General features: G+C 40.4%; 6 protein-coding genes across 9 annotated transcripts; 1 reads left to right on the plus strand and 5 right to left on the minus strand.

Annotated features, from left to right (window-relative positions):
• Positions 1–5: 5 nt before the first annotated feature.
• LOC102293564 (leukocyte receptor cluster member 1 homolog) lies at positions 6–5,166 on the minus strand (the record flags this gene model as incomplete). Its single annotated transcript, XM_005925359.3, has 3 exons — positions 4,604–5,166; positions 2,381–2,569; positions 6–281 (listed from the first exon to the last, which is right to left on the minus strand). Coding segments are annotated over exons 1-3 (597 nt in total), but the record flags the coding sequence as incomplete, so codon positions are not given.
• Positions 5,167–5,218: 52 nt separating this feature from the next.
• tmc4 (transmembrane channel-like 4) lies at positions 5,219–16,278 on the minus strand. Its single transcript, XM_005925349.3, has 16 exons — positions 15,963–16,278; positions 15,699–15,885; positions 11,926–12,068; positions 11,622–11,822; positions 11,011–11,084; positions 10,344–10,489; positions 9,981–10,131; positions 9,680–9,838; positions 9,444–9,601; positions 8,455–8,581; positions 7,857–7,954; positions 7,554–7,737; positions 7,330–7,460; positions 7,010–7,165; positions 6,825–6,903; positions 5,219–5,604 (listed from the first exon to the last, which is right to left on the minus strand). Exons 1-16 carry the CDS (start codon positions 16,012–16,014, stop codon positions 5,512–5,514), a joined length of 2,139 nt encoding a protein of 712 aa, XP_005925411.1. The 5' UTR covers positions 16,015–16,278; the 3' UTR covers positions 5,219–5,511.
• A 115-nt stretch (positions 16,279–16,393) lies between these two features.
• Positions 16,394–26,934, minus strand: mboat7 (membrane bound O-acyltransferase domain containing 7). Of its 2 annotated transcripts, none has more exons than XM_042222113.1 (9): positions 26,811–26,934; positions 25,332–25,411; positions 24,165–24,294; positions 23,797–23,923; positions 23,543–23,699; positions 22,938–23,133; positions 21,755–21,907; positions 21,451–21,627; positions 16,394–19,408 (listed from the first exon to the last, which is right to left on the minus strand). In XM_042222113.1, exons 2-9 carry the CDS (start codon positions 25,405–25,407, stop codon positions 18,997–18,999), a joined length of 1,428 nt encoding a protein of 475 aa, XP_042078047.1. In that variant the 5' UTR covers positions 25,408–25,411; positions 26,811–26,934; the 3' UTR covers positions 16,394–18,996. The 2 variants fall into 2 exon arrangements, with proteins under 2 accessions (XP_042078047.1, XP_042078048.1); XM_042222114.1 differs by having other exon boundaries at positions 25,332–25,414; positions 26,811–26,922.
• Positions 26,935–34,457: 7,523 nt separating this feature from the next.
• On the minus strand, positions 34,458–36,869 carry rps9 (ribosomal protein S9). The gene is made up of 5 exons (XM_005925348.3): positions 36,733–36,869; positions 35,891–36,003; positions 35,667–35,789; positions 35,293–35,479; positions 34,458–34,739 (listed from the first exon to the last, which is right to left on the minus strand). Exons 2-5 carry the CDS (start codon positions 35,985–35,987, stop codon positions 34,562–34,564), a joined length of 585 nt encoding a protein of 194 aa, XP_005925410.1. The 5' UTR covers positions 35,988–36,003; positions 36,733–36,869; the 3' UTR covers positions 34,458–34,561.
• Positions 36,870–37,076: 207 nt separating this feature from the next.
• Positions 37,077–50,097, plus strand: rbfox1l (RNA binding fox-1 homolog 1, like). 3 transcript variants are annotated; one of them, XM_005925345.3, is made up of 13 exons: positions 37,077–37,093; positions 37,182–37,611; positions 42,409–42,645; positions 46,931–47,110; positions 47,216–47,269; positions 47,355–47,447; positions 47,996–48,065; positions 48,143–48,202; positions 48,308–48,443; positions 48,520–48,559; positions 48,650–48,717; positions 49,625–49,697; positions 49,786–50,097. In XM_005925345.3, exons 2-13 carry the CDS (start codon positions 37,525–37,527, stop codon positions 49,828–49,830), a joined length of 1,143 nt encoding a protein of 380 aa, XP_005925407.1. In that variant the 5' UTR covers positions 37,077–37,093; positions 37,182–37,524; the 3' UTR covers positions 49,831–50,097. The 3 variants fall into 3 exon arrangements, with proteins under 3 accessions (XP_005925407.1, XP_042078050.1, XP_005925409.2); XM_042222116.1 differs by lacking the exons at positions 37,077–37,093; positions 37,182–37,611 and adding an exon at positions 37,913–41,322 and having other exon boundaries at positions 49,625–49,685; XM_005925347.3 differs by lacking the exons at positions 37,077–37,093; positions 37,182–37,611 and adding an exon at positions 37,915–41,322.
• Positions 50,098–51,575: 1,478 nt separating this feature from the next.
• leng8 (leukocyte receptor cluster (LRC) member 8) lies at positions 51,576–62,750 on the minus strand. The gene is made up of 15 exons (XM_005925343.3): positions 62,384–62,750; positions 61,604–61,736; positions 59,613–59,747; positions 59,416–59,493; positions 58,722–59,157; positions 58,228–58,393; positions 57,977–58,147; positions 57,613–57,861; positions 57,362–57,523; positions 56,964–57,252; positions 56,563–56,664; positions 56,393–56,461; positions 56,162–56,291; positions 55,807–56,014; positions 51,576–55,711 (listed from the first exon to the last, which is right to left on the minus strand). The coding sequence occupies exons 1-15, from the start codon at positions 62,422–62,424 to the stop codon at positions 55,549–55,551; spliced, it is 2,532 nt and encodes an 843-aa protein (XP_005925405.1). The 5' UTR covers positions 62,425–62,750; the 3' UTR covers positions 51,576–55,548.
• Positions 62,751–64,193: the final 1,443 nt, after the last annotated feature.

Below are 64,193 nucleotides of genomic sequence, written 5' to 3' on the forward strand. Positions count from 1 at the left end.
CTGCTCCTCTTTTCCCCTTTGTCTCTTTTTTCCTTTTTCTTGCTCTTGTGCTCCTTTCTGTCTTTCTCTCCGAGAGCTTTCTTCATATCTTTCAAAGGATCCAAACTATCCTTCAGTCTACGATCCTTCTTCTCTCTCTCCTCTTCACTTATCCCTTTTCTCTTTTCTTTTTCTTTGCTCTCCTCTTTGTCTTTGCTGCTTTTCAGATACCACGGCGTGACCTCAGACCCCGGCTGGGGTCCCAATGACACCAGTAAGCCAATGGCTCTTTCCTGCTTCTCCTAGAAACCCCCCCCCACAAAAACAACAACAGAAAACAAATATTTTGTGTTATTTTTTTCATTACTGTAGCACACTTTTTGTTTATACATGTGTTTGTTTTGTTTATACAATACCCAACAGATAGGAGAATGTAAATATCTGAGTAGCCAGACGGGACATTAACCTGTCTTTAACCTTCCACGAGCTCCATAGTACTTGTTCCTAAGTGCAAATAGCAGAGCTAACTGTCTGAGGCATCATGTGTGCCGCATGCTGTGTGCTATTTGAGCAGCTCCCTCACATAAAACCAGCAGTGGGAAGATGTCAAAAGCAAACTATTTCTTGTTGTGTGATAAAGGAAAACAGTGGGAAAAAATGCGACCTGATACTCTCGACTGTATTCCAAGCTAAAGTCGAAAAGGTCTAGAAGAGCAGATGAACTGCTTTTTGATTGGTCTCTATCTTAGCTTCATATTGTTAAAACAGGAAGTTGTTGATGGGGTAGGAAAGTTTGAAAGGTACGAAACTGGTAAAAGTTTTTGTATTTTGTAGGTTTGGCCTGTGGGTGTGGGAAAAATAGTTTCTGGTGCTACATATAAAAAAAAAAACAATAACAAGTTTCACTTACATGTATGAAATTCTGTAGCCTGACTTAAACCCGCAATATTTAGAAAAAAAGCCTCTTGGAGACATGCTCTAAACCCAACAGGAAGTCCAGTGTTTTAAATGTAAAATGCTTTTTTTCAGGCAGTACACTTTATCAAACTCCTCTTAGAGAACTTTAATCTAAAGACCTTGGCAATGCCAAACTAAGAAGTTTTTGAGTTTGTGTTGTCTGGTGCGTCCATGTCAGCTCAGCAAATTTTGATTAGTTGCCACAAAAAGCTCTTATAACTCAAATGTACACTGTCCACTCTGTCCTGAGCTTGACGTCCTGGAAGCGAGTCTGGAGACATCTACACAAAGTCAGCGCGACAGCTAGTGGCAACAGGAAATCAGCATTAGGTGATAAATGGTGGCTGACAATATCCCTTTTGAAATCCAAACACTCAATACAGCAACGTGACATACAATTAGTAGGTGTTCTTGAAAGAAAGAAAGTGCTTATACAAAGTGTTTGGAAGTAGTGCATATACACATATGTATATACATGAAAGGTTACCAAGGAAACCAGAAATGTTTTTGAGAGCGTTTTCAAAATGCTGCGTTTTCCATCAGCAAAAACGCTGTCTCAGTGTGGACAGGAGGCCGAAACAGAGAGAAAACAATGCGTTTTCAAACGACAACGCATTAGTGTGGACGTAGCCTGAGTGTAGCGTATCTCATTATGCACCAATGTGTTTCCCACCACACCACTTCAAAAATTCAACTTCCTGTTGAGTTCTGAATTTACTGAAGCAAAAAAATTTTAATTAACTAAAACACAACAACTGTTATGAATATTCTCTGCCATTAAAACAGGACACACAATAAACTAATATACTTCAGCAAATCATTAAATAAATGTAAATGGTACTAAAGTGCCTCTGCTTTGCCATCAGCAGCATTTTGGCATTTTCTGACCTGTGATTGGAAAGCCTTGATCACATCCACGGGCTTTAACTTGTATTTATATTGTCTGTCTGAATTAATTTCCCACCCGTCTCATGCTGCATCTATTTACGCTGCATGCATACATACTGGCACTGGGCTGCAGAATAGAATAGCAGGTATGATGACAACAAGACAAAAATTTAAACTGATTGCATTGCTTTTTAAAGTGTGGTGATAACAAACCACTCAAATGACATCTGAGAAAACTACACCCACTAATGATGAGATTAGATAAGAATCGTCTTTTCTCTGGCAACATTTCAAAAACATACAAAGCATTTAGCATTTTTGTGACTGAGCTGAAAAGCAAGATTTTGCAGATCCACTCCTAACTACTAAAGGTTTTTAATGGAAAAAATGAAAATGTAAATGGTATTCAGCACTGGACCTGCAACCACAGACCATGCAGGACACTGAACCCAGATGTGGTACCAAACTTGCAAAAGCTTTGCTATCATTCAGCTGCTACGTCAGAGCAAAAGAAAAGCATGAAAGAGAAGACTGACAGAAGCAGCAGCACGGACACCTTTTCTTCTTTCTTTTCCCTGAGATACTCCTCATTCCCCTTCTTCTCCGAGGACTCCTCCAGGGGGAAAAGATTGAGATGCTCCAGAGCTCCACTTCCTCCACCCTGTTCCTCATCACCATCATCTCTGCTTCCTCCTGTTGGCTGAAGAGCAGCTCGGGCTTTCCTTCTCAGATACTCTGTACGTGCCTGTAAACAATGAACAACAATTAAAGGACATTCATGGGCACAGCAAAGCTTATTTAACCTTCATAATAAAAAACTAAACTCAAATCATAAATACTTAAGTTTTCTACTGGTGCCAATTTAGAGACGTACAGTACATTTACAGCAATCTGAATAGTAACACACAGGAAATGTTAGCATTGATTTCCAGGTGTTGTTTTTTTTTTTTTAAATATTAACAAAAGACAGCATACAACAGTAAATGTGTTGTTTTTTACAATTGTAGAGGATAGGCGTGCACTAGTGAGAGATCTATTAGGGATGCAGTGATTGCAAAACTCTGGACCAATACTGATGTTTAAAATAACAACTTGTTTGTTTTTTAATTAGTATATTACATATTTTTACCATTAACTATCCACCCTTTTTTGGCAGGGGAAATAAAGAAAAGATCACTACACCGTTTGAACATTTAGTCAGCACAAAAGTTAGCTGACACATCAGAGAAACAATGCTAATCAGCAGTCAACAAGGACAGTATCTGATGCTCATACACTCTACGTATTATAATGCATACGTGGTTGCTAATATTTAGTCTGCTTTCACTCTGTTGTTTCATAAAAACAGGGTGTTTCCTGTCTCAGTGTGGGCCTTTTAAGGGGTTCTGGACATCTGGGTTACTTAACGTATCAAAGGTCTATATGTTTTCCAATACATTTTGTCTATTTGATCAACAAAAATTTATTTTAAGCTTTAGTAAGTTAAATAAAATGGTTAAAAATATTTTTAGTGACAGTGGATGGCAAAAAAAACCCTCACTGATGGGCTCAAAGCTTCTTTAAATACAGTAAAACCCTAATAATCTCTGCAATGCAACACATAAGTGTAGCAGAGAACAATCTGTTCTCGCATGATAACATTTTATTCCGGCTCTGCACGGCCCACTACATTTTACCCCCTGTGATACTGAGCTACTTCAATGTCATCTTATGTTTCCTGTCCTTTACTTTAATGTACAGTACTGACATTATTTTTTTTGGGTAACTTTTCTGTAATACATTTGATTTCAAAAAAATTCTGCCTTATTAATATATTTATTTTTTAGATTTCCATCCCATTATAAAAAGCTTTAATATTCTAGATATTTATTTATTGTGCAAAATGTAGATTAAAAAGAGAATGCATTGCATTTTGCAATTTTTATTCACAACTGTTATTGTTGTTTATAACCAATGTTTTAAATGATTTTGTTGGCAGCAACAGATCTCAAAAAGTTGGGACAGTGGTAACAAAAGGCTGGAAAAGTAAGCTTAACTAAAAGGAAACAGCTAGAGGAATATTTTGCAACTAAGTTAACTGCCAACCGCTCAGTAACATGACTGGGTATGCAAAAACTGTGTCTACAAGTTGTGTACCAATTTCAGCATAAAGCTCCTAAATGTAAAGTTACAAAGACTTTGAATATCAATACTAGATGCCTGTGATTTTTGGCAACACAGGCAACAGTGCAGTAAAAATAGGCAGGATTCTGTCATGGAGTCACTGCATGGGTTCAGGAACACTTCCAGAAATTACTGTTACACTTCAAAGTAGCCATATGTGAACATGATACAAAAACGCTGCCTTCTCTGGGCCAAAGCCTATTCAAAATGGACTGAGGCACAGTAGAAACTGTTTCTCAAGGTACAACGTGTGCATTAGTGCCTATGGAACTGGCAGCTTGCAAATCTGGAAAGGTACCATCAGTGCTTCAAGGTATATTGTATTTAGGTTTACTTAATTTAAAAATCCTCACTGTTTTCAGCAACACTTTACACAGTATTCTAACTTTTTTGTAACTAGGGTTGGACTAAGAGCATCTCAGGTAGGCTCTACTGAAAAAGGACATTTACTGTACACTTTTATTATAAATGTACGTTTTTTTATGTTGTTCAAGTTAGTAACCTTGCTTCTGATCATATCTGGTTTGAATTTGAGGTATCCTGCTCAAACTACATGGGAAATAGAGCAAAAAGTATGTACAGTAACAGCACGCCACGGTCATCCACCCGGAGTCACCTCTTGCTCCGCGCGTTCCACGCGACGCTTGGCCTCGCGCTCCTCCTCTGCTGCCTGGGCCTCGTCCCTCCGCACTCGAGCGACGTTGTCTTTGTTGCGGACATGCCAGCTCTTCTTCGGAAGGATGTTCATTGTTCCCTTGGCGGCTGTTACTACTATAGGTTAGCAGTCGGCTAGCAGCGGCAAAAGTGGAAGGAAAACGTGAATAAGTTCCCCCAAATAAAGCCGCTAGTTGTGGAAGGAAATGCGTCAATGCCCCAAAGCGGAAAAATAGAATAAAAATATATAAATATACAAAAACAAACTTTATATTTGCAGCTTTGACCTCCCAAGAGGCAGAGCTAACGAGATAATGTTAGCCGATGTTTGCTACTTTCCACATCTACTTTACCTTAAGGACTCAGCACCACGCATAGATATCACATTTCCGCCAATTTAGCAATAATTTTTTTAACATTTTACTCTCTAAAACAGGGCCCAGGCACTGTCACCAACTTGTTGAGTGAAGATTTTTTTCTTGTTGGACAGGTAGCAGGACCTCACAGGAACAGGCAGACCCAAACAGGAAGTAAACAGTAGCTCCACGTTGAAGCAATAACACAATGGCGACAGCAGAGGGGGCTGTTATGTTTCTCATTTTATTTTATTATGTAAAGAAAAGAATATCTGCTTTGAAGGACAGACAGAAAAGGCACTAATCTATTTACATATTGGAAATGTTATACTCTAATAACGATAAAGTTTTAATTCTCCTTCTTTATGTATTCCTTTTAAAAAAATCACAACTTTTAATACAGTTATCTTCGTGCAGACGTGTGTGGTAAAACCTAGCCTGCATTAAATTATAAACATAAAAACAAGTCTTATTATGTTGTTTTCAAGACGGTAGATCCTTGCCCATATCGTTTTCAATCTTGTACTCCTGCATGATGTGTCGGTATATGAGCTTGCCGAGTCAGGCTCTCAATCTGCTTGATCAGGAACTGTTTGTCACGGCTCTCCTGTAAACCAAAAACTCATAAGTCCATGTGAGAATCAGGAAACCATTTAACTTACTGTTTCAAAGTGAAGCCTAATGACGTATATAAAAGATCACCATTTAATTTCGGGACTGTAGGGTCATTATAAACTGTAAGGTAATTAACGCAGATAGGTTTGTATATTTGGACTGGACTGTGTGTAGTTGTTGTAAAGTGCCTGTGAATACATCCTCTTTGAATTCCAAGATTTTACCTATCAACACATGATATTAATCCTCGGCAGGTTTTAAAATGAAGTTAATGCAAATACATACAAGCAGAAAGTTATTATATATTAGACTGTTTCATTTTGTAACAAATACTGAAACATGATGCAGAAGCAGTTGTAGAAAACTGATAGCACAGTTTAAAAAGACTGGCTCGTTTGGAAAGGTTGCCAGGAGAAAGCCTATTTACTGTAAATCATGGCAACACAGCTTAAGTCTAAACAAACCTTAAGACTTCTGAAACAATGTCCTTTGTTCAGTTTAGACCAAAGTGGCGATCCTTGACCATAATGTGTAGCATCATGTTTGGTGAAAACCAGGCACAGCATATCAGCACAAACATTTCAAACCAACTGTCCAGCACGGTGCTGGAGGGGTAATGATTTGTGCTTGTTATTTGCACCCACTGGACCTGAGCACTTTGCAGTGATTGAGTCAACCTTAAACTCTTCTGTATACCAAAGTATTCTAGAGTCAACTATGAGACCATCTGTCTGACAGCTAAAGCTTGGCTGAATTTGGGTCATGCAGCAGGACAGTGATCCCAAGAACAGCAGCAAATCTATAACTGAATGGTTGACAAAGAAAAGAGTCAAGGTGCTGCAATTGTCCAGTCAAATTCCTAACCTTAAACATATTGAAAAGCTGTGGTGGGCCAAAATTCCTTCATAACAATGTGAGAGACTAATAAAGTCATACAGTTCTAACAGCTACTGAATCAGGAAGTGTACCTAGTTGTACCTAGTTTGTCACACAGCGCTTCTGCATTTTGGCATAATTTTTGTTAAGTAATCACATGGTGTAATACATCATGTTAGAGTCTGATAAGGACCAGATGATTTTTTTTGTTACTATGTCCTGAACAATTGAAAGAGGGTGTATTTACTTTCCTTCTTTGGCTTTTTCCTTAAGTACATGACTTTATCTAATAATAATAGTAATAATAATAATAGTAATAATAATAAAGCAGTTTACCAGTTTAAGCTGAGCTTTTAGCAGTGCAATGCTTCTCCCATAGACAGTTGCTAAAGCTACGACATAGCACATCACCACACTGCCAGGGAGAAGAGAGACATAATATTACTCCATGAAATGGACAGTAAGGACTATTTAATATGCAGGTCATCATTACACAAATGGCATACTGAGAGTTCACGCACATTGCTAATGCAAAAAGAGGGATGGAGAACGCCTGGGAGCCGACGAAGAAGAGAAACTCCTGTGTGACGTTAGAGAGATTGTTGAATGAGTCTGGAACAGTTGACCACATGGTACTGGATGAGTGGAAAGGACCACAACCGTAAGAGGGACGGATCCTGTTTGAGGAAGAGGGACACACTTGTCCTCAGCAATGTTAAATAACATGAAAAATGTTTTCATGCAAAGTTTATAGCAGTGACAGGATCCAGCAAGTTTTCTTACAGTGATGCAGAAAAAGCAGTTGTGTTGCAACTGTTACAGGTAAGTATGAAACACTCACTCAGAGAGACTGTAAATCAAGACAACTGTTGCCAAACCCCATCCAAACAGGAGCACCACCAGAAAAAAGAAGGTGGAGGTGGTAGAACGAAACGTCCTCAGCGCTGGCCGACAGTTTTGGAAGAGTGTTATCTGCGGGGGGAAAGTGGCAATTTAATAGTGGATTAGGGACACAATCACCAAGCAATGTGTGACGTGTTGGCGGTGTTAAAGCTAGAGCCTCACCTTCTTGCAGTAAAACAGGATGACAAACTTCAAGGTGTTGATGGCGGGCAGCAGAGGGCAAAAAAGAGCTCCCACCCAGACCACAGTCTGACCATAAACCAGGCCAAGCACATTGGAGGGAACCACAAACTCCTGCCGCCCCACCCACTGAACAGGCTTACAGGAACAGTTATCCACCACAAGCCTACCACATACACAAAAAAACAGCTGAACACAAGACTGATTGACCAGTATTCAAATATACAGCATGCATTTGCATGATGTGCATTAATACGACTCATATCTTTATGCTATAAAAAGTACCTGCGTGGAAATTCAACCAGCAGAAAAACAGCAACGGTGATGAGGAGGTCAAACATTGTGAGCTTGTACATTTCCTGCCCCACACGTGTTTCCCAGCACTACCAATAAGAAAAGATAAGATTGTCTTTCAGTGTGGACATGCTGAATATATTCAAAGCTGATGTTACTGTTGTGTTAACCTCTTTGTCTCCACACACAGGCTGTTATAGCAGCTGTTAAAGAGCGCGTTTTGTATTTTACTCAAGCCTCCTTCAGCGGAACGAGGCAGTCGCAGAGCTGCTACTGTTCTCCCCAAGAGATCAAAAAATATTTACTGAAAAACCTGACATGCTTTACCATTATTGTTTATGACTTTTTAAAATACAAACGGAGTGTAAATGAGTTTCCAGTTCAATTATTCTGTCAGTTTTTCTTTTGCACGTCGAAGCCTTCAAGGGATCCTGTTTAATTTACCCAGCAAAGTCTTGATCCAGCAACAAACTGAAAGCACTGCTTTTTCTCATGACAGACAACTTAAACACAAACAACAGAAGGTCTGTCATATAGGACCCCCTCCGCGCTGTTACACTCTGAAAATGAAGATCAGTAATATAATTACTTGGAATTCATCGTAGTTGTACCCGCACAGTGTACAGTTTCCTTTGAGCTCGTTAGGGTAGCAGGTGATCTGACTCCACAGGGTGTAGAGGAGGACGCCCAGACTCACCAGACGCAGAAACACTGCCCTGGGTGTGGAAGAGAAATGGGTCATTTTCATTCATCTAATTTTAATTTCACACTAATCTTACTTGATAACTCAACACAGATAAGGATACACTACCATATTTACAAATGTGTTACATAAAACTAATGACCAGGTTTAAAGCAGGGAAGGTTTTAAGCTGTTTTTTGTGTTTATTTTACCTTGAGGGCCCCATGAACAACGTTTTAGCTGATGTAAGTTGTGTGGGAGCCAGGGTGAGCTAGTATTTTTTTTTTTTAAAACTGAAGGACGTGCCACACGAAGTAACCTGAGCTGAAATTGAATTGTAGAACAGGTAAGGTGGTGATTGCAGCATAATTTCCTTCGTATTGCACACTATATTGGAGAATCATGGCAAAAGCATTATAGCAGCTTGTGTATAGCCATAGTGGCCAGATAATAAAACATGTGGGTTAGATCATATTTATCATCAGGCATTTAACATTTTGCTGTTTGTTTGATCCATGGCTTGTGACTAGACCCATTATTGTCTGCTCTGTTAGAGCCAGTCGTTAAGGATGAACCTGGCAGTCTTGATAATTATGGGCCTAGTTATAGTACTATGATTAAAGTGAGTAAAATATTTATTGTGTTTAATATTCTGGTCAATTTTTAAAATAGGTGCAGCAGCATCATTATTATCAATAGTTGTTATAGTGTTATAATTCTGCATTTACTCTCTTATTTACAATAAAAATTTCCACATTTGCTGGAGTTTGTCATATCTCATTGTGTATTTGTGATAAGAAGATATGGGCTTGGAGCGACTGATCAGATTTTTTTTTTTCAAGCATTACAAACACAAACAAATTAAATGCATGTGACATAATCTCTTTCTCACAAACCTTAAGAGAGCCAATATGATAGTAGTGCTGGGGGAGTATTGCTCTACTAAGGCGATCTTGTCACACAGCAGAGGCACCACAAAGTTTCCAGCAGTGATGACCATGGACGGGAGATACTGAATAATAAAGCCAAGGATCCCTTGCTCATCAGCCCTATTCTGTTTAGCAGAAATGGGAGATGGTCACCCAGAGCTTCAAGAAGATCATGTTGGCATCATTATTTTTACATCGTTTACCTGGCTGAACTGTGTGGTCACATAGATGCCGTAGAAAGCTCCTCCAATGAACCCAAGTGAAAGAAAAGTCATTAAAACACGCAGAGAGTATAAAATCACTTTTTTTGATGTTGACAGATCAGCCTCGTGTCTCTTTCGACTCTCCTCCTCCAGATCCACCTGGCCGAGGGAGAGAAGAGAAATGAGGGGTCACCTGAAGGCACATCGTGTATACGAAACTGTGGAGCAAAGCTGCCACGTGTGGGTCACGTTTCTCTTTTCCAGCACTTCATCCTGTTAAGTAGGATAGATCCCTTCTGACCTGTAGCTGGTAGAGGATGTTTTTCTGCTTCAGTTTGGTAGCTCTGTCTCCCAGGCAACTATAGTCCCATCCGGTGAACACGATCATGCTGTAACTGCTCACTCCAGTGCTGCTTCCCGTTGCCACAGCAACTCGAGCTGCAGTCCCCATCCTGTGTGTGAACAGCCAGTGAAAAGGATACAGACAGAAGTCAGGCTGACTGAACTCAGGACTCTAAGCTAAACATGCAAACACACAGCCTTTATTTACATAATGCATCCGTTTAACACGAACTATAGTGTCTCCAGACCCCAGGAATTCAGTAAAACAAACCCAATTTTGCTGTCTAATCAAGAACCTGGCCGTTACAGTCGTGGGACTGACCGTGTTATCATGCAGATGAGACAAAAGGCAAAGTAGAAGACAGCAGTGAGGATGTAGGCAAGAGGGATGTTGTAGAAGAAGTCCCCGTTCGGCATCTCTGTGATGTTGTAGTAGCCATAAAACAGGTATGAATACTCCATAAAACCCTGTAAAGGAGAGAAGACTATCCAGCTCAAGATGCAATTACATTTTGCCGGCTGAGAATAAAAGCAGGAGAATTGTGCAATTTCTTCACTACAATATATCGCTAGATTTATTATTTAGGCCTATATTGTAGGCTTCAGCTCCAACGTGAAGCCTAAAAGCATAAATGAACCAGTGTCATTCACATAAAACACTTTGACAAGGTGCAGCAGAAAAGCACAGGTGTAAAGCCTGAAATGAGTCACAGCTCATTCAAACTAGCTGCTTTAGTTTCAGTGTTGTGGTTCTGCGTGTGCTGCCTTACTTTCATACTCATGCCAACATAGTGTCAGTAACACCCGTGACTTTCTATTTTCAAACCACCACACACAAAAAGACATTATTACTCCAGCTGTACCTTATATGTGTTCTCGGTGTCACCTTTTTGCAGAATGAAAGTGGAATGACAATTCTATGAAAGTCTAAAGTGCCTCAAACTAAAGTGCAGGTCTATATACATTCTGCAAGTCTCTCAACGTCTCACCGTTCCCGAAAGGAAGTCGAGCAGGTACTGATAGATCTCCGTTGTGCTCTTAACTTCATACACCTTGCATTTAGCTGGATTTGAAAAAATAAAACACAGTAAACAAAAAGCTTCCTCTGAACATAAAGGTCATGCTGTTGCCTCAAGAATTTATGATATTTGTAAATAAATTAAATACACAGAAAGAGACTGGGAGATTCAATGCAGCTGCAGTGGAAACTATTTAACGTCTAAATAAGATCTGTTTCTTATGTGGCTTTAAAATAATCAAAGGATTTGGAAAAGTCATACATCATCCTGTAAAGCTATTTCAGGTCTGGAGATGATAAATGATATTAGGGATAAACTCATTTTTGTATATATTTGAATGTCACAGATGTGGAATTTTGTATAAATATTCTGCTCATCCACAGGTGAGCAGCCCACATTTTATTTCTGAAGGGAAAACAGAAGGGGTACCACTCTCTCTACTCTTACTCCTACAAATGCAGGGCTGTTGCCTGGAAACTGTTGCAGCAAAGTGCAAGAAGGCTTCCTGTTGTAATTACGAAGAAATGTGATAAAAGATGAGTAACAAGGAAAAAAGGAGGAAATGAAGAAACAGGACGCACCGGTGCGATTTGTTTCACTCAAGTTATTGCTAACAGTGAGGATATCTGTGCTGTTGGTGGTTGGTTGGTGGTGGTTGGTGGATCTGAAGACAACACTGGGAATGAGGACAAACCCAGCAATCAGAAAGAAGGACACAAAATTCAGAACCACCAAGAAGCGAAGGAACACGAAGTAAGACTGGACACCACCTCCAAAGTTCCCTGTGAGGGCAAAGAAACATGGTTTGTTTCAAATGTAAACTTAACGCGTGGGACTGAGCTGCTTCCTTTATTGTCCTTTTATATTAATTTACTGCATGTGTACCTCCAATCATTTGCACTGACTTCCTCCACAATGAGAAAAAGTAAAGAAATTCTTTGCATTTGTTTCTGAGTTTACGCAGCATCTGTCTCCCTCTCCAGGACACATCTCTGGAAAATGCGGGCGACCGCATTTGCTGCACTTCCCTGTGAAGGACAAATAATAAAGAAATTATATTACAACAACTCAAAATTCCCTCACAATTACCAAGTAATTTAAAATAAACTATATATAGGAGAATTATTAAATAAACATGAATTAGATAGCACTTACACAGTATATACATACATTAACAAACAGTTTTTGTCATTCTGCCTCTGCACATCACCACAGAGGATTTTAAATCAATCAAGATGTGAATGAAGTGCAGGCTTTCAGCTTTAGTTTAGGGGCTTTATCAAAAATGTTTTCATTGACAGTTTGTGAATTTAAAGCCATTTTGATAAATAGAGACGTATTTTCAGAGACGTATTGCATAATCAGAATTTTAAATGTAAGTATCGCTTTTTAATTCTCCTTTAAATCCTTTACAGTCAACAACTGCATGAGGTGTATTTGGACATCACCAAATGCTGTGTTTCTTCCCTTGAGGAGTCACATCAGGATCCCCTTCAATTTGCTTACCAGCCCCGTCTCGGAACTGATGACGCCATCATCTCTCTGCTCAATCATGTCTACACCCACCTGGACCAGCCGGCGAGCACTGTGATGGTCATGTTTTTTGACTTTTCCAGTGCTTTCAACACCATCAGGCCGACCCTCCTGGGTGATAAGTTAGCAGTGATGCAGGTGGATGCTTCTCTGGTGTCCTGGATTGTTGATTACCTAACAGGAAGACCACAAGGTAATCAGCAATACAGGGGCACCACAAGGAACTGTCTTCTCCCTCTTCCTCTTCACCCTCTACACCACAGACTTCAGCCACTGCACAGAGACCTGCCATCTTCAGAAGTTTTCTGATGACTCTGCGGTGGTTGGATGCATCAGCAGGGATGATGAGACAGAGTACCGGGCTGTGGTTAACTGATTTGTCACGTGGTATGAGCAGAATCATCTGAGGCTCAACCTGGCAAAGACCGAGGACTATAAATACCTCGGAGTATACATTGACAATAAACTGAACTGGGCTAAAAACACCACAGCACTTTACAGGAAAGGCCAGAGCCGACTCTATTTTCTGAGGCGGCTGAGGTCCTTCAACATCTGTCGGACAATGCTCCGAATTTTCTATGAGTCTGTTGTGGCCAGTGCAATCCTGGGGCAGTAGGTTGAGGGTTGCTGATGCTATATAATAATAAAGTGATCCGCAAGGCCAGTAATGTTGTGGGGATGGAGCTGGGCTCTCTTAGGGTGGTGATGGAGAGGCGAATGTTGTCCAGGATAAAGACAATGTTGGATAACTCCTCCCACCCACTCCATGCTGGCTAGCCACAGGAGCACGTTCAGTGAGAGACTGAGATTACCAAAAAGCACCACTGAACGACACAGGAAATCATTCCTGCCTGTGGCCATCTCCCTGTACAACTCATCCACCTAACACACTGTATACTGCAATAGCTACACCCTTTTTGCACATGCTCTTCTTTCTTATTCAGATATTTATTAGTAAGTGACTTTATATATGCATATATGTATATTTGTGCTATTTCTTATTCTTTATTGTCTGTTTTTGTTAACATATTTATATATATAATAACTATATATATAACATATATATATTTATATACATTATATATATATAATTATAATATATATATATAACATATATATATATTATATATATATATAACATTGCAATAGCTACACCCTTTTGCACTTTCCCTTCTTTCTTATTGAGATATTTATCAATAAGTAACTTATATGTATGTATATATTGTGCTATTTCTTACTTTTTGTATTGCCTGATTTTGTTATTGTTTGTACTGGAGCGCTGTAACCAACATAATTTCCCCAAGGGATCAATAAAGTATTATGATTCTGATTGCCAGGCTTTTACTGCAGCCTCCTCCAGCTGCTGCTGGTTTGAGGGGTTTTTCTCAATCCACTTTGTCTTTAGTATCTGAAAAGCTGATCTGTTGGGTTGAGATCAGGTGACTGACTTGCCCATTGAAGGATATCCAATTTCTCTGCCTTGAGAAAACCTTTGGGTACTTTTACAGTTTGCTTTGGAGGATTATCCTTTTGTTCTGTGAAACACAGTCTGATCAGTTTTGCAGTACTTTGTTGAATTTGAGCAGAGAGTACAGTCTTGTACTTCACAGTTGGTCCTGCTACTTTCTATCTGAGGTCCCATCATAAATAAACACCAGTGAACTGGTTCCACTGGCAGCAATACCTGTGCATGCTACATTTCCTCCACCATGTGTGACAGATAATGTGGTTTGTCTCCAAACATGACCTGTTTTTCTCCTTCTCCAAACCTTTTTCTTCCCATCATTCTGATACGTCTCAGTTTCATCTGTCCAAACAGTTTTTTCCCCATAGATGGCCACCGCCTTCTTCTTCCTTGTGACCAGTGGTTTGAACCCTGTAGTAAACCCTGTGCATTTACACTCATGAAGAAGTTTCACGATTGTGGACTCTGACAATGATACACCTCCTCAAAAGTTGTTTTTACTAGAGCTGATATTATAAAGGTGTTTTCTTCTTAACCACAATAATAAAAGCTGGCTTTTATTTTCTTTCAGGCCTTTTTGGTTTTACTGAGCTGCTCAATGCAATCCTTCTTTTTAGGAATGAACCAGTTTACTGACTTCTAAAGTATATTTCATTTTTCTGAAAGGTTATTTTGAATTTTCAGCCTAATTATTGCCTCCTTCGCCTGTATCAACATCTCTTAGAACATTATATATATTCAATTAAAAGACTACTGAATACAAGGTAAACACTGGAAATCAACTCTAACTATCATTCATCTGCTTAATTTGTAATCAAACAGTGAGTGAACAGGCCTCACCTGGCCATGAAACTGCTCATCAATCAACTGTGCAATTACTGTGACTGTGTATACAAATGGCTGTAATTACTAAACAGTTAGTGCAACTCTTTTGTTAAGTCCACTTAATTAAAGCTGGAAGTCTGCACTTCAATCATGTCTTGATTGTTTGATTTGAAATCACTGTGAGGGTGTAGAAACCTATGAAACCTACACAAACTGTGTCCATGTCCTTAGGTTTCTAGATGTAACTGTAGGCAGACATGTACAGTTTAATATACATGAACAACCAGCTGTCTATAACAACTAGCTAATGAAATTGATTGGGTTTAAATGAAGCTATGCGTTGAATGATTTTTCTTCCAGAAATCTACTTGGAAATTATGTTGTGTGTGTTTTGCAGATCCACATTATCCCAGCTCCATTACAAGATGTTATTTAGATGACTTAAGTTTTTATCATATACTGCTAAAAGTTAAAACCCAAGCACAAGTGAAGTTATAAAGTCCAATATATACTATTGTAACAGAACACAGTGAGATAAGTCACAGTGTATGATGAAGGGTGATTATGTTTTTCATTTGTAAGAGGATGAATGTTCTGCTTCATATCGGCCACATACTCATTCTTTAAGACCGCGTTTAAATTTGGGAACATGCTATCATTTACGAGCAATACACTGCTGACTCCCTGACCTTTAAACTCTAGTCATTAATTTACTCGCATTAATTTAGTCCATGACCTCAAATCTGGGCTCTCCATTAGCTTTCTCTTTATTTCTCCGTTTTTCCACTGAATTACTGAAACGTCACCACCAAACATTCAGTAGAAAGTTTCATACCTTATAGTTCTTCTCAGGCGCATGGGCAGGGGAATACACCTGATGTCCCGTTTGGGTCCACCATCGCTGTCTTCATCTTCATCCTCGGGGGTTGAGTCCCAGTTGAAGTGAGGATAACTCTGATCAGGAGCTGGAGACGAAACCCGCCGACGCCTGAGTGACTGCTGCTCATCGTCATAACCATTTCCTGTGAGCGAAAGACATTCAGACATCGTCTAAGAGTTTAAAACAAAACAACAAATACGAGCAGGTAAATCTGATCACCTCCAATGTAATCGTAAATATGAGAGTTTTGTCTCTGTATTTCACCGGCCATCTCTCTGACGAATGTTAACAGTTTTCCTCTACGATCACATCTAATAGCTGACCGACAACAAATCCAGACTCAAACAAATAAGTGAAAGACTTCCTTGTGAGGATAATCTGCGTATCCATGACCTGCTTCCTTGTTGTCCCCTTTCACGGACTTTACTCCCTTTGTAAATGACTGCACATGCACTTCCTTATTGGCTTCAACCTAATGAGTTAGCTTTACCCAGCCAGAAGGGAAAAGCACACTGAAAACAAGGATGTCAGATATTTTGTCTTGAAGTGCTAAAATCATAAATGTCTTTGACTTTACAGGAGAGGGGAGGAAATTAATGCATTTTAACAGCGGACAGGGATGCCAGGAAATGAAATACAACACGCTGCTGTGTACAACAAAAGCAACAAAAGGTTTTTAATAACAGGATGTCGTTAACAAACATTTACCTAGAGAAAGCACCGCGTCCCAATGCTTTGCAGAGGCTTTAATATGACCTTTATAACAAACTAAATCTTCACAGAGGAAATGCTGAGATGTATTGCACTTTCAACACTGTTACAAATCAGGGAACGTTACAGCCGGCGCAAAAACAAAAAAACACAAAACAGACTAAGAAGTAAAATAAATACTCCGGAGAAAAGCGGTGAGCAGGACTTGTATTCGCAGTCATCGACATGTGACAACAGAAACATTTCTCTAATGGTAAAGTTTGGCACACGCCAAGCACAACACAAAAATGAATTTGTAACTCTCATAACCTCAAGACCATACAGTGCGAACTAACAGTGAGGGAATGGCAATAACTCAATAACATCATGTATTAACTTTCTGCTGAAGTGCACTGAGGAGATCAAACAGTTTTACATTAATGTTACAGAAATGTTTGTATCACAAAAAATGAAAATATGGCCTCTCTAAAACATCATCGCTGCCTTAAAGAGAATTAACAGTTGAGACAGGCTCAGGGTGTTCCCCACCTCTTGCAGTCAGCTGAGATTAGCTCCTGAATTTATTTTAGGAGCTTTATTGACAATAATCCCCCAAATCCTAGCTGTGCTGTTTTCAATGACAAACACTGGCAGCTTATAGAAAATTGTAAGTCTTCACATTAAATGTTTGGTCCCTACCCAGAATGTTACACGATGGCAGTACAGACATTTTGGCAGTGAACGGACTATTGTTATCATTTACATGGCACACCTTTCCCTGGATACGACAGCATGCAGTGGAGATGCTCCTGATATGATCTAAACTGCTTACATCTATGAGCAGAACAGTGAGGGGAACTAATGCAAAAAAGATAAAAGAAAAAAAAGGAATTTAGAGGATTAAAATTCAGGACACAGTAATGTTTGGCATACAAAAATAACAGAACATACAGTGTGTGCATGTGTGTATATAACATATATATACACATATAACATATTACCTAAAACAGTTAATGAGGTCCTAATTTAATTAGGCAGGAATACAAAAGGTCAATTCTTATCAAGCAGACCAAAATAGCTGAACTAATGACACACTCATTAGGTTATCTCCATCATAAAACTAGTCATTCATCATTCTAATACAGGCTGTAGCCAGGATCTCAACATGACATGCACCTCGTTTGATTAGAAATACAATTCAAGACTGCTTATACCTCATGAAATACTATCAAGACCACCATACAGGTGACAGGAGTGGATTACTAGTGCAGCAGGTAATGGTAAGAATCTTTCAGATGTGAATACAAGCACTGAAATCTGGATGTTTGCTCCTTTTGGTGCCCTTAACTTAAAAAACCCCATGCACCACTGGTATTATCCATCACTTCCAGGTGAGGAAACGGCCGTCTTTTTTTCTTTTTCTTTTTAAAACCACACATTTTCAACATTTTACTTGAAAGATAATTGCAGTAACACGCTTATAACAACAATATATGGATACTAAGGGGACTGAAACCACTCCCATGTCTTACAGACACAGTAAGTATGAATATTTACCTACGTTAGTTTTGCTACATACAGAAACTGATTTAGTCAATCATCGGTGTCCGAGGTACTCGTTGCTCTTATAGTAACAGGTTTAACTACAAGAGGTAAAGGTAACCTTGTAAGCATTTCACGTTTAGATCTGGAATCGTAGATGGATGCATCTATGCTCAGTATCTTGTCAACGTGTGGACTGGAGGAGCTGGAGATCAAGTCTCCAGACATTTCTAATACTAGACGACCTACTTTACACCTGGCCCAGCCAGGGTCGTGGACTCATAGATGGTGGTTGTGTAAGTGAGGAGTGCAAGCAGTCCACCCAGAATCTACCTCTACTGCAATCCTATACACCTGTTGGTACAATATTTTGAAGAACAAGAAAAACAAAGGATGTATGGTACAAATTGTGGTTTGGTTGCATCAGAAAGGCAATCCGGTATAAAAAAAAAAACCACAAACCACCAATCAGACACCTGCTGTGGTGACCTCTCACGAATAAGGGAGTAGCCAAAAGTAGCTTTCCTTATATGATACTACTACTGGGATCCTGTACTTTCAAAGTCGAGTTCTACGCCAGCAAAAAGGGTTTCTCAGATTGATTTCATGTCAAAAAATAATGTTGAAACTGCTAACAGGCTTTATCAAAAGAGAAACAGAAGGAGTTTGTGAAGTTTAGGCGTTTGTATCCACGTGTGAAAGATTCCTCAGTAATGTTAAGATATCTGCTGCACTGTAACCGTTTACAGACCAGCTGCCACTCACACTCTAAAAGCCTTCACGGAGCTCGAGGATTCCTCTTCCGCTGTTCACAGCATTTGTATGAATATGTTTATATGAAATGCACTTTTATTTTTGTTTTTTAACTAAACAAGATTTGAACTTTTCTCTTGGACCTGTGTGAGCTTTGTTAGGAAGATAAGTGTTGGTGAAACCAGCGTTTGAAATTCTGCTCTTGCAGCAACCTCCTCCTCCTCTCCCAAAAATGATCTAACCAGTTTTTATTTCCTTGCACCTCCTTTCAGTCTGTTTTTTCTCCACTTTTGTTTTTATCATTATCTATCTTCTCGCCCTCTCTTTTCTCTTCTTTGTCCCCTCTCCTCCCTTCCTTCTTCCCTCCCTTTAAGACCCTGCCCACTAGTATACAGCAAACAGCAATGACATGCATGATGAAGTAGATCGACATCCAGTAGTTGATGGTGTCAGTGGCGTTCAGCAACACAAAGCCCATGCACATGTAGTCGTAGGCCCTCATTTTCAAGAGCCAGTGAACCCAGTCGAAGATGTTCTGCCCACGTGGACCCAGTTTAGCTCGGACAGAAGCCTCCATGGCAGACTCTGCTGCGATGCAAAGGGGGATGGTGAGGAAAGAGAGGTAGTAGCCAGGGTGCAGTCCGTGCCAGTAAGCACTGATGAACATGGTCCAGCCAGCCCTGAGAGGTACAGACACAGGAGAGAGGCACACCAAACACGAGGTGAGTTTCGGTCCTCAGTTGTTAGAGGTGTTAAGATCATGAGGCGGGATAAGGGTGGTTTAAGTGCAAAAAAGGAAGAATTGTAAAAGGTTTGACCCGCACATTTACATAAATGGGATATTTAAAGTCTGCGGTAAGTGTATTTGTAAGAAAACAAAACACAAACCTGCTTTTTTTACCCACATTATTAATATGGATCAGTATATTCATGATTCTGTGTGCTATAAACTTCCACAAAAACATGTGAGCTGCGTCGTGGCACTGGCTGACATGTTCTTTTATCACAATGAACACTGTGTACTCTCGTTGTAGCAGGCAGTGCAGTTTATTTTTGATTCAATCACACACACACACACACACACACACACACGGAGAACAGAACGCTTTGCTGAAAAGAGGCTATTTAAATAAATAAATAAAAAAAATCCACTACTGAGTGAGTCATGTTTGCTACGAACTGAAGTGTCAAGCTTTTCTTTTCTGTTATGTTTCATCATTGTGCAAATGAGACACATTTTTTTAAAAATGTGCATGTGCGGCAGCGACAGAGACACTTGGAAACATACGCCAGTTAAGAAAGAAGATAGTAAGAGAGAAGATGGGACATTTGATATTAATAATAAAATGGGGGGGGGGAAGACACTCAATCATCTTTTGGACGATGTTTAGCTTTCATATTTTCATGCATGTACGTAATGTCATAACATTTATGATTTCCAGACAAAGTTGCAACTTTTCACCAACATCTTGTTTTGATGATAAGAGACTCAGACTCACTCCCATGAGTGGAAATGAAGCCTCATGCTCCCTTAAACACTCTTTCACATTTGAGCCTGATCGGGTCACCTGACCTCATTGTTTCTGGCCACCTAATGTTGCTGAGCCTAGATCTGGCTTACTGAAGCAACCCCAGATCATAACACTGCCCTCACGGGGTTGCACAGTACATAATAGGCATGATAGGTGCATCACTTCATTCACCTCACCCCGATGCTTTCATCACTCTGGAGCAGGTTAAATCTGCACTTGGACCACATGATCTTTTTCCATCGCCCCAGAATCCAATCTTGGATGCTCCTTACTAAACATTTCCTTCCCAATTAGCCTCACTCATAAATGAAAAGAGGAAAAAAAAACAGTTTTTTTTTTTTTTATTCTTTCCTCCATAAAGACAACATTTGACAGTCTCCCTAGCACACTTATTGACAGGTTTTGACACCCCAGTACATATAAATAAACATGTGTTTTGGCACCAGTTAAAACTGGTTCTGGGATTTTACTAATCTGTACACCCAGCTATTTTTAATATAAGCATGTCTGAAATATGACCTACGACTCAGTTGAGCTTTGAGGGTTACCCCTAGTCAGTTTTCAGTGGGTAAAGCTTTTGGGTAAAAAGTTTAAGTGGTTTCTGACCACATTTCCTCTTTGAGGAAGATGAGACACCACTTTCCTTCCAGGTTTCACTAATGCGTTGGACAGTTTTTAATAGTTTCAGTAATCTCCTTAGTAGTTTTCTTTGCTTGATGCCGGCCAATAATTTGACACCTCTGTAAATGAATAATATCATTTACACAGCATGAGATATGTCTTCTGATGTGGTTGTTAAAAAAAAAAAAAAAAAAAAAAAAGAGAGAGAGAGAAGCTACTCATGTCGTCAGTTAGGTTTCAATACCCTGAAGCAGTTATTCAGTGCATGGCTGTTACTTATTTGCTTATTTAAATCCAGGTAGTTACGTTTTTCCCCACGTACTGAGTTTGGAATTTTACTGTTGCCTTGTAATGTTTATTAGCCAACAACAGCACTGCATTTAGGACTTATTACTTCTGTATAAGATATGAAGCTTCACTGGCATCCCTGCTGAATATAAACAGAATATTAAAGAAGACTGCTGCCACCTCTCACATGTACCTCCTAACATTAGAACTTATTGCACAGGTCCCATATACACCACACAGGGATCTCTTACTGTAGAATAAGCAGAACCTGCTTCACATACCTGAGTGTGTAGGCTTTGAAGGGGGCGTTGGGGTAGATGTAGTGATGCAGCCACCACTGCACTGTCATGTTCCAGTAACGCATGCCATGTCGGACCTTCACACAGAAGTCAGTGTTGTAACAGTCGATGTTCTGGATGGTTTTGAAGTCATATTTCTCCTCCGTGGTGGGATCAGGACTGGAGAGAAGGAAAAGAAACCAGCATTTAACACCAAAAATATGAAACCCCTACACTTTTAGAATATTTGTTTATGTACACAGATGCATCCTCTTTTTATATGCTTGCTATTCCTGTGATTATGTACCTGTAGTCGACAGTAGGTCCTCCTCCAGGTTTAGAAAGAGCCTTTTCTGGATAGCAGCCCAGGCCAGCACTGATACAGCCAGCCTCAGCGCCGCACCACGCTGAATAGAAACGCATTCTAAATACGAAGAATATTGCTACCATGTAGAACATCCTGAGGATGAAAGCAAAGACAAAGTGTATCATGCACCTTTGTCCTAAGAAACAAATAAGATGTGACAAATCTATTCAGTGCCCTTTACTGAAGAGTTAATTACGTTCTGATATATATACAGTTGCTTTATTAAGTACACCTGTTCAGCTGCTTGTTAATATCAAATCAGACAATCACACGGTGGCAACTCATTGCATTTAAACCCGTAGACATGATCAAGACGACCTGCTCAAGTTCAAACAGAGCATCAGAATGAGGAAGAACAGTGGTCCAAGTGACTCTTGGACAAACGTCACAAACTTCTGATCTGTTGGCATTTTCTCCACACACCCTTCTCCAGAGTTTACAGAGAATGGTCTGAAGAAGAGAAAATATCAAGCGAGCATCAGTTCTCTGTGTGATAATGGCCAATTCAATTTGAGCTGATAGGAAGTCAACAGTAACTCAAATAACCATTGTTACAAACAAGGTATGCACAAGGGCATCGCTAAACACACAACACATTTAACTTCGAAGCAGATGGGCTACAGCAGTGGAAGACCACACTGGGTGCCACTGGTTTCAGACTGGCAGGGGTGGTGTAATGGTGTGGCACACTTTGGGCCCTTTAGTACCAACAGAGCATCATTTAAAAATCACCGTCTACCAGAGTATTGTTCCTGACCATGTGTATCCCTTCATGACAACAGTGTACCCATTTTCTGATGGCTGCTTCCACCACGTCAAAAAGCTAAAATCAACTGAAACTGGTGTCTTGAACATGACGACTTCACGATACACTGTAGATGTACCTAATAAAGTGGCTACTGAGTATAAATGTTATTTTTGAGTAAAATCATTCTAATGAATTCTTCTAATAGAATTTTAAAAAAATTGCTTTGTTTACAGTTGTCTTACTTTAGTCTACTTTTAATCACTGATAAAAAAAACTTAAACTCTCCAGTGATAATATGACAAAATATAATTAATCTATAACTCCTATTAATTTCCAAAAGTGTATTGCTGTTGTGCTGATTCTTTGTCACAATACCTATAGAAAACGTTTTGATCCAAGAAGTCCTCGGTACGAACGTAGGCCAGCGGAAAGACAGAGTTGACAGCCAGGAACAGAGCGCCATAGACAGGAACCGGCTTCAAGCGCTGCAGGCATGGCGTCAAACCGGGGAGGGCCAGCGGGCTCGGCTGCCTCACCCAGTCAATGTATGTTTGGAAGCGGAAGAAAGGGCCTTTAAGGACATGAAGGGATGAGACAGAGGGATAAATGCAGGATTGAGAAGACCGTGACAGACAAAAATTGGGCAATCAGGATGATGCAAGGTATAGAGAGGAACATTAGAGGGCAGTGTGGTTCAAAAAAACAACAACACAGGGTGCAGTTGAGTAGGAAAAGGAAGTGAGAGAACAAAAATAGAGTAGAGATTTATGAAAACTGTTAGAAATAGAAATAATACAAAAAAAAAAAAGCATGGACTCACAATATTGGACAAGTAGCAGAAAGCGAGACAAAGAGAGACAACAGTTAAAATTCATGCAAAAGCAAATGAACACCAACACTTAATTACAATTTACAGCTAAAAACAGTTCATGTAAGATCAGAATTTCCTTTTTTCTGAACATTTAAGACAAGTTATTTACCCGTCATTATACCGACATAACAGTAACTATACGACAAAATGTCGTAGATGGAAGGCTCCTGCGACAGACCGCCAACGACGGGGGACTTTGCAAAGGAGCTCACGTCCTTCTTCTTCTCCACGTGGAAGCTGCGCACCTCATTGGCCAGACTCACCATCTACATTAACAGTAAGATAAGGATGCATGAATTTGAAATACACTGCAGTATAATTTTAAACTGATTTCTCCACTTGAGTGTTTTTAACTTTCCATACCTTGAGCGTGAGAAGTAGCTGGACGGCGTTGGCGAAAGGTGTTGGTGATGGCAGACCAAACTTAGTGACCAGGCGGAAGAAGAGGAGGTAGAGAAAGGTCCAGCTGAGGCTCAGCGCTGGGGCGTGCCTTGTAAACAGACATATATAGTTAGGAGTGAGACTACATGTACATACTGTTGCATGCTGTGATCTTCACTTTCTGGCTGAAATTAAAGCTTACAGGTTTTTATTTCTATTTATTTTTTTTAACCATTTCTACACTCTAGATCAGCTGCTATATTTGAAAAATTTACAGGTGAATTCACAGACAACAGTTTGTGTGATACAAAGTAAAATAAGTCTGAAATGCATGGATGTCCGTTCCTCACCTCCAACTGCTCTTGATAATAATCCATGTTCCGATCACGGTCACCAGGGAGTGGAGTGTGTGGATGTGGCAGGTGGCGATAGTGATGGACAGGCCGAGAAGAAGAGCGGCACCCTGCTTCACAGGTGGACCTGAAGTGACAGAAAAATTGCAGAGTGGAAGCCACCTACAAGTGTCTACCGTGGGGCAGGAAAAGTGCCTGACACAGCAGGAAAAATATAATGTTATACAAGTCTGTTGATTCCCACCCACTGCTGTCAGCCCCCGTTGATAAAAGGTGGAGAAATGTAATTTTTTTTATGCAAATTGAAAATAAAAATAAAATCATCAGTTAATTAGTGAAAACCTTTAAAGAGAAAGCCATGCAAAATATAAACATGAGCATTTTTTGTGATTTCCATGTGTTTATCCTGAATATGTGGTCGTCCTTTCACATATTCAAGCTAAGGTAAAGATTGCCTTTGGGGCAAACATCATTTATTGATTCCAGGAGACGTGAAAGTCCCTTCACTTTATTATTCAACTTATACTGATTGATCAATATCCTTGCTGATAAACGGTCTACAAATTTAACTGATCACACACCAGTAGTGTAAAGCAGACTCTGCAGCAGAATACAACCAAAAATAAAATCATTAAAATGTTTCCTGCAGCACCAGCTGAATGCATACGATTTCCTGTTACAAAGTGTCACACACTTCTGTGCTGCTGTAACTTCAGTGCTGCTTGTTAACATGGACTTTTGGTGTGACTTTGAATCCAGTCTTCAAAGGACTGACTCCCCCCCCCACTAACTGTTGTTATGTTGTTTTGTTTCCAATGAATTGCACAACGTGCATCACTGAAGATTTTTAGCTTTATGATTTTATTCATCAAGATCCGATGTGCCAGTATTTTTTTCCCGAGCACTTACAGAGCACTGAAAATCAACATAATTCATCCCGTTTTAACCCTTTACTAACCAAGTATCGTGTATGCAATCTGGACTTATTTGAATAATCACAACTCTCAAAATAAGACTTTTTTTCCCCTTTTGCATTTAAATAGTAAATTATGGTTGTGTCAGTTTTTCATCTCATAGTATAACAATCACCAGCAAGCAGCATTAGATAAAAATAAATATATAAATTATGTATGAATGTGTTCATAATTTGATCGAAATACTCACTGAGGTACCGGAAGAGGAATCCAACAGGGATGGAAGCAGCAAGGACTCCCAGGTACACCAGCTCATCAGGAGACATTGCTCTGCTGACACACACACACACACACACACACCACACCCCCACCCACCCACTTTTATAATGCAACCCACATGCAAAGTAAAGCATGAGAGAAACACTCCATGCAAATACTCAGAAATAAAGTTTGTGTGCTCAGAGTGAGGGATATTTCTAAGGGCCGCCACAGTGCAGAGAATTACACAAACAGACCTCTGAGGCCAGAGTGGCTAGCAACAGGAAGTCTAAACAAGTGTTGTTTAGCTGTAGATGCAGGTGTAGGAAAGGAGCCTAAAGTACACAAGAAATACTACAACCTCCTCTAAACACCATTTGAAGGACAGATTTATTTTCTGCATTTTAGTAACAACAAATTACTTGTGCTTGTGTAAAATTATCTCGCCAGCAATTATTAGGTTTGCTATTTGACTATTAACTTAAATAGTAGTATAGTATAGTATTTATTTATTGTCATTGTCAAGAACAATGAAATTGCGTTTGGGGCTTCCATACAACCCAAAAAAGAAGAAAATAATAAATACCCCTTAAAACCCAAGTGTACATATTTAACCCAGTGTGACTCCAATGCAATAGACAATCCTTAGCAATAACATGAGAACATGACAAGTAATGTTGCAGCGGTTGTGGTGCCATATGCACTGGTATACTTTGCGTCAGCTCAAAATGTAATCCTAACAGCCCTTCTAGTCTCCCATAGTTTATATCGAAATTCAGCACAGTAATAGTTTATCCATTTGAATAAAAATGAATAGTTACAAACATTGAGCCCACACTTATCCAGCCTGAATGCCTGAATCTTTATATCCCAGCTTTTTCATTTTTTATATACTTTTTATATTCTCCACAAATGTGCTGCACAGGAACACAATAGGGTCTAAAATAATAATAACGATAAAAAGCCATTTTAACATCATCTGTACACATCCGCGAACCCTTGTGAGAACACAGAGTCGTCTGTAACACCCCTCACATGGTTAGAAAAAAACAAAAGAAAATCTGCTCCACGTGAAGGAGAAATTATCCATGTTAAGGTAACTTCCGGTGACAAGACAAGAAGAGCCCCTTGTGCAAGAGCACACTTCTCTTTTTATTAGTGTGGAAACCACTGTCGATTATATTCCGGGGTTAAAACGTGGCTGCTGTCAGTTACCATCAGTATGCACACCTTCAACAATATAGGTGCAGTGTTGTAGTGAGTAGTAACAGCACTGTGTGTGCGGTGCTGCTTGACTGAATAAACTGGGTTAAAAACACAAGATTACGCATAAAACCCACGTAACAGGAGCTTAAGCCACGGCTCCACAACCGTTAACAGGCAGGAAGGAGACAGAAAGCAAAACTATCAGTCCACATTAATGTTTCATATTGGATTGAACAATGTTAGCGCAATAGACACTGTTACTTACATTTATACAGCGGGATACCTGTCCGTTTGAAGACTGGTAACACACCTAACTAGCCATTCACACTTCAACACCGGATCAGTTTTCACTTCCTGGTTGACGAGCGATGCGTCAGAGATAGATCATACCATTTTTTTTAAAATTATATTTTAAATTATATTATTTTATTAGCGACAGAAATGAAAATGGAAAAAGACGGGGAATAAACAGCCTCGACTGGGGACTCGAACCTGCACCTTTACAGTCAGCCTTTTCAACAACTGAGCTAAACAAGCGCTCGGATTGTACCATTATCACTTTAACGGCAGGGGTGCGGATTGGATGTCAGTCTAACGATTCATTTCCATATTATTTGCATTTAACGCTGTGGCTCACTGTATTTTACTGAAAACTGTCGAGCAATGGACGTGAACCTTGAAATGCATATTTTTATACCCCAGTTAATGGTTGTCATGTCCAAATTGTCCAAATAGACTTTGAAACATTAAAAGAAGCTTTAGAGCATTTTTTTCAGAAATTAAAAGTACAGTAATTACAGTATGCAGTGTAGTACGGTGTGTGCGATATTGAAAATAAAAACAAACCCACAGCTTTGTGTCATTCAGTTACAATAACTCATACTGCGTACTAGCTAGCATGACGGAGTTTCTATACAGCTGGGTGGGTGCTATGATGTTACTGATAGTGAACTTTATTTTATTCACAAGGTTAGTTAGTAGAGAAAAACGGAATCGTCTCGTATTCAGAGAAAATATTACTCAATATTTGGTATTGAGCTGAATATGAACACAGTTTGTCCCGGACTTCGGCTACAATGAAAAAGACACAAAGCTGGAGTTACTCTGTGTCTTTACGCTGCACAGCTGCCTCTTCTTCTCTCATTCTCCCCTCCCTCTCCTGTTCTACTTCAATCATGAAACTGATCAATGATCAGCTGATCGGCTTTTCTCTCTCGTTTGTTATCGCTAGGGTTGCCAACTCCCTGAAAAATAAATAAGGGACACCTCGTGGCCAGGGCCGGGCGACCCAGTTGTCTTCACCCTTCCCAGTGTGGTGAATTTTCTAGCTCTTTTTTTGTGTGTGAAATTATTTTTTTAACCATTTGACTTGAATTTGATTTAAGCTAGATGTGTATTCTTTGTGATATGAACACATGTGAAACAAATGATCATTTAGCCATTTATTTTTAGCTCAAAATGACAACATTAACACAATAAAACAGGTCTCTTTCTTAAACAGAAGCCTGTCATGCTTAACTTTTGAGAATATAAGTAAATCTTTCTTTAAAAGAACTCTGTCCTGCTTAACTTAAAATAATAGAAAACAATAGAAAGAAAAATATTCTTGTAACAGTGCACATTTAGTGCATTTAGTACAATTGGCTTCAGCTGAGGTATTATGCTAATCAGCTGCTCCTGTTTGTAAACCCACTTGTTCCCATGAATACGCATCTTAACTCATCATCATTATTCATCTATGTATTACTTTTATGTATTAGTCATCTATTTGTTGTAATCATCTATCCTTGCAGTTGTTTATTACACAAAATAAGTTATATTATCACACTTCTGGCCACATAGCGCTGATATTCACTGCACATGCCCATATTAACTTTTTCCAGCCAGGTGTTTTCCTTTTCCCATTCTTCCCTTTCTCTGAGGGGAACAAACATTATGCTGGGCAGACACTGTGCGGTTTTAGGCCCATTTTGAGACGATTTTTGAGTGATCGGACCGATTTTGGCCTTCATCGTGCGTCGTGTAGTATACGTGGGGTAACGAGAAGTGATTAACACCTCACGACCAGCTCCCGATCATCAATCGCTCGTGAGCCGCTCACACTGCTCGCGCGCAAACACGTAAACGTCGGTGAAAAAGACGGAGCAGCACGGCTGTGCAGCGTGTGATCTGGACACAAGCGATGGAGGCACAACTTGTAGAACTTTGGAAAGCTCATCCGAGCCTTTTCCATGTGGCCTCACAAAATTATCACGACCACAACAACCGTGAAAATAGTTGGATTTACATGCTGCATCAATGTTTTTCATTAGCAGTTTAGCAAAGTTGATGGTGGTGGTGTGTCTGTGTGAGTGAAAGACAGAGAGGGAGAGCGAGCGACAGATTTTCTGTTATAACCTTAATTTTATGGAGCACAGTGTGAGCACTCAGGTCGCATCAGAGCATCGGGCGGTATAGTGTGAGACCTGCATCGTGACCTACCAACTTCTAACCCCTGCGAGTCAATCGTGCAGTTTGAGCAGGAGCTGAATAACGCGACTGAAAAAATCGCACAGTGTCTGCCCAGCTTTAGGTGTACTGTCGTCCGAGACTTGCACCGCAGTGTCGGCGTTTGTTTCCCTGTTGGCCATGCTTCTTGTTGTGGTCATCTGTTGTCTTCCGGTATTTTCTCCGTAAGCGACCTTTCCTCGACCAATGAGATGAGCGGTAATCTGAATTGTCATACTCGAATTGTCATAAGTGTGCTGTCAGCTCATTGGTCACAAAGCAGGAGAGGGGCTGGGAATTATGTTTTCAAACAAAGTGTTAATTCCATTAAACATTTATAGACTACTTTTGATTCTCACTGTATTACGGGACAAAGTGCGTCCCTTATTAGCTCAATACGGGACGTGTACTTTTGTTTCGAAATACGGGACGATTCCGTATTTTAAGGGACGGTTGGCAACCCTATTTATCGCCCACTTTGCGCCAGAAAGAAGAAACCAGCGGATGTCGCGTTAAACAACAGCATCACGTTTAAGCTTGATCAGCTGTTGTTAGAACGTATTTAATATTATTTCTAGTGTCGGTTTGGATATGTGGTGAACATGAAGATGAAACCAGGAGATGTCCTTACTGAATCATCAGAGCTGAACAGGTGATGGAGAAACAGGTTTACCTTTTAGGTGACATGAATGAGTTGAAGGGAAGTTATGAACTGTTTCTGAGAGACAAATAACACCAGGATCCTTTTCTACAGCTGACAGCTGGCAACTGTGCAGGGGCGGGTCTAACAAAGCTTTGTCAGGGGGGCCAGGTAGGGCATTAACAGGGAATCTTACAACAAAAGTTTTCATCTGATGTAAAATGTATAGAAATCATACATATACTAACAAGACAGTGTACATCACTGTTACAACAGCGTTTGTTTTCATTCAAATGCTTTATGGCTTTTCCTATAATACCTGGTGCCCTGGCTGATTTTATGTTTCTTTAAGCAAGTTCTTCATGATTGAGCCAAGTGTCCTCTTTTTTGGAAATCAAAATATGGTCACCCTACTTTAGATGCCACTAAAAGCGAAAACATTTAAAGCAGGGGTCCCCAATCCCAGTCCACAAGGGCCGGTGTCCCTGCAGGTTTTAGATCTCACCCTGGGTCAACACACCTGAATCACATTGATTAGTTCATTACCAGGCGTCTGGAGAACTTCAAGAGGTCATTTAGCCATTTACATCAGCTGTGATGTATCAAGCACACATCTAAAACCTGCAGGGACACCGGCCCTTGCGGACTGGGATTGGGGACCCCGATTTAAAGTGTCGGCTTTTTAAAAATGAAACCTTAATAAAATATATGAGAGACATGGTGCCCGAACATATAGTTTGAACCTCGGTAAGCCAGTTTTCTTTATCACAATATCTTTCTGTGACATTATTGTGGAGAAATTTTGATCCACTCTTCTACACTCCACAATATTGCTTCAGTTCACCAAGGACCTGTACAGTTTGAGATGTAGACATCAGGTGTTTTGCTGTTTTTTCTGAACATTGCACCATTTGGCGTTAGGATTAATTTGCTGGGAAATCCTCTCCTGAGAGGTGTAGCATTTTGTTAACACACACCTGAGTGCTCTATGCTGACGCTCAGTCATATATCAGGCCCGGGATAAAGACAATATATGTTCTGTTTTTAATTATTAGTCTCTTCTAAGTCTAAAAAGGGAAACCCTTCTTAAACGGGAAGAGTAGTGGAGGTACCAAGGAAATATAAAATAAAGGGTTCTAAAATATAATTTATTTCACATAAAAACCGTCGAGCTGCTCAGTCCCTCCCGACATAGTCCTTAAGTCTGTGACGTACCGCCGCTGCCACCTGACGTCTCTCCCCAAAGCGTTTCTCCCCATCCACAAATCAGTGGAAGTGTGGAAGGTGTTCTAACAAAAGTTTTCTGAGACGTGACCAGAGGGAAGAAAACTATTTAGAAATTGTGGAAAAGTTTGAAGTCAGTATGTATGTATGTAGGACCCATGGCTATTGAGCGCTGAAAATCAGAAGCCTTTGTCACATAAGCAAGAATGAAAAAGAAACACTGAAAGTAGTAAGAAGGGTGAGGAACAAGTCCACTGTATGTGATCTGTTTCAGCGAGGGAGTTCATGTTAACATTTAACATGCTAACTGAGCAAGAGGAACTGACCTGAAAGATAGGATCATCGCCAACCTGGAAACTTGGACCCTCGGTAGCCGGTTACCAAGATTTATGTGAAGTAATCTTGTAGAAGTAACCACCACCCTCTGAGGGTCTACTAGAGGAGGTCAATACAGCACTACAGACAATCGAGGAATCCAGTATGGAGGCACTAATCATGGCAACACAGAAACAAGCTCTAAGGACAAGATCCACAGAGGCTGGGGTCTATCACACCAGGCAAGACCCCAGGTGCAGGCTGTGTTAAGATGCCTCTGAGACAATCCAGCACATAACAGGGGGGTGTAAGATGCTAGCAGGCAGGGCATACATGTAAAGCTATAACCAAGTGGTCAGCGTAGTACACAGGACCATCTGTGGAGTGTATGGCCTGGAAGTCCTGAGGTCAAAATGGGTGGTCAAGAATGACTGAGCTAAGATTCTGTGGGACTCCTAGATACAGACGGACAAAATGTTGGTGGCTAACCAATCGGACATAGTGGTGGTAGACAAGCGAAGAAGAGCCCAGGAACAACACCTGAGATCTCTGTCCAGAAGACTGCAGTCCTAGGAACAGCTAAGATTCTGTGCAGGACCCGTAAGCTCCTGAGCTTGAAGGATAGATCGAATATATATTTAAAACTTGCTATATAAGGCTTTGATAGATGTCTTATTGAGATGTTGGATGTCTACAAGACTGAGTCAACTGCTTTTAAAATAAAGTTGTGTTTTTACTGTATTACCTGTACTGTGTTTCTGAAATCTGGCCCCTGACATATTCCCTTCATGAAATAATAATTAATAAAAACTAAAACTAATAGAAACTGAACTAAAACGAAACATTTTCAAAAAAAAAAAAAAGAAGCTAAACTGAAATGAGAAAACTCACTCTAAAAACTAACTGAAACTAAACTCAATAAAAGCGAGTCTAGAGAAAATAAAAACAAATTTATTACAAATACAGACGTCCTGTATAAGAAGGGCCAGAGTCGACCCCACCTGCTGAGGAGACTGAGGTCCTTCGGAGTCTGCTGGACTCTGTTAAGAACATTCTATGATACTCTGGTAGCATCTGCCCTTTTCTATGCAGTGGCCTGCTGGGGGAGTGGATGCACGGACAGGGACAGGAGCAGGATTGACAAACTGGTGCGGAGGTCTAGCTCCGTGCTGGGATGTCCCCTGGAGTCTGTGGAGGTGGTTGGCGAGAGGAGGATGTTAGTAAAGCTGACATCCATCATGAACAACCCACATCACCCACTGCATGAATCTGTGAGTGTGCTGAGCAGTTCCTTTAGTGAGAGACTGAAATACCCTTGCTGCAGGAAGGAGCGCTTTCACAGATCATTCATCCCAACAGCAACTCCTCAATCACAATGTCATGAGTCACTGGACCTTGCTGACATCCACGGTCACACTTCATGCATGTGTATCATCCATATGTATATTTATTGTGTACATGTGTGTGTGCGTGTACATGTTTATACTTTTAGATATCTATTACTTACATAGTAATAGTAACAACTCTCTATCCATAATCACGTACAGTGTATGCTACTGTTGGATATAGTGTTTACTTATTTTGTATTTTTTGTACTTTTCTTCTGCCATCTGTACCTGAGCTGAGGTAACACAAATTTCCTCACCGAAGGATCATTAAAGTCTTATGTTAAGATTACAAAACTATAAGACCTAAGACCTTGAGCTTGTCATCCACAGGCCTAGTTTGAGTTTTCAATCCTATGGAGATGACACAAAGCTTTACAGCTCTTTAACCTCAGTAACAATCTTAAACTCAACTTCCTGTGTTTCTATGTTGCTAAATATGAATAAGAGTGACGTAATAGTTGTCAGCTTAATCTGGCATCTAGCACACTCACAGCTACATACCTGAGCTCTATGTCTATAACGCTGTATAGTTTTAAAAACCTCAGTATAAATAAGCATGTCAGTTCAGGTGTCAAGTTTTGTTTCACACAGTTAAAGAGACTTAGTAAAATTAACTCAAACGAAAAGAAATCTAGAGTCAGTACATACTATTGAATCTCATACACCATCTTGATTGAAAAATCCAGCAGCCACACATAGTAACATTGTGTGGTTTTTCTAAAATGTTTTGTTATATTAATTATGTTTCTCTTTCTTTGAGTTACCTGGGTTTGGGCGGTGGCTGTTTCCTGTCTGGGCAAAAGGCGTGGCTGAGGACTCTGGGGACAAAATGCCTGCTCAGCAGGACCAACCATGGGCTTACCAGGAGCAGGGGTGTTTTAGGTTTAGTTAGGTTATTCTGTGCTTAATGTGTGTTTTTGTTTTCCCCCTATTGTGTTCAAATGGTTTGGCCAAATCATTATAAAAGCTACCCTCATGTGTCTTTGTAATTAGGTCAGTTTGTGAGTTAAGTTGTGTCTCACTTTGTTGTTTAAGTTTTTGGAAATTACTTTTTGTAGAGTTATATTTAGTTGACCTGTTTTATGGGCCTGCTAAGTATGGTTTTGAATTTTGTTAATTTTGGACTTTTTGAGGGTTAAAATAAAGAAAACCCTTTTTGAAGATATTTTTTTGCTGTGTCCTCTTTGCTTTGGCATCAGGGTACACTATATCACTGCCTGTGGAAATGTGAAGAGATCCAAAAATTTTGGAGCTCTGTGTTAAAATATATCTCTCAGATCACAACTTCTCCTGTACCGCTTTGCCCTAAGTTATGCATTTTAGGCTTGTATCCAGATGACTGTACTCTGTCTTGTGAGGAAAGAAAAATGGTCGATCTTTGTTTGCTACAGGCCAAACGCTGTATCGCCTTATGCTGGAAGAATGTTGGTTGCCCCTCTTTTAACCACTGGTTAAATAACTTAACATCGAGTTTAGCTCTTGAGAAACTGACCTATATTGTTAGAAAGAAGGCTTCTGAATTTTACAACATCTGGAAGATATTTTTGGATCTACTGAGGAGTGGGGATGTGGGGGGGCGGTGAGTGAATAAGACAACTAGATAATGAATAATGTCTGACTTGCTGTTGGGAATATACTTGTAACCTATATTATGATTTTTTTTATTTAAATTGTATTTATTTGTATGGTTTAATTTATTTAACTATGCATTTATTTGGAACCTTTTAGGATTAACACTTCAATTATCGTTATTACTATTATTAGTGTTATTATTATTATTATTATTTTAATGACTGCCATACTTCATTTTATGTTGGTGTTGATAGTTGAAAAAACAAATAAACATATTTTAAAAAAAAAAACTGCATGAGTCAGCTACTTTTTTTTTTGGATAAACCAAACATTTTATTGAGAATTGTCACAACAGGAAGTATCAAGAAACACTCCTGTACAACATCCTTCTTAATCCTCCTCCTCATCGTCAGCTCCTCCAGCTCCACCCTGGCCCTTCTTGGCGTTCTTTCTCTTGACGCGGCCTGGGCGTCCACCGCCGTACGGAGACCTCAGGGAAAAGTCAATGTGCTTCTGGCTGTCCAGGCGAACCACAAAAGAGGGGATGTTCACCACCTGCTTGCGCACACTGCCAAGACAGACAATAAAGGGAGGACTTTAGAAAATGTTGATGCATCTTCCAGTTGCACTTAAGAGTTGTCTTTGCAGTTTAGAAGCTGAAAAAGCTTTCAGGGTGGAAAAAGTGTGAATCTTTAATATTTTACATGTATAATTTACTGCAGGCTTCATTGACGAGGAATTCTTGACACCACAGGAAATCTGAACTTATGACTTAAATCATCAGCCTGAGTACTTCATATCCAATGCTGTAGTGAATACTACAATTGCCCGAGGTGCAATCCCCCATACCTTACCTGACGGCCACAACACCGTGGCACTGTCTGCGCCCTCGGCGGCAGGATTGGCTCTGGGCAATGTCTACTGACAAGGTATACGGTTTTGATACCGAATTGACCTTGATGAAAATCTTAACTGTTGTCAACAGGGTGTGTTACAGGTTGGTGGTCCTCTGATGGAAGAGGAAGCATCGACAGGTTCTCATGAGTCCATCAAAAAAAACAACAAAAACAAAAAACAAAAAAAACCCCCACTGAGCCCGTTATGTGTTGCTTTGAGCTTACCGAATGTGCCTCTGGCGGATAAGGACACGAGCGTGGTGGATGCTCTTGGCAAGTCCAAGCTTGAAGACCTGTGTCTGAAGCCTCCTCTCCAAGAAATCCTCGACCTTCAGGCCCAGGATATAATCGAGCTTCATCTTACCCTCATCGAGCACACCGATTCTCACCAGACGCCTGAGCAAAGCGTTACCTGGAAAACCACACGTATACACAAAACGTCATTTAAACATACAACCACAGAGACGTGTTCAAAAATCTATGCAGAGCAGAAATATTGGCCTCATTGACGAGGAATTCGTGACACCATGGTGAAGTCTGACACTTTATATATTTAAATCATCGGCCAACACAAACCAGCTTTAACTCATCCTACCCACCTTCAAACAGACGCTTTGGGTCCTTCTCATCCAGAGTGAGCAGCTCTCTGGCAGCCTTGCGGATCTTGGCAAGGGTGAACTTGACCCTCCACACCTCACGCTTGTTCCTCAGCCCATACTCACCTTAAAGGGAGATGAAATGTCGTAATCAGTTTAGTATAGCTCATTAAAGGGTATGCCTTGAAATATATATATGGACGGAAGTTATGAAAATGAAAACATACCAATGAGTTTCAACTCCTGGTCGAGACGGGACTTCTCGAAGGGGCGGCGGGGGGTGACATATGTCTTACGACAAACCCAGCTTCTGGCAACGGGCATGATGGCTTATAAGTGCCTGCAAAACCAAGAAATTACAATGAGGGGGACGCTACATATAAGATTTATACCATTTTACACTTTTAATGGGTTATTCAAGGTTGACATGTTATTTGAATCTTGTGCACAGAAGACATTTTAAAGGCAAACATTATGCACTTTCAGCAATAACTCATGTTACAATTTACAACTAAGACAATCAAGTCAACCTCAAAAAGTAGAGTCAGTTTAATTAAGTCAAATAGGCTCTCCATCTGTCAGTCTAGTTCCGTTTTTCAAAGCGTTTACTGAATAATTAAAAAAAAGACATTAACTTTTTACCAGGCTAAAGGGACCTACAACCGTCACTATTACTTCCATGCTTCAACTGTATCGGTCAGATTTGCCACACGATCGTACGGTTTATGAAGACAAGGGTAATGTGTAAGGACCGAATTGACTAGAAACACTGATACATCGGATGCGCTTCATTAAATGTTTCTGAAACTACAATAAATCGCGTATAAACGTTTAACAGACCGGGCATCCATAAGACTAGGCCGCAGCTACACCGCACCACGTTGTTTAATGTTAGCAGCTAGCATTAGCTTAAGCGCTTTTCGTTTAAAAACGCTTTAAAAAAAACACATGCAGGTCTTCAATCGGCACAGGCATAAGTTTAGTTTCATGTCCTATGACTGTTTTTCAACGTGGAGGTCCAAATACACTCGGTTTGTATTGCTGGTAAGGATGAGGATGGTAACCGTACCTGTCTCGCTCAGGCTCGCGCAGTAAAGAGGAAGTTAAAGGAAGTCCATAATCATTTATAGGGCCTGCGAGCACACTACATATCCCATGATGCCTCTCACCGCCCAAACGGAAGTCGGGCCTGCTGGGTTTGTCGCTCTCTGTTGGTCAAAGCGAAGAGCACAACCTGAACACATGGAAGAAGTTAAGATGAAGTTTGTTTATGCGCTTGAATCACGAACAGGCCTCATGTCATTACATAGATGGTATAACACACAGCTTCAACGTGCACAGAGAGGCGGGAAAGGCCTGCTTCTTTCACTCTGCACAGAGGTTTGACTGAGTGGTCACAGATCTCCTCTTACAAAGTGAGAGTGAGGGAGGTAAGGTGGTAAACTCAGAGAGAAGGACATGGGTGACTATTTATATAACTCTGAAATGGGACCCTGACCATGTGTTTCTGTCTGTCAGGCTGCATGATCAACTGATGGACACACAGAAGCTCACTGGCTTTCTCTTTCACTGCTCTAAATCCCATCTTTTCCGGGTGTTTTGGGGGTTTCCCTTGTGTTTTCTTGCTTGACTTCATTTTCGAGGTGAAGCAAAAGTCTTAAGCGTGGTCTTTTTTTCCCACCTCCCTCACTTTCTTGGAGTTTCTGTTTCCTTCAGTTGAGATTTTTCCTCCCTTTTTAAAAAAAATTTCCAGCCTGATCGCCTGCTCTTCTGTGTGTACATCAACCCTTCCTTTCCCCCTGCTCTCCTTTTCCTCCCATTTTCCTCCGTTCCTCATCTCCTCGTGTGTCGTTTTTGGGCTATGCTCTCCTCACCCACTGTGATCCTCCAGCCTTATGGACTCCCCGTCTACCCACAGGCAACCACATGCTACCCCAGCATAGTTCAGGTAAACTTCTTGATTTACTCTGTGGCCAGACATTATCACATAAATACTCAGATTTTCCCCCCTAGGGAACACCCCTGAAATCATCTACTGGGGAACTATAACTTTATGCAACAAAATAATATTATTTATTATTACAATTCTTAATCTCAATGTCAGTTATTTTGCATTTCAAAATAACTCTGTTGCTTGTGAAGCTCGCACACAAGAATTTCACTCACATGTGCTGTACCAATGTACCTGCACATGTGATGTGACAATAAAAGTGATTTGATTTGATTTGATTTCTAGAGCTCTGGTTGTTATATTTATTCTTTTATTTACCCAAATACTCACATTAAGAAATATAATCAAATAATTGGACATTTAAATCAGCACCTTTGTATGATTTTGCTTAATGATTAAACTAAAAAGATCTGATTCCTATTACCAGATAAAATCCCTGTATTTTGTAAAACTTAAAACATTTTCCAGTGAGCAGAAGAAGCCAAAAGGCCCTAAGTCACAGTTTAATCCAATTCAGTCTATCGATGCATTGCTTAATATGCAACAGGATCTGTGTGAAGTGTGCTAGTTGTGAAATGTCTTATTTATTCACTAGTAAGGACATATTAGTGGTTATCTTTAGTCCACCAGCAAGTGTCCCTGACATGCCACTAATGCCACAGCTCATTTAGTATCTCTCTACCTTGTCTCTGTGCTTCACACCAGCTGTATTTTTAGCCCTCCTCTCCTGAGCAGATAATCACAGGAAGAGGGTCTGTCACCTGTCTTGTGTCCTGTAGTGAGCTGTGCTTAAGATAAATGTGTGAAACCAGCCTGTTGTGCATTTAAATGTTGAATATTAGGCTCCTCCGGGGTAACCTTGACTTATTTCATAAGATTCAGAGAGCTGTTTATGGAAAACAGATGCAGAGAGAATTGTTATTTGAAGGTGACTGGCACTGAAGTAAATAGTCTGAAGCCCCAGCTAGATCTTCCAAGATTCAAGAACTTTATTGTCAGTACAACAATATACACAGTATACAGCGTACCTAAATGCTCAAATCCTTCACTTCAATCCAGCAATTGTTCCCTTTTTAAAAGTGTCATATTTCCAAGTGCTGGGGAAATTCCTTTATGACTGATGTGGAGCATCTGTTTTAACACAACATTTGGCAGCTTGTAAAACTCCTCTCTCCTCATTATCAGCAATCTTTTCTTCTTTTTTTTTTTATCAGCAATATAAACAAAAAGCCTGTCGTGTCGCTCAATAGGAGGAACCGGGATGTGCAGAATGTGCAGATGGATGGATGAAAAAAAGGAATATTGTGTTACACTTTAATAAGCTACATGTTGCTAACATTTGTAACTCGGCCAGCACCAAAAGGCCACATCTGCAGTCAGCTTCGTCTTGTGTAAATCCCGTGGCAACTGTCCCAGCAAGCACCTGGCTCCGAGCCGTCGACCTCTGACCGCAAGCCAGCAGCTGAGGAAGGAGACGAGCGAGAGAGGGGGAACAAATGGCAATGATAATAAAAAACAAGCCCGTGAGGAGTCTCGTGTTGAGACTGTGGTGCTGAATCAGACACAGTGGCTGGTTAGTTAGTTAGTCTGTAAGGTGGGGGGAGAGTTGACAGTGATATCTAACAGATGCATTTTCTTCGCTCAACATCGCTTTTATATCTCGGAGGAGGGTCCGAGCAGCTAGATTGTCGTTTCTTCTGATAAGTAGGACAGAGTGCAGGTGCAAGTTGTGTCAACATATTTGGAAACATGTTCCAGCTCCAGTGCGAGAGTTAAGAACGGCCTCAGAGTTGGACGGCGCCTCAATACCTATCTTTCAGCTCTGGTTCAAACTTAAATATTTCTCTTGAATTACGAGTAAGAGCTGCAGATGAATCATCTCCATCAACTTTTCCTCATTCAGTAATTATCAGGGTGAAGCCTGCTTTAATGTCAAATCTGGTTTGTTGAGAGTGCACACTTTATTAAAAATCCTCCTCCAAACCAACAGAGAGTGGTCAAATGAAATCCTCCAAGCCAACAAGAGTCTGCCTGACAACCATTTCCTTGCTTATACAACCAGTTTCTCCTTCATCTCAAACCTTGCGTCAACAAATCTGAATGTTTCAAACCTCTCAGTACAACAGCCAGCAGAGCTATGCCAGCCATTATGAGCTGGCGTGGGATAGAGTTTCTTTTTAATCGTGACTCCTTTAAATCCTGAAGGCAGCTGACACACTTGTGGCATTTTGCTTGTAAGGTAACTCAGGGTATCCTCTGATCCGGTGATTAAGTGAAAGTATCAGTGCTCTAATAGAAATATTCCCAGTTACTGTGGGGGAATCCTCACAAATGTGAGGATTTTCCAGGATTGTCTTCCAGAATAAATGTTCTTAGATTTGTGAAGTCGTATCCGAAAGCCAAGACAAAATAATTTCAACTGAACATTGTGCTGCAGCATTATTGTACATCTTTAAATGAGGACTGTCCACCATCAGAATGAACATACGGGCTCTATACATTATCTTCATGATCAGCACAAACTTTCATGGGGTTGAAACATATCATGTCACATGTGTCTGAAGTATTAAGATGGAAAAGTTTAGAGTACGAACAGCTCCAATAGTAAGAATCTGCCACTCAGTGTTACTGTTGCGATGAGGTCCTTGGAAAACTTTCCCTCCTGTAAGAACTCCCTGTCTCCTGAAAGTCTGAGAAGGCCCGTCACAGATATCTCATCTGTTTATACAAGAACTGTTGTGTTAAATGCTTCAGCTGGAAGTCCTAACACAAGATATAAAGCAATAAATCAGAAAGTTTAAATACATATATAACGGTACAGAAGGCGGCATATATACAACATATATATAGACAGTCAGTGTGAAGAGGTGAGGCTGCACAGACTGTGTTTCTTAGTCTCCTGGTGTGTGACACGTGGACTCATATCTCCTGCCAGACGTTGTCAGGGAGTGCAGACTGTCATGTTGATGTGGTGGGATCTTTAACACTATTGAATCACTGATGCATCTCGGCCTTCCTGAAGCATGGCTGGGTCCAAAACGAGGCGGCGGTAGGTTTATAGTATAAAGCAAGCTCAACATCAGAAATTCAAGTGTAAGCAGTATAAGTATGCTGTAGTCTGACAGCTGGGTAAATGTGTTCACTTTGTTGTTTTTTCTGTTGTGTGGTCATGATGTAGTAAGATCAGCGAAGCACTTCACTCGCACCCAACCCAAACATTGATGTCATTATTGTGCTTGTGAAGTCCTCTGTTTCTTAAAAGGCAACTGAGCCACTCCACACAACACAAAGAGAAGTAGATGTTCATGAAAATGTCTCTGAGGTAATAAACCCGTGTCTGTCAGGGCCGATATTCTCGGAGGCGACATTTAGCACGATGCACCCTCAGCAGGAGCACGCACATTCATAAATACTTAATCCTGGGGGGGAAGCTCCGTACGCTTTCTGTGTTCATGAGTAGGTTAGAGGGGCCCTCTGGGCTCTTTGTGGGAGCAACAAGGTGACTGACAGTTACAGATGTCCACAGCTGGTGTGGAACACCTCCCCCACCCACAGCCACCCCCCACCCCCGGTCACTTTTCCTCTAGCAATCATTTGATGATTGGTGGATGGGTAGAACTTATGGTGCGGTGGGCGGGTGGTCAGCTGGCATTAAAAATGCGGCAGTTGTTAGACAATGCATCAGAGATCGAGGAATGCAGTAAGGGGGTAAGACTGCTTTTATTTCTCTGCTTTTTACCTCACTTGAATGGAAACTGCGCAGGAGTTTCCTCCAAACCACTGCTTACACTTGGTTTGGAGGAGGTCCTGTTTTCCTGTTTAATCTTGTTTTTCTCATTAAAAGTAGTTTTATGAAGCAGCGGGTTAGAAGGTCTGTTTCATACTATCAGTCCTTATATTTAGTAGAAATGTGCTCCTGACAAACATTTGTTACGCTTTAAAAAAAAAAAAAGTTTTTAAGTAAACAGTTGTTTAATTAAAATGGATATTAGAGATTCTAAAGTCTATGAGACTTAAAACATACCTGTGGCTGTTGAATCTGATGAGATTCCAATAATTTTACATGACATTGTACTACATAAAGTCAACATTTTGGACATAAATATTGTTTTCAAGTGCCAAATCTGTCATTTGTAATGGGAAAAACAGAAAGAGTTAAATTTAACAATGAGCTCCACGTTTGGCATTAAGAATGAATCAGTTATTACAATTGTGAGAAATGTCTTAATATTAGAGATGTTTTTAATTATATCTATACTTGGATGTTGCTTTGGATAAGCAAAAAGAAATGTAGTGTTTAGGACTGGTCATCAGATGTATTTTTCAAGGATAATTTACTATTTCTTTATTACCACACACAAAAAACAAACTCACAAAAGGCAGTTATTTAAAAAAGAATAGGTAAATATATAAGGTAATTTATAGTGACCTCTTCCAAACACTGCAACCTACCAGTAAGCTTATTTAGCTTTGTATTTTGTCTTACTATTACTATTAAAAACATCTTTTGCTATGGTTATTATTATCAGATTATTTAAGAGATTTCACAGCATTTTACTCCTTCTGACAGTTAAACTGATGTGTAAAATTGGGTGGAACAATCATTTATTGTGGTATTTGTGTATCTGTCATCTTCATTAAAGATCACAGTGTCACTGCAGCGTGTTTATGCAGTTTGTTTTATTGTAAAAACAGAAGATCAACAACAACATCTTGTGTTTCGTTTGTTTACATCTACGCTGTCATATTGTGGCATGAGTGGCTCATTCGTCTCCCTCTTCCTCTTTTCCTCAGGGGGCCCCCACTCAGGAGGCTGCCCCAGGCAGCGCAGACCCTGCCCTGCCTCAGGTCTATGCCCCGCCTCCCTCTTACCCCCCACCAGGTCAAGGTCCCCCAACATCCGCCAGCAGACTGGCAACTCTCGACTTTAGCTCTGCACATCCGAGCTCAGAGTACCAGGAACATCCCCAGCTCAGAGTCTATCAGGGCCCTCAGCACGATGGGGGCGACTCTCTGACATCTGGCAACACGGTAAGAGCGGTCTGTGACAAATGTTGATGTTCCAGGCCAATAAAACATGATCGTCAGTAAGTCGACAGGTAGCACTTTCACATGTTCTGCAGAGCAACAGGCCCAGATAGGGTTTCCTTCTATATTTAGAGCCCCATGTCCACCGCGGTGTCCTTGTATGGAAATGCCTGTCACCCTCTGTGGAGCAAAATGTCGAGGCAGCTGATAAGGGATTTATTGATGAAAATAAATGCCCACTTTTCCTTTCTCCCTCCCCCAGGTCTCATTTAAGTGTCAATAAAACTGATCACCTTTCCAGATCGCCGCTCGAACTTTGTGCTGATGCTTACAGTTTACAGTTTAAGCTATCTGAAGGATGTTTATAAAGTCCATGTCAGGCTTTTGTGATTTGTCTGATGAAATCATTTCTGGTACAGGATAAACAATGATTACATCTTTAAAAATGTATCAACAAATGGTTTTTGAAACTAAAGGGAATTTTTAATAGATAAATTGTGTCTTCATTCTGCTACTGCGATAAGATTATTTCAACCTGTTTACCATCAAATTTGCTTTACATATTCTTTTAAAAACCAAATTAATCTTTTATTAAATCAAGGGAAGAAACCTGCATTATAATTTTAGCCTCGGTTGAATCTAAAGTCATTGCTCTGCAGCTGTTCCTGGCTGGTTGCGTAGATAACCCTCGTGTTTATTACCTCAAATGTTTCAGTGTAATCTTGCCGGTGGTGTGGCAGCAGTGTCCTTTACTCATACTGGCAGTTACCACACTGATGAATTTCACTGACACCCTGTGGTCTCTGGTTGCTGCTGATCTCTTTCTGTGTGTGGCCTACACCACTTCAGCATCGGTGCACTGTGGAAGCGTCTTTAATTTCCATTTATATTGTAAGATAAAGACCCTACAATAACAGAGAACACATTAATGCACAAACAGGTCACACTGGCCTCAGTCTTTATGAGCTGCCTGATGTTTCCTCTTGATTTTGAATGAAATAACTTGATAAAACGATGAGGAATTGTTGTTACAACAGGCTACTAATCTTCTGGAATCTTATGGAAATTGTAATAAACTATATTATACAATTACACAGTTCAGAACTTGAGGGGCTCTCTAGAATTTCCATCTTGTGCTGCCATCAGGTTAAAATCAAAGTGATTTTTTTGTTAGCCTACTTGCAGAATAATGACCACCAGTAAGCTGTAGGCTACTTGCATTATTCCTAATTAGCAATTTGAATTCAATTTCAAGCTCATTTACAATAACAAATTCACAGTAACAGTTGCCTCAAGGGCCTTAATACTGTAAGCTAAAAACCCTGCAATATGAGAGGGAAAAAACCTTTTTAGCAGGAAGAGACAACCAGCAGAACCAGGCTTTACAGTTTGAAAGCAAAATTTACCATGCCACTCTCACTGAATTGATTAAAAAAACAGCAACACACACGAGAGAAAGTTTGTCTTTTTTAAATAATGTAATATTTTGACTCACACTGCCTGCAGAGACCTATTGTCACTTCCCAGGTCTGTAATTGAAAAAAACGTATTTATTATTTTATTTTGAAAAAACGTATCTTAACCGTGTAAAGCCTGAAATAAATATTACCCTCAAAATTAGAAGCCATCTATGTCCACTGTAAGCGACCATCTTTGAACAGGGGCGATGGTTTACGACACCATCTATAATCCAGTTTTGAGTTGCCTCCCCAGACGCCTTAGCGCCCACTCACATCCTGGGCCATCTGACCTCAGGAAATCGCATGATAAGGTGGGGCCAGGTTTCACAATGAGCTCACCCGAAACTCTGGCTGATTGGGACCCACACCCGTTTTCACACCTTGGCTCAGGCGATTAGAGGATCATCAGGGGTCCTTTTGTCCCTCTTTGGGGGGAAACTCCCACTGGGTTTAAATCTGGGACTCTCCACCATTTGACCTTAGAACTGAAGAAGCTTCTCGGATGACAGGTGAAACGTCTTCAAGCAACTTAAAGAAGTCCAGACGCTTTTCTTTGCAAGCTCCTTTGAGTACCCTTAAAATTCTATTTTCTAAAAACTGGAGTGTTTAGTAAACATCCTGACAAAATATAAAAAATATATTTTATGTTTTTAGTGCATCAGTGTTTGATTCATCGGGCTGTGATTGCAGCCATTCCCCAACTCTGTGAATGGTACTCATGACCATTGATCATTCGTCCTTGATCAGTGGTTGTTGGTCAATGACAATTTGCATATTAATGCTCAAGGAACTGACATCACAGCCCACTGTTTATTCAGTGGTGCTAGTTTCAGTCATTATACAAATGTACTGTTTATAAGGTTGGGGAAACCTGCAGTCAGCTGAGACTGAAGAAGTCACCTGGATGAGTGACGAAACGTTTCTCCCACTGAAAACGGTTCATCCAGATAAACAGAACCAACCTTTTGCGACCTTGCAGAAGTGGTTACTTGAAGATGTGATTTCACCTTGGAACAGGTTTAAATATTCTTAACGGATTAGCAGATTTTTTTTTTCTTATTCATGAAGACATGAGTTATGTGGTCAGAGATGTGTGTGACTGTTTTGTTTTTGCAGTGCAGAAGTCTCCTTCAGACATGGAAACATCTACTCTGACACATGCAGAGCCGTCTGATCTGTGTGGCAGGTCAGCTCTGTGTCCTGCTTCTCCCTTCCTCCTCTCATAAATGGTGTTTTATGGCCCCGTTTATATATTTTATCACTAGAGTCCCAGACATACTCGGGTCCGTGATGATTTTCGGGGAAAGTTGAGACGTCGCCACGGAGGGAGGGGGTCAAAAAGGGGGGGGCGGGGTGAGGCTGACCGGATGATTCCCCCCCCTTTCCCCCGTCTGAAATATCGCTCAGGTCCAGAACTCAATCCTGCATCGTGACAATGACACCACCACCCAACTCAACCCTCTGTACCTCTGTCCCCCCCCCCCCCTCCACTCTGGCCTGTATGTGCGTGTGTGTGTGCGCGTGTGTGTGGGTCTGCTGTCTACAGTTGAAGCCACATCGAGCCAGTGTAGTGTACACCAGTAGTAGCCTGTGTGCATTTATATGTCTGTATGAATGTGTTTCTGTACCTCTCTCTGTCTGTCTCCTTCTTATTAATGATGCCCCCTGACGAACGACTTTAACCTTTGGCAAAAAAGCAGCACCGTGACCCCCCACCCCACCCGTCCCCCACTGACCCTTCAGTTTTAAACTCTGTCCCCTTTCTGTGCACCTTCTTTGCCTTGTTTACTGAAGCCTTTTTCACTCCTTATCTGCCTCGTGGTACTAGACTGCTAATACTCAGGGCTTGGGAGTGTAGTCTTATTTCCATTAGAGTAGCACATCTCCCAGTAATTTTTCTTTTTCGCGTTAATTTTTGTGCTCCCTGCTCCTCCTCTTCCTTTTGTTTCTTGCTGCTGAAGCTCACTGGTTTTAGTTTGTTGCCCTTTTTTGCAGATTTTCTTTCAAATCTATATATTTTTAACCACTTTTCTTGCAATGGTTGAACAATGCTGGTTGGCCAACACACCTGCACACACATATATATATATATGCACATACATGCACACACACTAGCATCGTGGTGCATTGTGGGATAGTGAATGTTTTGGTTTTGGCACATTAGTTCTTGAATTTTTCTGCATGGGGCAGTTTATATAAGTTAATCTAGCACAGGTATGTCTTTAATACTAAGGTAAAACAAGTAGTTGTTAGAGCCACTGTGGGAAACTTTGAGTTAGAGTCTGAAAACAGCTTAAAACAACTTCTCACTCTTCACGACGGCTGGAATGAGCAGTTTTAATACCAGACATTTGGCGTTTATTGTTAGCGTCACTGTCCTAATCTCCTACAGGCATGTATTCAACGACGCCTCACTAAACTGGAGCCCCTTCCACGCCTCCTTACATTTGCTTGAGAAGGTTCACTGGTTGCTGAATGCTGGTTGAACTTGGTTTGGTTCACTTGATCTCATGAAAGTGATCTTTGAGCTTTAATGCCATGTGATGCTTACGCAACTGGAGTTTTTACCTAAACATGAAAGTCTCTGGAACATGTTGAATTTGTTTAATTTACTTTGTTGTTTGTTTGTTTTTCTCTTTTCCTTCTTTGCTTTTCTACTGATGCCCTCTCCCAATTTTTCTTCACATCTGTCCCACCTCATTCACACCCTCTCCATCTTTTGTTTTCCATCTTTTTTTGTTCTTCCCGTCCATTCTTCCTCTATCCACTTGCTTGCCTCCTCCTCTTCCTCTGCCTCCTTGTCTTGTTTCGTGCTTTCTCACTGTCAGGAGGACTCTTTGGTCCCCGTGACCTCTGACCCCCAGTCTCTCAGTGTGTCCGTGTCATCGGGGGGCGGGGCAGGAAGCGGTAGCGAGGAAGAGGGGTCAGGTAAAACCCAACCGAAACGCCTCCATGTCTCGAACATCCCCTTTCGCTTTAGAGACCCAGACCTCCGCCAGATGTTTGGGGTATGACAGTCACCTCGTTTCTGAGCTTCACACATACACAGAGCCCATGTTTTCATGTTGAATCCAACAATTTCCACTCTGTGAAAATTGCTCTGACACTTTCAGCAATTTGGCAAGATCCTCGATGTAGAGATTATCTTCAATGAGAGGGGGTCAAAGGTGAGCAGCTCAGAAATATGATCAGTGCTTTTAAACCAACGTGGGAATCATTCATCAGTAAACATATAACCGTGCAAACACACAGGGCTTTGGATTCGTCACTTTCGAGAATGCTACCGAGGCTGACAGAGCAAGAGAAAAGCTGAACGGGACAATCGTGGAAGGGAGGAAGATCGAGGTAAAGCGAGATTTCCCCATTTCTTTTTTAAAACTAGAAAACAAATGTGCAGTTTTGTTTTACCCAATATGATATACTCAATAAAACATAAAAATATGTTCAGGCACAAAAATATAATACATGGTAAACTGAAGTACTTTTCTTTTATTTCCCCCATACAACATATAATGGGGAGGGGAAACTATTAAAAGGCTCTTAAACTAGTGAAAAATTAAGGAATAATTAGAGGAAAAAATCCTTAAAAATAATAAATAACATTAATATAATATAATTTAAAAAATGGAACTGGGATCTTTTTCTTCCGGCCACCAATTTCAGGGACATGGGAGCCTCGTACAGTGAAGGCAGAGTCTCCCTGAATGAGTGACAGCAGTGGGAGAGAGAGAAAAAATGGCCACCTCACTATAAATGTATTTATGACCCTGTAACTTCCCTTGGACATTATACCTAAGTGATATTTATTGATCACGTGGCTGGAAATCACGCAGCTTTTGTGTTGTAGGTTTAACTTTCTGATTCCGTGATTATCCTTATTATTTTATCCCCAGGTTAATAATGCCACTGCACGAGTAGTTACCAAGAAACCCCAAGCGCCTCTCGTGAACGGTGAAATCTCAAGTAAGAAACTTCTCATTAATATTTGGGTCCTGACTAATCTTTGGAGCTTGTTTTTAATAGAGGCCTTGTTTTTGCAGCTTCCGGTTGGAAGATCAACCCAGTCATGGGGGCCATGTACGCACCTGAGCTCTATACAGGTAACTAAAGGTTTCCCTCTTTCATGCTGACATATTGCTCTGAAGAGATGATCAGCACTGCCATTTCACTCCTCCTGCTACTTTTTTCCCTCTCCTCTATTTTAGTTGCCAGTTTTCCGTACCCTGTAGCGACTCCTACGCTGGCCTACCGCGGTTCAGCGCTGCGTGGTCGGGGTCGAGCTGTCTACAACACAATTCGCTCCACTGCAACCACACCTGCTGCTGTCCCCACCTACCCTGGGTAAGACTCTGAGCACCGGTGTCGGCTTTATATCCAATTACTTTCATTTTGATAATGTTTTATTCTTTTTTTTCAGGGTTGTGTATCAGGATGGACTGTATGGAGCAGAAGTCTATGTACGCAGCTGAACTCTACTCATATCTTTACTTTTTTAATCAGTCAATCAGTTGCTGCTGCTTTATTGTTGCTTCATCTTTCCCATGCAGGGCGGATACCCTGCAGCATACAGAGTGGCTCAGTCAGCATCTGCTGCCACAGCGACCTACAGTGATGGGTAAACAGACAAACAATGTACACAAAGATGAATGTTCTTGCTCATTCTGATGCTGTGTTTGAGCTTCAGCAGTACCACTGAGCAGCTGTGTGCCTAATAGTATATACCGCTTTTACCTGAGCAGAAACACAAAACCTATTTGGAGCATTTCGGCTATTCCCATGAAAATGTCTTCCTACCGACACAGAGCTCACCCTTTGAACTCAAACTTGGCTTTTGTAACTTTTATCAAGATAAACACAGCTTTTGAAAATATTCTACCTTGTGCCAGGAAGTAAAGATCTGGATTTTCTCAAACAGTCAGGAATTTATCTTGTAACATTTACTGTGAGTGGACACAGTATGTAAAATAAAAAACCTCATTTTTTTGTTCCTGTGTAGCTCAAAGATCCCACCTGAGATTATGTTCTTGTTTTTATCTCAAGGATTTTATGGGCCTTGTTAAGCAGCTTTAAATTAACCAATAACACACAAACTGCTAGTAGAAGAAGAAGCTTTCAACTGCTCCCTTAGTCACAAGGGGTCGCCACAGTGGGCAGATCCACATGTTTGTTTTGGCAGATTTTTATGCCGGATGGCCTTCCAAACACAACCTCAAAGGGATGTGTGGCTCTTCCAAGGATAACAATATCACAATAACACCCAAAGTACTGTTTTTGTAAGATACTTCAGATATTATTCAGTACCAAATGTGCTTTTGATTGGTTTCCATCACATAACTTATTACAGTGCTGGATGCTCACATTAATCATGGCAGAATATTCACATAATGTAAAAAAATTCACATACATGCCTGACTTCAGTTGGCTTTCATTAATCATAAAGAATTTGCAGAATTTCATTTGCAGATAAATTAATAAGAAACAAAGTTTTATTGGAGTCGTGATATTATTATTTTTTTAAACAGATATGGACGGGTTTACGCTCCAGAGGCCTATCACCACTCAGTCGGACCAACAACATATGGGGTCGGTACAATGGTGAGCAGCTATCAGAGTAAACAAAGCTTAATCTGAGAAATACATCACGGTGGTTAACTTGCACCTTTCACCCTACTACTGTCAACAGGCCAGTTTGTACAGAGGTGGATACAACCGCTTCACCCCCTACTGAGGCCCGGTGAAGGGCGGGGTCGTCGGGCATCTCTGTTGAACTTTGGGACACTGCAGGGCAGATTACAATAATCCTTAAAAACAACCTCGGAAATGTGGCACACGTGGTGTCACCTGCTGTCTCCACCACAATCTCTCCTCGGGAGACTAAACAGACTGAAGGTTAAAATACTGTAGGACCCACTTACCATCTGCTCTGCTGGAGAATACGTAGGAGACGCTGTCGCTTGAAACCTTTTAATGCTTTGCTTTTTTTTTTTTTTTTTTTGGATAAGTGGTTAAAAAAATACTGTGAGATTCTTGTGTTTAATAATTTGGGATTTTTTTTCAGGGGTCAAACTGTGCAAAAAACATTTTGTACAATTTTAAATGATTTATTTTTGTTGGCATTTATCTACTGTGTGTGTGTGTGTGTGTGTGTGTGTGTGTGTGTGTGTGTGTGTGTGTGTGTGTGTGTGTGTGTGTGTGTGTGTGTGGGAATGTCTGTGAGTTTCAACATCAAGAGAGAGATTTGGCTGCGACACTGATATTGCAACTAAAAACAGAAATAATGTTTATCAGCTGGACTTATTTTTATTTCTAACAATCTACCTCTAAATCTACATGTTTAGCTTTTCATACAGCCGTTACATTTAATCCTTGATTGCAGTTTCTTGAGTCCTTTCCTACCTTTCTGTTCATAAATACTAACACAGTGTAGTTTCTGTTTTCTGGCTTCACTCCTCGCTACCTTGCTTGAGCTTTGATGACCGGAGGGTCACTGTCCTGTATTTTCTCCCTCTTTTCTCCTTCATTACTGCTAAATGACTTCTTTTCTTGTATCAGTTAGTTCTTCTTGGCTTTGTTTCACTCTATTCTGCTTTGTTTGATGTTTACCTCTGAATAAATCAGACTTTTTTCTCCTCTATCTCTTCTGTTCTTTATTTATTCTGCTTCTCCTCACTCCCTGGGTTTCTGGTTTTTCTTCTGTGACAACACAACATTACATCGGCAATGCTATAGAAAATAACCCCAAACAAACCCTTCTTTTATTTTCTTTGTGTGATTTCACTGCTTACTGTTTAGTTGCATCATTCTCATATTTTCCCCTCCTCCTTCTAACACTCAGTGCCAGTATTCATGCTCTACATGTATGAAAACCATCCTGGGCCTGTTTTCTATTTTCTGCACATTCTAAACTTCCAGATTATTGGCCTTTGTTTCATTTCCTTTGTAAGTTTCACCTCATGTGATAGATCAGCAATGCATTTTAATATTTTCTTATTAAGTCTTATAAGCGTTTTATGCAAAAACTTTACTCCACGTTTGTTTCCTCGTGTGAATTTCTTCTGTACCATTTCGCTGCTCTGCTTTTTTTCTTCTTAGTAGTATTTCTTTTAGCGTTTAGTCTTTTTCATTTGCCAGCTTTCTTGCTATTTTTAAACTGAACTGTCCTTTGCCATTATATGCCTTTTGCTGTTTGCATGACAAAATGATTTTTTTTTCCCTGCTGCACTTTCTACATCTTTAACCTTCCACACTAACTTTTTTCCAGCTGCTCTCAAGGATTTTTAATCTGTGTTGGTTAAAGTAAAAACTATCACCATATGAATGAACATCAAACCATCGTGCTTCGTCTGCTAGCTGATCTGCTTTATCACAGATGCCATCATTCAACATCTTCATAATAAACTGTTTGCAACCAACTCTGTGCTCCACTGAACTGCTAGATTTCAATCAACTCCAACAAAAACAAAAGACAGTATGTGCTCTATGTACTTTTTTTTTTTATTAGACGTCTTTCCAAAAGATATGTACACAATATTTACAAAATGGCAGTTTATCCTATCAGATCTATGTAGCTATGGGAATGAGGGATAGGGAGGGCGCATTGCAGATAGACCTTCAGCTTCAGTTGTTAAAGTGCTGCAACACAAACTATTAAAAGCACTGCAGACAGGATACAATACTTACTAGTGAGAGTTGCACACGGCAGTCACAAACATACCCAACATAAGAGGAAAAAAAGGGTAAGAATGACAAAAGAGAAATACTGGTTAGAGAGTCGGGGGAGAGGTTGAAACATCATGCAGGGAGGAGTGAAGAAGAGAAAGTGAGAAGATTCTACAAAAAACTAGTTAAAAAAAGAAAAAGAAATGAACAAAGGTGGAGGGAAAGAGGGAGATGGGAGTTCTTCAAGGGTCAAAAAAGCAGTTACAAAGACTGATGGAGGTATACACCAACATAGGAGCAAAATACACAAAAATTGGGAGGGGTGGGGTATTAAATGAAAATGTGTACATTAGTTATCTGGATGATTTTTCTATGTAAAGACAAACATCCTGGGCTGTTTCAGTGCTGAAAATCTGAGACATCAGATGTATAGAATACAAGCCTGCATTAAATAAAATAAAAAAATCTTACATCATTTCAGAAGAGTCACTGCTTAGCATGTGAACACAAACCTATAAATTTTATACTTGGGGAAAAAAAAGAAAAAAAAAAGAAAAAGATGTTGGTGAGTTTTAGGTCACTATGTTCTGCATGTCCAGACATATTTTATTCAATGCCAATTCAACTCTGAAGCAGCCTGCCAGTATAACAAACAAAAGCTAAAACATTTCTAATCAGTGGAGAGAAAGGAATTGAAAAAGAAAGAAAAAAAAATTCCAACCTAACTAAATATGAAAAGTCTTATCAGCAAACAACTATGCAAATGCATCTGGACACGCAGAACCCCACAGCACAAGGAAAACATGACTCGAGAGCTTTGTTTTTAAAAACTAGAACAGGTACGATGTTGCACACAAAACCATTTTAAATAAGGGCTAGCAGCAAATCCCATTAGCAGCATTTCAACATTTTCAACTTTTCATTATGCGATGCTCCCCTGTGTTTTATGAGCTGTATGGCTTCAACTCAGGCGGGTCAAACCGAGACAGTGCTCACAATTCACTCTCTCCGGCAGGCATCTGGAGGAGTTTCGCCCACTTATCCCTCCGTGTGCTCCTGCAATGCAGCAGCCTTGCAAGCTGAAGGACGAGAAGTCTGGCGGCATGTGGGAGGAGGGTTTAAGGAGTGAGGGGAGGGGGGGCAGTAAGGAGGATAGGGGAGTAAGGTAAATGAAGGGAGGGGGGGAAAGAAAGGAAACATGTTGAGATCTTTGTCATTACAAAACATATGCTGAAATCAAAAGTCAACAACGAACACATCTAAAATATATATATGATCCAGGGTCACACGTGATTTATCGACATGATTGGTCAGGAGGCAAGGTTTTAGCCACATTGGTCTGCTTTGTCACTGAATATATACGAAACCAGCAGGAACCAATCAGAGAGCACAAAACAGGAAAATGTGGCACAAAACCTAAAGGGAAAAATTTCAACAACTTATTTTTCCTTCTTTTTTGGACCAATGGAGTCTGAGCATCGAGCCAAAATTGGATTTGACAACCTGTGCAACTGTGTTCAGGCTGCACTCGGAAACAGCGCTGACATTTCTCCGATATAGCCACACTGAGATCACTGCATACAATCAAATTCTTCTTTTTTTTTTTTTTTTTTTTTAAACATTCACAAATTTGTTCAATAGTTGTATAAACAAAGAAAAAAACAAAAAAAAAAAATTCACACTTACCCATGTGTGAACAAAAACAAAAAACCCTACACTGTGTACTAAAAGGAAATCACATCAATTATCATACAGTATTTACAAAGTATACTCTGTTAATAAGTAAACGTGGAGGTTTTACATTAAGCCTGAATCCATTCCTGTTCTTATCAATCAAAACAGGATTAAATACTCAATGTCAGACTCAATGTTCCTACAGCGGTTAATACTGATATTAATTTAGAAAAAAAAAGAAAAAAAAAAAAAAAGAGGAACAATGTTGACCACCTACACGTTTTCAGCACAACTCAATTAGGACCAGATGCTTTGCTGGTGAAAAGCAACACATGGATTATTTTCCTCACACTTAGGAGCTGATCAATCGCCATTTTCAGTGTAACTGAATTTCCCCACTCATTGTCTAAAGGGTTGTTAATATACCATCAATATTACACTGGGGCCTAAAAAGCACAAAGTACAGAGAATCAACTCCACGGCCACTTAGAGAGCCTGTTTCTATCTTGTTTTGTTTTTTTAAATACTAAACTGAGGCTCCCATTTCAAACTTTTTGTTAAAAATTTCATATCTTCTGGGGGAAAAAATGGACATAAAAGCACTTGCCTGGACTCAAACTACTTTTTTTCCACTGCTGTCTGTACCACTTTAAATTCATGTTTGGATTGTAATACTCAGAGACAGCATCTTCCATCTGTGTAGTAAAAATTCTGGGATTTTAGGATATTGTTCAATTTTTTAATGACACGTGGACTGTCCAAAAATCATTATGAAGTATATAATTTAAAAAATAAAATTATGATTCCACCGCCATAATTTTTTTTTCCTTTTGCACAAGAGAATGCCAAATACTGATAAGTGATAAACCCACAAGATGTAAAACAAGTTGGGAAAAAAACAAAAAAAAACAAACAAACAAAAACTTGAGGCAACATCTCTGTTGTGCGGTCATCCACCTCCTTCCAGAAGAGTCCCTTTCTCTTACCAGCCTTGCGTGTAGTATACAAACCACTTTTTAAGCCTTCCTGAAGAAGCTGCAGGTCTTCCTTTGATGCTCCAACTCAAAAAAAAAACAACCCAACTAACTTTCAGCTACATCCAAGGTGTCAGCTGTGACGTCACCATTATTTTCTGAGGAACAGCTGGTGAGGATACAGAGGTGCACTGCTGCATTTGACAGGGTGAGCTGGACACCAGGTGCTGGTAGGAACTTCTACCTGAGGGTGATGGAAGCAGAACTGCACTCTGCCTGGGGCTACTCTGGAACATGAAGCTCAGCTTCCAGGTCATGGAACTTGATCTTGATGAGGAACACTTATCCGTTACAAAGTCAATGCGTATCCGAGACTTGTTTAAGTGCTGATCGACCAATTCATAAACATGAGCAGTGGATGAATAATACTAAATCAGGAACGGGACTTTAGACTTCAGTTTCTTTCACAGACCTTGTAGAGACAAATGGGAGGAACAGCCAGCTGTAGATTTGAGGAGGAAACTAGATGCGGGAAGGGCATACAAACCACCTCTTCTTTCAGGTAAATTGCTGGCATCTTCTCTGAGTCTGTAAGAATAAAACTAGACTTGACTTGATTTTGCAGGTCTGACTTCAGACAGTGAAGAGCTGGATGCATGACTTGAAAAGCCGTTTCCCTTTTGGTAAAAGTTGAATCTTCTGGTCTTTGAGCTGCTGACTTGGGAAGGAAAAGACATAACAACACTGTTAGCGTTGAAATCTGAAGGTGGTAACGGAACAGGAACCGTGATCTGGTTCTGTGACTTCTCAGTCACTAAGACTACTTTATCTCAGGTCTAATCTGTTCCCTCACTTATGTGGCATCATAAATGTAATGAGATGGGCTAAACTTAGAATATGTGAGTGACAGTATGTGCAGTTCTGTGCATTTTCAGAACAGTTCTTAGTGTCAGAAAAACAGATCTGCATTTTTGGCCTGATAGAGTAATACACTAGCCAGCATCTTTCTATATGGGTGTTAGTCTGCCACTGCTCTTATCTGAACTCGCTGTGGTATCTGAAGTGCAGTGCATTGAATATGTAAGGATCCATGATGGTCCCTTAGCCACTCCTTTCACTGTGCTACCCTTCCACCCCTCTCAGGAGGCAGCCAAAGAGGCTGTGCTGGTTTTGCAGTCTATTTTTTGGGGATCAGAAGGCGTGAATGTGACTCCTAGCCCGGTTAAAAAGGCCATACAGGAGTCTAAACAAGAGAAGGCTAAGGTGGACTGCACATACTGCACTGGCAAGTCGGGTCTGAACCTGTGGACAGAGAAAATAGGCAAACGGGTCAGGAAACTGGTCAGCAATGAAGCAGCTAAAATTTACAATTAGCATGTTACTGGAGCATAACTTACGTTTTGACCATGGCCCTAAGTGCTGCCTTTCTTTCACGCTCTACAAACTTGTCAATGAGATATGAAGCCATACGCGGGGCTTCCAGGTAGAGCTTAAAGAACTGGTGATAGTTTCCTAATGCCCAAGCTGCACGAAGTGAGAGGGCATGAGCCACACAATCATCTGCCCGTAGTGCTGGGGTCAAATACACCAACTCAGTGGTTAGATCTGCAGGGGGAAGATGAATGAATGGCCAGTGTCAGAAACTGAGACAGAGAAACTTGTAAATATAGTTAAAACAAAACAAAAAAATAAAAAAAAAATCCCACAATGTTCAGTGCAGTGGTGAAGACTTCCAAAAAGATCTGAGCATACCTCCAGAGTTTTTAGTAAAGATGTAATACAGCAATCTATATGCTGTAAATTCTCCAATGTTCTCTGAGGGATTGTCCTTATACAGGGCCTTCAGCTGGGTCTGGCACTGGTTGAACTCTTCATGGTCTCCCTAAAATAAATAAATAAACAAACAGATAAGCATTCAACCAGTTTAAAACAAAAACACTATTACGTTTAAGTAGTCTAATTACTGAGGAACAACAGATTCACCTTTTCTAGAGCTATCCGTGCATGACACTCGTACACTTCCACTGTGAATTCAGTACGAATTCCTTGAACCTAGGTGCAGGTAAGAGGAATAAAATCAATGAATGAACGAATAAAATAACAAAGACATAAATTAACTTTGAAAAAATAAATATTATTTCAGGACAACCAACCGTTAGGTCCTGTCGTATGGACTTCATCTGCTCACAGGCATATGTATAGTCCTGGTTTGTTTTCCAGTGGGCTTTCACAGCCTGCAAAGATTTTCTCAGCACCTAGAATGACAGTTAAACCATTTAAAGCCTGAATCTTGATGCCCTGTGATGCAGGGATTTAGGAGTATGTACATGTAGTGCACAGATTCAGTTCCCCTTCCTCTGTCCTTGGGAGATTTTCCTTCAATATTGTAAGAAAAAAAAATCCTTATTCAAGAATATATTTCAAAAGAATTCCTTGTTTTCTTGACAAAATGATTTTATAATGCAAGTGGAGATTGTATCTGAATTTAAAAGCAAAATGCACAAGTAGAATGAGATTATATAAAATAAAAAAAATAAAAAAGCTTAACACTTACATGCACTGGGCGCACAGTGGAGGGGTCAGGGGCACAGGTGAGCCTCAGGTAGTGCTTGGTGATGTCCTGACATGTTCCCACAATGGGGCAGTCCTCCCAACTAAGGCCCTCTTGTGTTCCATCAGGCAGGTCCAGGGCATTGATGGAGAGAACCAGAGGCTCTGAGCGAAGCTGTTTTTGGAAACGGGCTGCTCGGCTCTGCTTCTTAGCTTCTCTGTTGGGATCGTGGAAATCCAAACCAGCACTGCCACCTTTCCTCTTCTTTCCAACAGCTGAATCATCCATGTTTCTGGGGAGAAGGAGGTATACTAACTATCAGCACCATAAAGCAACTTAAAAAGACAAAACAAAAATGTTTTCTTTCTGCTAAACAACGATACAAGACTTTATAAATTTACCGTCTTCCTCTTCCTTTTCCACCTCTTCCTCGTCCTCTCTCACCACCTCCACGCCCTCTATCCCGATCATTGCCACGACCACGCCCTCCTTTCTGACCTCGCCTTGAAAGCTGAGGTCGGAGGTCACTGCAGATGCTGTTATCTGACTGCGAGTCAGAATCACTGGCAGGAAACAAACAGGAGAACATTTGAGCTGGGAGCATGCAGGAAAATTACAATAACCAAAGAGTGGAGGAGAAATGGTTCCATACCTGCGTCTGTGCCTTTGGTTGCTGCGGTCCCTGTGTCGGCTGTGCGAAGGTGATGGTGAGCGGGAGGAGGAATCGGATGAACTAGAAGTTGGACTCCTTTGAGAAAAGATATTCCTGTAGTTGCCCAATCTGTGTCCAATACCTCTGCCTCTTGAAGCTCCAGCCACTGTGCTTCCACCACAGCCAACTGAGGTATCTGTTGTCCTCTGAGGTGCAATGCTTTCCCAACGAGACTGCTTAACCTTTAACCTAAAAAAGGAGAAGAGAAAGACGAATACAGTTTGAATGCACAACAAAAACAAAAAACAAAAGCAGAATTCCAATGCCTAAAGTAGTTACAACCACAACCTACTACTGAACTCACTCTGGCAGTGGCTCACGGGTCCAATCAATGGTGTAAGCAGAGCCATCTTTTAAGCGGTCCTGTAGAACTTCTTTCAGCACCTTCTCCGTACGATCTTTGTCTTCCTCTGTCTCACAAGCTGTGAAACAACGCTGGACATATTCCTTCATGGCTTGCGGCCAGTCCTGCGGTCTGGAGGAGAAGCATTTACATTTAAAGTCATCAAGTCATTCCCACATCAAGAATTACTGTAGACAGAGCAGTTTTCTCACCGTGCCTGAGGACCTCCAGGTGCAGCACTGGCAGTAGCAGGAGATGAAGGTGCTGGATTCAACCCCGAGGGCTGTTCGCCTGGAGGGAAAGCCTGATTGGAAACTGGGGATACCTGATAGGTCCTCTTGGGAATATTGAACTTCACAGAAGTTGTGCCAGGTGCCTCTACAAGATGTAAAAATCATAGAATTGTAACTGAAACTCACTCTCATAATAGCAATAGCAACTTATTCCTTTACATATTTTTGAATTTGGATGAACACTGCTAGACTGATCACCACAAACACTTAGTCTCCTACTCTATTTCTGCATTTAATGGCCTAACAAGTTTTTAACTTGTTTGAATATGGTGCATCTACACACTGCACTTGAATACAATGAAAAGAGGGGGATAGAATGAAAACAAAAGCAGCAACACATCCATAAACTCTGTAATAAATCAATAAAGTTAACATTAGGAATGTAAGCTTCCCAGCAAGACAATAAACCTTACGTTTCATGCGGTGCCAAAGTTGCTGTCCTTGCTTCTGGTTTTTGTTCTTGTTGGCTTCTCCTCTGCCCAGTCCAGCTGCATACTGAGCAGGCTGTTGTTGCTGCTGGGAATTATTCTGAGATGCCTGATAGGCATTCTGAGCCTGGAAGTTTTGTCCATAGTTAGGCCTTCCCTGTGAATGATTGTAGACTTGCATCTGGTTGGGGTCTCCAGGTGGGTATGTCATACTGTTGTTGGTATTGTAAGAAGTTTGTGATGGGGGAGGGGGGTACTGGGAGTTGGGTGGTGGGGGAATGGGAGGGGGTGGTGGAGGAGGGGGGTTTTCTGAGGTGGTTGGGCTCTGGGGTGGTTGAGGAGTAGCAGGGGGAGGTGGTTGAGGTTGAGTTGGGGAGGTGTAGCTGGGGGACTGATCTTCCATTCCAGGCACTGGGGGAGGCTGTAAAAAGACAGAAAAACCTGTTTCAGCACTACAGCAAAAATGAAACTTTGCAAGCATAAGCAAGCTACACATGTATCTGGAGAATAAACGCAATACTTCAAAAAAACCATATAACCTGTAACACTACTACAGCTTCAGTGATGCCTGAATATGTGCTTATTTTTCGGGTTTCTTAATCCCAGATAAGTATCATGAATCATTAATTATTTCTACATATAAATATTCTGCTTTACTAAGAAAATGTAGATTTTGTACCTGTCCATTAGACGTAGGAGTTCCTGGGTAAGGCCCTGGGGGTACACCATACTGATTTGGAGGATAGGCACCACCATACTGGAAATTCAGAAAAGGACATTTTATAATATTTCTCACTTTAAATTCAGTTTTTGTAAAAAGTGTAACTGTACAAAACTTCTCCAAATGAAAGCGGCAGCGCTCATATCTTTACTTACTGGCCCCATGGGGTAGTAGTAGTTATAGGAGTATGTATATCCAGGATAGTGCTGCTGAGTTTGCTGGTACCACGGATAGTACTGCTGCTGCTGCATAGCAGCAGAGTCAGTTGCTGCTGGTTGGAATTGGCCAGCCTGAAATAACAGACACACGCAAAATAGCTTCAGTGTTACCACCAGGAACTGAGAAAACATAGTCCAACACAGACAGCAATTATAATGCAGTGTGAACATAAAACTTCACCTTTGTGAAACCAATAAAACAGTTGATAAGACACTTTAAAAGGTTAATACCTGGGGTCTGTACTACAAGAAAGCTTCATCATACATAAGACATCTTTATGTTGTCTAGTTTTAATAAGACCATTAATCAAGTAGGATTGCGCTACTGGATGAATACTGTGGCCATTACTGTTTCTAGGGAGCAATATTTTTTATTTAATTTTGGGAATTTAACAGCCTGCATCTTTGAGAATTCTTTCTGTAAATAATTAATCCGAAGAGCAATAAAAGAAGGTACTAAAAGGAACTGGCAGCGGGAGTTGAGCCAGCTATGATTTTGTTAGTTGGTGCAGTCAAGCCCCAAGGAAAGCTGTAAAACATCTGCAGACTATGCAAATGCAGAAGCCAACAATATATTCTAATATATCATTAACAACACATAAGTCAGACTAGAACTACAATCTAGTATTGCTTATCTCATGTTTTTGCTATGTGTAGAAAGTATTTCTATATATACACACAACATAAACACAAACTCACAGTTAAATCTGATTAGGTCAGTAAGTAGGAGGTTTCAGTGCTTTAACTGCTGTGAACAATATAATTAGGTCATTATCAGTGATCACCACTGTAACCCTAAAAACCTAGGACATCCTTGCTAGTATTCAAGCTAATCCCCCATTCTTCTTCACAGAATCCCCCCCCCCTTCAATTGGCACTCTAGACTTACTTTTCATCAATCATTTTATTTACACAAGGATTGTCCTGCATATGAAAAAAAAAAAAAAAAAAAAAAACATGGAAGGTTTTGGCTTCCCCCAAATGGAGGATCAATAGGACTGACAAAAACTAAAATGGATTTTACTTTACTCATCCTTACATATATTTCTGGTTTTTGAAACAGCCACAAAATACATGATAATAGTCTCAAGTGACAAACTCGTGTTAAGTTTGAATGGTACTTGTGGCCATTGACCAATGATCATGAAACTGAACTCACAGCCTATTGTTAGGCACTAGATTTGGTCATTATGCAAATGTGCTGTTTATAAGGTGGGGGAAACCTGCATTCAGCAGAGACTGAGGAAGTCACTTGGATGAGTGACAAAACATTTGTCCTCATGAAAATGCGACAGAATCAACTTTCCAGATTTTCTTTACATGGATGACTGAGCATGCAACAAGATATAAAATAACTATTAAACACTTTGGTTTAACTAAAATAACAGCCTTGTAACTCTTTAAGAGCTGCACAACACTAAAACTGAAAAATAAAATTGTTTATTAAGTGAAATAAAGTCACAACAACAGTTGCCTCAAGGCAATTTATATTGCAAGGTGAAGACCATAAAATAATGGGTGTATGGTCCAGCTGCTAGTACATCTTCCTTCGCAGCCTGGTTGAACTCGAACTTGTGATTTTTGTCTAAAGCAATAAAACAAGTTTGTAGCTTTCAAATTCACAAGAAAAAATATCCTTGCATATTTTGCAAATATTAAGCTTGTTGGAGGATGTTCAAGTGGCTCGCTTTGTAGGTGCTAGATCACTGGAGGCTGTCATGCAGCTCAGGCTCTCAAGACGTGCCTGGAGCTTGTCTCACTGATGTTCACTAGGGAATATAACTGCATGAGATTGCTAAGGCAATATCAGAATATGAATATTCTAATATTTTTGTACCATACAGAAATTTATATAGCTATAATGGAGACTATATGATATGGTACAGGTATATTCAGGTGTAACAAACAGACTGCACAAAAAGACAAACCTCTGCAGCGGTCCTGTTAGGTTGTGTAGTCTTAGCAGAGGTCTGACTCTTGCTGATGGATGCTAATGCTTGTCTTGCCTTCTCCCATTCAGGATTTTCATGGACTTGGCCGTCTGCAGCAGCACCATAGGACCTGCCATCAACAAAAGGTTAAGTATCAAGTCTATTCTAGTGATCAGAACACATGATCAAACCCATTTAATCAGCAGAAAAACAGAAGTAAGCCCAATTACCGTCTGCAATAAGATTTATATTCGTTTAGACAACTACTCGCTTCAGATAATAGATTGAAGGCCTACTTGACGATTACTATTGTGCTCAAAATGTTGACCATTTAATCATTACCCGTTTACACAACAAGTCTACCCTCCCTCTGTTAACACCGGATATCTATCAGCTAATTAGATCATCTCAAGCTGATGATTAAATCATTACGTTTAAAGCAACAGCTAACAGCCAAAACAGCTGATGAATTAAGGCCTACCCTAAAACTTCAACTGTCGCTTGCTAACATCAACGTACAACATTAGAGTGAGGTGCAACCCTGGCGTTCAATCAAAAATATTACATGTTCACAAATAATGTATAAAAAAAACAAGCATCTTAACAAATCACCTTTCTGCTAACTACTCCAACGGCCTGCTAGTACTTGCTAACACCCTGGCCTAAGCTAACATCATCCTTCCCACGAATTTAAGATTAGGGTATAAATACCTATTTCAGTCATACATTAAAGCAAGTTAGCCTAAAATCACAATCTGTTCAAAGAGTGTTGCCTACCAGTTAGTTGTAGGGGCTGCTTGTGTCGTGTTGGCCGCCATTTCGCTATGTTTAGCGTTAGAAAGCTAACGCAGGGAAAGTTGTCTGCCAGCTAAGCTAGCAGGTTGGCTAACGGCGTTAGCTTCTCCGCTGTAGAATGTAAACAAGATGAAGTCCGAGGCGAGGGCCAACGGTCCGGTTAGAAGAAGAACAGCCGGTCGACCTCGAACAACACTGCCTAACTAAATATATCACACTTAAATATACTTCTGCAAGATGTCCCAATTAATAAAATAGCATAAATTTCATCTTATTTCGTCCCTCGTTCGTTGACGACCAACTTCATCTGACCGCACAGTGGAGATACAAAATGGCAGCTAGGCGAAACCTGCCAAGTCACGTGACACCTTGCTGTTTTGTTATTGGTTGAATTTTCCAAGAGTAACGCCTTGCAGTGCTGAGCACACGCAACGTTTTTTTCTATCCTCTATCAACTACACCAATCAAACCTTAAGCCGGATTATGGTTAGACTCTCATTTTAATTCTGTACGAAACTGTGAATTTTAGTATCGATCCGCCACCACGTAAATGCCAATAACAGATACTTTTAGCCCATAAAGGTAGCTTATGTAGGGACGAGCAGTGTGTCAAATTCTGAATACGTTTTAATAATTCACATAAGGTAGTTAATGCAGCAAAACATATATTTCATCTTTTCATGTATTTTAAAACGGTTTGTTTGGGGGGGGGGCTGAAATATAAACGGGCCTATTTTAAAGCACTTTTTATTAACTTCTATTGATTAAATGTATTAGAGGCTATAAATACAATAGATGTAAGCGTCAACACAAGAAGTTGAGACATTTTTCACAGTATCTATCCATCTCCACTCCATTTACACATCAGTCTGTCACCAGAGTCAGTAGGTTTCAGGGGTCCATTAAAGTCACTGACTTCAACAATGAGTTATACTTATTCATATAGTTTGGTAATGAAAACATGAACATCCATTTTACCAACTGGATGTTAGTGTGAGCTCAGTATAATTATTCAGTTAACAGTAGTTTAGTCCTTCTGCAACCATCATGCTGAGGGGAAGTACCCCTCGTGTCACTTTGAAACTATAAATAGGTCATTCATGAGCTTGCACGCAGGTTTTAAAGCATGAGCCTATCGAAAACTGCAAAACAAATGAAATGGAAACCTGTTGAGGACATTGTGGTGACTTCAGTGATCCCACTTTTGCAGAAAAGTCTCTCCTATTTGTCTCTGTAATCTAACAGATATTTCTGCACTACAACTGTGGCAACATTTTTCTGTGAGTGTACTACAGTCAAAGTCGGTTACCCGTCGAGTTCACATGGCCTGCTGCCACCCTGAGTGGGTGAAGTATGTGAGGGTGGTGCAGGGCATGTATGACGACAGCAGATTACATTTGCTGATTACAACAGGGATCTGCTCCGAGTCCCTTATTGTTTGCAGTGGTGATGGTCAAACCTACTGTGATGTGTGGTTTGGAGGTGGTGTCATTAACACAAAGACAGCTGGAGTTGGCAGAGTTAAAGAACAAGCACATCAGAGGGACAGCTCAGGCAAAACTGGACTTGATGTATTGGACAAAGGATGCTGAATACAGAGCTGCCAGGCAGGAGGAAAAGAGGAAGGCCACAGTGAAGACGCGTAATGAAGGAGGACATGCAGGGGGTACGTGTGACCGAGGAGGAGGCAGAGGTGGCGACCCCTAAAGGGAGCATCTGAAAGAAGAAGTCATCACTAATATCAATCAACAATTACTCCTGTGTTCACTGAGATATTCAACATCTCTTTATC

This window comes from Haplochromis burtoni, unplaced genomic scaffold (genome assembly GCF_018398535.1).
Source record: "Haplochromis burtoni strain Fernald_Lab_line unplaced genomic scaffold, NCSU_Asbu1 Contig_80, whole genome shotgun sequence".
Classification (NCBI taxonomy): Eukaryota; Metazoa; Chordata; class Actinopteri; order Cichliformes; family Cichlidae; genus Haplochromis; species Haplochromis burtoni.

What these genes read in the sequence shown, in the direction of transcription:
- tmc4 (XM_005925349.3), bottom strand. Translation starts at nt 16,014, where the DNA reads ATGGCCGGTGAAATACAGAGACAAAACTCTCATATTTACGATTACATT. An exon ending in GTCAGTGCAAATGATTGGAG is followed by an intron (nt 11,823 to 11,925) that starts GTACACATGCAG and finishes TTGCCCTCACAG; the next exon opens with GGAACTTTGGAGGTGGTGTC. An exon ending in TGACCACACAGTTCAGCCAG is followed by an intron (nt 9,602 to 9,679) that starts GTAAACGATGTA and finishes TCTGCTAAACAG; the next exon opens with AATAGGGCTGATGAGCAAGG.
- mboat7 (XM_042222113.1), bottom strand. Translation starts at nt 25,407, where the DNA reads ATGTCTCCTGATGAGCTGGTGTACCTGGGAGTCCTTGCTGCTTCCATC. An exon ending in ATTATCAAGAGCAGTTGGAG is followed by an intron (nt 23,924 to 24,164) that starts GTGAGGAACGGA and finishes TCTGTTTACAAG; the next exon opens with GCACGCCCCAGCGCTGAGCC. An exon ending in TTATGTCGGTATAATGACGG is followed by an intron (nt 23,134 to 23,542) that starts GTAAATAACTTG and finishes ATGTCCTTAAAG; the next exon opens with GCCCTTTCTTCCGCTTCCAA.
- rps9 (XM_005925348.3), bottom strand. Translation starts at nt 35,987, where the DNA reads ATGCCCGTTGCCAGAAGCTGGGTTTGTCGTAAGACATATGTCACCCCC. An exon ending in CCAGGAGTTGAAACTCATTG is followed by an intron (nt 35,790 to 35,890) that starts GTATGTTTTCAT and finishes TCTCCCTTTAAG; the next exon opens with GTGAGTATGGGCTGAGGAAC. An exon ending in ATCCGCCAGAGGCACATTCG is followed by an intron (nt 34,740 to 35,292) that starts GTAAGCTCAAAG and finishes CTGTCTTGGCAG; the next exon opens with TGTGCGCAAGCAGGTGGTGA.
- rbfox1l (XM_005925347.3), top strand. Translation starts at nt 41,131, where the DNA reads ATGTCCACAGCTGGTGTGGAACACCTCCCCCACCCACAGCCACCCCCC. An exon ending in TCGAGGAATGCAGTAAGGGG is followed by an intron (nt 41,323 to 42,408) that starts GTAAGACTGCTT and finishes TCTTTTCCTCAG; the next exon opens with GGGGCCCCCACTCAGGAGGC. An exon ending in TGTATGGAGCAGAAGTCTAT is followed by an intron (nt 48,560 to 48,649) that starts GTACGCAGCTGA and finishes TTTCCCATGCAG; the next exon opens with GGCGGATACCCTGCAGCATA.
- leng8 (XM_005925343.3), bottom strand. Translation starts at nt 62,424, where the DNA reads ATGGCGGCCAACACGACACAAGCAGCCCCTACAACTAACTG. An exon ending in CCATACGACAGGACCTAACG is followed by an intron (nt 56,462 to 56,562) that starts GTTGGTTGTCCT and finishes ACCTGCACCTAG; the next exon opens with GTTCAAGGAATTCGTACTGA. An exon ending in CTTTACTAAAAACTCTGGAG is followed by an intron (nt 56,015 to 56,161) that starts GTATGCTCAGAT and finishes TTCCCCCTGCAG; the next exon opens with ATCTAACCACTGAGTTGGTG.